The following is a 72,089-nucleotide window of genomic DNA, read 5'->3' on the forward strand; positions in this document are numbered from 1 at the left end:
AAATATCTAAAAAGGACAACACCTGCCAGGGGTGAAGCTCAAATGGAGAATGTTCTGAGAGAGGAAGCCCCTCCCGCACACTAGGACGAGGTGGAAAAGAATGTGGAGGTTGAGGTTGAGGAGGATGCAGAGGATGAGGCCGCGGGACTTCCCCCTTTGAACCCAGTTGTAACTCAGCAAATTATGACTTTTTTGAGTGAATTGATCGGCTCTGGGCCATTAGGAATTGATGTTTTCTTTCATCCACTTTTGGGCCCTGTAATGACTAGCACTAAGCACGAGATGTTGATCAAGTTTTTGAAGTTAAACCATCAATATGTTCCAGGGTTTTGAGAGGAAGGATGCCTACGAGTTCAACCTGGGCTATTATGAGAGACTTCACAAGCTGGGCATAGTAAACTAGCATGGAGTTGAGTTCATGACTTTTCAGCTTCAAGGTGAGTCTAAGCAATGGCGGAGAGACTTTATGGAATGTCAATCACTAGTTTTGCCTCCACTCACTTATGTTCAGTTCCATGCCTTATTTTTGAAGAAGTGTGTGCCTAGGACTTTGAGAGATCGCAAGAAGTATGACATGATTGTAGCCATTTTTTAGGCTAAGTTCCATGTCTTATCTAGTTAAGCTACATATTTGGTGACTATTGAAGCGGATAGAATCCGTTTGTTAGTAAAGTGATTGAATCCCGAGTTACAAGTATTGTCTGTTCATATGACCTCTACAGATAGAAGCTTTAAAGAAGTGACTGACTTTCTGAAGGAAGTGGAAAGAGTTCGACGGGATGGGCAGGTCAAGTCTTTGGCTAAGAAGCCTAAGAATACAAGTAGCTTCAATGGTTCTTACTCTAGAGGTTCAGGTAGGCCGGCATTTACAGCCCGGCCAATTAAGTCAGCCTTGTCCATTTCTACGTGTGGTTACTCAGGGACTCTATATTAGAATCCTACTCGGGATTATCAGGGAGCTTTGTTCACACTAGGCAGCAAGCCGTTCCTTGAACGCAATTTTTATAATTGTGGGGAATCAGGGCACATGAAGAGAAGTTTCCCCCACCCTCTCATGACTGATCCCACACAGCATCAAACTAGGGCAGTTGGTACTTACAAGCGGAGATAATAATGGCAGAGAAAGACCACAAGGTGGTCGAGGAGGAAATTAGAGAGGTCGTAGAGGCTAGAGAAATGGAAATACAGGTAAAGAAACAATGCAGCCAGGCGGAAAGGTTGCCCATTAGGACGACAAGGCACAATTTTATGCTTTTTTGGGAAGGATAGAGGCTGAGGAGTCTGATGCAGTGTTCACAAGTACTATTCTTGTTTGTGACCAGATGACTATTAGCTTGTTTGATACGGGCTCTACTTACTCTTATGTGTCAGTATAGTTGTCCTTGGGTTTTGATATGGTTTGTGATATGCTTGATGCCCCCATCCATGTTTCTATCCCAGTTAGAGAGTCTGTTGTAATCGCCCATGGCTATGCTTGTTCTGATATGTTATTGGTTTTCAGACTTGGGCTGATTAGGTCATTTTAGATATGATTGATTTTGATGTGATCTTAGGCATGAATTGGTTGTCCCCCTATTATGTTATGCTTAACTGTAATGCTAAGACTGTGACTCTAGAGATCTCAAGTAGGGAAAAATTAGAGTGGAAAGGGGTGTATAAGCCTAAGCCAACTAAGATCATCTCTTATATTCGAGCTAGAAAAATGGCGGGCCAGGATTGTTTGGCATACTTGGCTCATATTCAGGATATTGAAATAGATTCTCCCTCTATTAAGTCTAATCCTTTATATATGAGTTTAAGGAGGTGTTTCCTACTGATTTTTCCGGTATGCCTCCGGATAGAGATATATATTTTTGCATTGACTTGGAGCCGAGCACTCGCCTATCCCTCTTTATAGCATGGCTCAGACAGAATTAAGGGAGCTTAAGTCTTAAATTTAAGAGCTCCTTAGTAAAGGTTTCACCCATCCTAGTGTTTCCTCGTGGGGTGCTCCAATCTTATTTGTTAAGAAGAAGGATTGTAGTATGAGGATGTGCATAGACTATCGACAGTTGAATAGGGTCTCCCTCAAAAATAACGATATGTTGCCTTGTATAAATGTTCTTTTTAACTAGTTGCAGGCTGCATCAGTATTTTCTAAAATTGATCGAAGGTCTGGTTACCATAAGCTGAAGATTACGCTGGAAGATGTACGTAAAACGACATTCAGAACTTAGTATGGGCATTATGAATTATTAGTAATGTCATTTGGGTTGAATAATGTACCTGTAGCTTATGAAGCTTATGAATTAGGAGTTCAAATAGTTCCTAGTCTCCTTTGTAATTATGTTTATTGATGACATTGTAGTTTATTCGAAGAGTAAGGTAGAACATGCAGACCATCTTTGCAATATTCTGGGTGTCCTGGGAAACATAAATTGTATGCAAAAAATTTGAAGTGTGAATTTTGGTTGTCTTCTATTGCCTATTTGGTGCATGTGGTTTCAAAAGATATATGACTTAGGCTTGTACACTCCTTCCTACTCTAATGTTTTTCTACCCGTGATCTCTAGAGTCACCGTCTTAGCATTACAGTTAAGCACAACATAACAAGAGAAACACTATATTATGCCTAATATCACATCAAAATCAGTCATAATCAAAATCACTAAATCAGCCAATTCTGAAAACTCATATACAAAACAGAACAAGCACGATAGACATGGATAACTAAAAGATACTCTCCAATTGGGGTAGAAATATGAATGGAGGCATCAAACATATCACAAATCACATCAAAGCCTAAGTAAAATTATACTGCACATAAGAGTTAGTAGAGCCCGAATAAAATAAAACAGTAGTCATCTAGTCACAGAAAATAATAGTATATGCGATCACTGCATCAGCTGCCTTAGCCTCTGTCCTACCCAGAAAAGCTTAACATCCTAACAGGCAACCTTTATGCCTAGTTGAACTTCTCATTTACCCGCATTCACGTTTCTCCAGCCTCTACGGCCTCTCTGATTTCTTCCTCGCCTACTGTAATGACCCAAACCATCGTTGATAAAGAGTGGGAGAAATCGTAAGGAAAAATAAGTCAACTAGGCCCCATAATCCCTGCTAGAGCGGGATAGTCCCACCACAGCGGTGCCGCTCCAACGGGATTTTTGTTGTCAGAGCAGGAGGTCATAGGACAGAACTTAATTCACGATTTTCCTATTTTCCCATTTCTCTGAAAGTGTAAGTTAGAGGCGGGGATTACTGCAAAAAAATCCTCAAAAGTCTACTCCTAACTTTGAAAGAGAAAGGGGGAGGAATCTCATTATTGGAAGGACTCCAACTGGTAGATTTTAGGCCTATCTCTCTCATCTAACATCTGGAATGAAGAATTGAAGTCGTTCTATCTCTCCACAGCTGCTTGGCACCCAGGTAGCCTAGGCTTCTCTTTTCTGTGTAGCTAAATCTATACCTGTTGCATAGTATAAAGGGATTTAATGAAATATTTCACAATTAATCTCTTGGTCACGGGGCTCGGGTAGAACTATAAGTGTTTACAATGGTCAAACTTGATATAACTTGGATAAGGAAGTTGTATAAGGAAATTTGGGTAAATTGGTAGTGATTTTCTCGTAATTAAAATTGTGTGTTCGTAACTGCCCTAATATGTTTACTAGTAGAAATAAAAATGAGAAGTATTGTGATAAACACGAAAGGTTAACTATTTATTTTAATTGAGGGAAAGAGCCTAAATAGTTGTATATGCATTGACTATGCAGCCTATTGTGACTGTGAATGTGGATTGTTGTGGCTGTGAGGATCGGGTGTCATGTTTTGACACATTCTTGGATTGGGTATCACGTTTCAACACGTTATTGAATCGGGTGTCATGTTCTAACACATTTTTGGATTGGGTGTCACGTTCTGACATATATATGGTTGAGTTTGGATCCCATGAGAGTGCTAAATGTGTGTGATAATATCTATTATTTTGTGGAATAGAGAGTGTAACTGCTAATTGGTTAAATGATAAGACTTAATGAAAGAGCCCTATTGATTTTGTGGTTGTTATTAGTGTAGGATTGCGGGTCAGTACAGACTCATTAGTGGGTAAGATTATGGACCTTTTTAGGCCACATTAAGATATGTGTGACATTCTATACCTTCAGGTTTAAGGGTGGAGGTTGTTTGCTAGCAGAGAATTGGTTCTTTTATGGTTAGATTAAGTGGTAGTGATTGTGGTACTAGATACGTGAGAGAGAGATCTAGTTCAGAGGTGTGTTTGTGAGCTAACCCACAGTTCATGTCGGTAAGGTAGACGGGTTAAGGCTAGTGGTGGTTGAGTTGCCTTGTGGGTGGGTAACGTAGATGGCTAGTTTGATGTTAGGCTGTTCTTAAGGACTTGTGGGGTATAACCCCGAGGCCTCAACCTCCGCAATCAGAGTTGGTGGTAAAACCATGGTTAGTAGATGGGTGAAGTACTATAGGGGTAAGGGTAAGGGATTATTTGTAGGGTGACGTGAACAAGGACATAGATTTTTATTGTTTATGATCTGCACTTATTTTTCTATTTATTATGCGGTGGGTATCAAATTGACCAATGATGCTTATCAGTACATGTTGTTTGTACTGATACTATTCTTGTTATGCCAATTGGCATAGTCTGATTGTAGGGTCAGTGAAGTTTCATAAGTGAAGGTGAAAACGATCCTCCGGCAGCTTCTACTTTTCCTTCCTTTGTAGTTTGCGTTGTGTCATTACATTTTATTTTATACCCTGTATCTTTAGAGCTCGTGTACCTATTTAGACTAGTATTTTTGGGGGAGGTTAGATAAAATTTTGCATAAAGCGTGAGTACTTCGATTTCCGCAGGTCAAATGAAATTTTTTGGCTTACTATTTAATTTTTTGTACTTCCGCAATATTTATTCCATCTAAGGGATTAAGGGTTCTCCTACTTAGACCTTAGAATAGGTGCCCACACGGTCTGGTGAGTTGGATCGTGACACCTTCCTTATGGACGTCCTCTGCCATTATTACCTCTGTTTGCCAGTACCACTGCTCTAGTCTTCTACTAAGTGGGATCGGTCTTGCAAGGATGGGGACAACCTCTCCTCAAACGTCCTGGTTCCCCACAATTATAAAAATTATGATCAAGGAATGGCCGGCTGCCTCGTGTCTGACCATCCTAAGTAGGATTTTGTTGTGGAAACCATCTATAGAAGCGGTCATAGTTGACGGAATTGGCTGGACTGTAATTGCCCCCAACCTGAACCTTTGAAGTAGGAGCTATTAAAATTACCTGCATTCTTGGGCTTCTTAGCCAAAGTCTTGGCCTGCCCATCCCATCGACCTTCTTTCACTTTCTTCACAAAGTATATCACATCATTAAAACTTTTACTTGTAGCGGTCATATGGACAGACAATACCTGTAACTCGCAATTTAATCCCTTGACAAATAAATGGATCCTCTCCTTCTCTATAGTCACTAACTGTGTACCATATCTGGATAAGGCATGGAACTTAGCCTCATAAGCGGCTACAATCATGCCACCCTACTTAAGATCAATAAACTCATTCTTATTGCGATCTCTCAAAGTCCAGGATATATACTTCTCCAAAAACAAGGCATGGTACTGAACCTAAGTGAGTAGAGGCAAAACTGGCGATCGACATTCCACAAAATCTCTCCACCACTGCTTAGCCTCACCTTGAAGCTGAAAAGTCACAAACTCAACTCTATGCTGATGTACGATGCCCAACTTATGAAGTCTCTAGTAGCAATCTAGGATAAATTCAGAGGTATCCTCATCTCAAAACCATAGAACATTGGAGCTTCAACTTGAAAAACTTAGTCAGAATCTCGTGCTTAGTGCCAGTCATCATTGAGCCCAAAAGTGGATGAAAGAAAGCATCAATACCCAGTGCTTTATCCATCTTAGGGACCATAGCTGCAACATGGTTAGTGGCTAGAGCTTGAGCAATGGTCACCATGGGAATGGCTCCAGAGCAGGCCAATCCACTCTGAAAAGTCAAAATCTGTTGAGCTATTGAAGGATCCAAAAGGAGAAGTCTTGTAATCTCAGCCTCTACATCCTCTTCTGGTTCAACATCCTCCTAAATCTTAATCTTCACATTCTCTTCCACCTCAACCTGGGGTATGGAAGGAGCCTCTTCTCTCGAAACATTCTTACCTTAAGCTTCACTCCTGGCGGTGCTACCCTTCCTCGACCTCTGCCCCGTCCTCTTTCTCTACCCTTAGCTCAGTCACGGCCTCTCATTACTGGCTCCTCTGTTGACTCATTGATTTGAGCTACGGACCTTATATTATTGTACCGCGTGTTAACCATCTGTATATCGGAGAGTGAAAGAGGTTATATACTAAATTGGATTACTAGATACCAATTGGAATAAAGTTATATAGCACGAAGGGAGAAGAAAATAAAGAGATTTTCTAAAGTCTTGTAGCCTCTCGAATAAAAATACAGACATCTCTGTACCATTCTGCAAGACTCTGCTAGACTTATTTTGGTACAAAGAGATCAATGAACCTAGGGCTACCAACTTTGTCATGATCCAAATCGGGTCATGAGTGGAACCCACACTAACCTTCCAGTAGGAGAACTATTACTACTACCTAAGTATGCAATACTAATAAAATATGGGCATTTAAAGATGTGGAAACTGGTTTAAATTATAGTTTTATACTGAGTTTCCATAAACTCAGAAAATTAACCAAACAACCATAACATGCGGAAGTTAACCCCTAAAACTTGAATGTCATTGTACCAAAACTCTACTAAAGGTCTAGCGTAGGGGGATGCAACCCCGAAAACAACATATAAAATGGTCTGAGAGAAACAATTTAAGTCCAAAAGATAAGGACTAAAACTCAGAAGAATCCATGGTAGCCGGAAAGATTTGGCGCACCCTTGAACCTGCAAATCAACGATCTCCTAACTGAAGTCTTTCAGTAGCCTCTTGAAGATGTTCTGTACTCAACAAAGAAAAAGCAAGTGCAGTATCAATACACACAATAATAGTGTACTGGTAGGATCACGCGGCCATTTCAGTATGTGAAATCTATACAAGTAACCAAAACATAATAAAAATAGGCATATGCAAAAACAAATTACCCAATTACCAATTCATGAGCAATATACAATTTCACAATGTCAATCTCAAATACAACAGTCAAAAATGGTCCTCTCATGGAACTCATACCCAAACTGTTGTATGCCGACGTGACACTCATTCCAATAGTTAGTGAGTTGGTGTGACACCCGTTCTAATATATACCGATGTGGTACTTGATTCAATTATACCGGCGTGGTTCCCGATCTAATATATATCAGAGTGGTACCTAATTTAATATGTACCGACATGGTACCCGATCCAACAACCACAATTACAATTACAATCACAATCAATAATTAATAGTTCACACACTTGCACAATCAAGTAACAGGTTCATTGTATGCAACTGATCACAAATAGTCATTTCATTAGGTTCATCCCATCTTTCCCTATTCACATACATTCATGCAATACTATTAATGCAGTTAACATGCATACATAACACATACGGGAAAATAAACCATCACCTACCTCAAAACCAAGCCTGAATACTCTTAAGGAACATGAGCTTTCCTTTTTTGGAGTCTCTTAACTTGTTCTTGGTTTAAAACAAATAAAGAACACAAGCAATCAATGAACAATGGCCTAAATTATCCAGATTATATCAAAAACTGTTTGCCAAGTTCATGATCCTACTACCCATCTAGGGCTTTTCCCACCATTAATTTCAGGCCAAAATCTCCCCTCAAGTTAATTTCTATAGATATTAATGATTAAGAATCGAATTACACGTTAGAGGAATGGATTACTTACCTTTACCAAAGAGATTGGAGGAAAACTGAAAAGAAATTGCCCTAAGTCACCCCTTAGCTCTTAAAAACGAAACTATAGAAATAATGTCATTTTTGAAACTTTTACCTGTTAAATTCGCGACTGGCCCGCCACGGTGGGCCCATCCCGACATGGCGAAAATAATCCCCACGGCAGGTTGCACAGAGACAGACTCTAAAATTGAATTCCAAAACTCCAATTCGCAACACACCCTCAATCCTTAACGTTTCAAAACAATTCTTTCACGCCAAGATCAATTACGGAGTTCTACTCGTCCAAATTCGATTCTGTAAAGCTGTACGGGCTCCTTAATGTATGGGCTATCAACTCAATCTATCAAAACTCAGAAATCAACCTGAAGCCATTATTGTATTACACCAGACCTGACTCGAATTTCGTCCAAGTCTGATCTAGGCTCAAAATTTCCAAATTACTTCTCAGAAGTTTTCTGATCCAAATTCTTTTCTCATTGGCTTATCCATAATGACAGAAACATGTCCTTATATTTCTACTCTTTTGTCTCCCTTCTCTAAATGATTTTCATGATTAGAGCTAAGAGCGGCTCCAGTCGCGCCATTTTCCTTTTAACTCTTTATTTTACACAAAACGCTTTCTTTTATGTGAGATATAATATAATAATTCTTTCTTAATTCTTCCTACAACGCAGACAATCATAAATTAAATGTCTCTCCTTGTACCCAATCTAATATTACCAAGTGAAGAGCAAAATCTTTATTTTTTCCTCCTCTGTAGTAGATTAAATTCACTTATAACTCATGTCAGTAAAATTGATCTCATCAATTCAGTCTGTATTCCTAAAGTCCTTATTTTGCAATTTTCTAATTGGGAGGTACTTTAGGGGATTCTATAAATCATCAATTTATAAATCTTTTCTCCTACCCCCACTAAACAATTGGAGATAAAAGATTCTAAAGAATAAAAAGAAAGTAAGCAGCAGCTAAAATGACCCATCTTTTTCCCTTTCCGAACTTAAATTATCCAAAACAAAAAATAAAAAAATCACTATATTAATTAGTTATAGAAGTTCAAATAAGTCATGATTTAAAGTTATATTCGAGAAAGCCCACAACTTTCACCTTTTTATTCCATTGACCTCACTATATTAAATCTTTGTTTTTGTGCTATATCTTCTTTTTGCTCTATGCACGCGTCACAATTTAAAATGACAACAAAGGTTTGAAGCTCAATCTTCTTGGCTTATATTGACGTCAATATGATGCCAAAAGGGTGTTAATAAAATTAACTACACAATAGACATAGTTGTTTATTTTGACGTGTTTAACTAGAACTATACGAAAAGATCAAATTTATCTCTAAATTATGAGAAAAGTTTAAATTTATCCTCTATTTAAAGATATAATATCCATAAAGACAGGTTCTCTTATATGAAAAATATTGGATTGGCGAGACAAGAAAGGAAGCCTAGAAAATAGTAAGGTATTCATGGGGCTTTCCTTATCGATAGTACACTATGTATATTGAACAGATCTTACTTTTAATGGAGTGATTTCAATATGAGTTTGGAACTTAGAGAATATCGAAATTGGATAATTAGTAGAAGAATAATTTGGCTAAATAATTTGCTTCAGTGCGGAAGAACCCCTTTTTACGCTATCTTCCAATAAAAAGTTTTCATTCATTTGTCGCTTGTTAACCACATCAGACTTTTATCATTTAAAAATAATGGCAAGTTTGTTCCTTTTCATTTAGTTAAGGGATATATTTGAATTTAACTAGTAATTACGAGGATAATATATTTGACCCAGTTATGAACAAAGGACAAATTTACTTTATTTGCATAGTTCAAGAGCAAATTTACTTATTTTCCCTACATCAAACATATAAAGATTTTAATTTATTGAGTCACTTTAAAACAAATTATATATGTAGCTTTTTATAGCATGGATCCGTGTTAACAAAATATGTAAATGATTAAAAAAAATACAAATAATATTAAAAGAAAATTACATGATCATCAACTTATTCCTATTGTTTGTTTAGCTTGGAGAACTTTGTGAATATTCAGGTTGCTTATGTGTCGTCATTAATTTATTTATAAGTAATTCTTGCTCATGAACTTCATATTTAAAAATCGTGAAAAATTTCCTTTACACATATTTCAGCATTTTGATAATCAGAGAATTTTGAATTTTGGTCCTTACCTTATTGAAAAATTCTACTTTAATCCTCGTAGTTTTGCGTAAACACCTTTAATCTTTCATAAACTAAGAAGTGTGTTTATGATCCCTTTATATAGGAAATATATGATGTTTAAATTATTTATAGAACTATATTATCCTCAAGTAACAATATAAATTTAACATAACACAACAATAATTAAATGATTTAGCAATTAAAAGTTCGTTAAACTTGTGAAGAATCACGGTCAGAAGAATCAAGGTGCACATATCAATTAATTGAAGATTCAATGAGCTTGATCAAACATCACAAGGATAAAAATCAAAATTTATCAATAGTTGAGGAACTAAACAATGGGGAGAAATGATTTTCTAGCTCTTTAGAATAGTTTCCACAACATAGATTAGGCACAAGAGCAAATATACCATCAGTGGCAGGGTCAAGATTTTTACTAAGGGAGTTCAAATATGAGCTAGTAAACATACGAAGAAGTCGAAGGGTGTCAATATCTATTATATATACATAAAAATAATTTTAATGTATAAATAGTGTAATTTTTCGGAAGAAAAAATTTGGATGATCCTCCTTAAGCCTCAATAGCGCATGGTAATATATTACTTAGGTTCATTTCAAATCTTGGATTCGTTGATTAGAGAAAAAATTATATTAGTTAAAAAAATTATTACGCCGTCGTTTTTTAGATTTTTTTTTACTGTTATGACAAGATATTATTATAGAGAAAATATAATATAACATAATGTGAAAGTCAATTTCAACGAAAACTTAGTTACGATAGTGAAATATTGTTATAGAAAATAACTTTTATATAGATGTCTTACCGCAGAAAGGTAAATTAATCCAATTTAACAAATTTTCACAATGAAATATATAGCAAGTTTGTTACTTTCAGATTTTGATGAATTAACAAACTATGAAACCTAATATACGGACCTGGTCCCATGAGTTCCAGAACTAATGGGGACCAACTGTAAAGCCTGCCACCACCTGTTGTGGTTGGTAGAGACAACAGAGGATAGCAAACTCATCAGCCAATCAGAAGACAATGAGGTTGTGCCTGTCCAACATTAATACACAACTTTGGACATCAAACAACTAAGTTTTGAAAATCAAGAATATACGTGAAATTGGTTGATTCTCTCACGAGAAATGGAGCAAATTTACTAAGACAACCAGTGACATGATAGAGTTACTTGCAAGAAAGCATCAAGTTGCCTTATATTTATGTTCTGTCTTTTAATCTAAACACTATGAGATTAATTCTTATGTTAGAAAGGAATATTGATCTATTTCATGTTGTAGTTCATGTTTTCGAGTCATGGCTAAAGTTAGCTTGATCGAAATGTTCAAAGTCTATGTCAACTAGAGTTAGTTTGGGTAGTCGGCAATAGTGATATTGCATAGTGTTTTCCTACTAACAGGGGTGTTACAAGAGAGAAGAGATTAAGACTTTAATTCTTAGATTGCATAAAGCTGTAATTTGAATTTTGGATTGTTTGATTAGTGAAGTTGTCTACTAAATCCTTTGGGACAGGTCGTGATTTTTTCTATTTTGAGCAAAGAGGTTTTGTGTGCATTGTCTTTAAAATTGTGTGCATTGTCTGTACTCTTAGTTTGTTACATCATTTACATTATTGTCAAAAGACCTGATCCATTGAAACTGTGGTGGACTCATATAAACTATCAATTGGTATCAGAGCACTATTCTCTGTATGGTTAACACCGAGGGAAGATCCTGCAAGCTGAAAGATGGATGCTCCACCCAACTTGAAAGAGGGACAATATTCTACTAGGCCACCTAGATTCAACAGTCAGCTCTAAGGATGGTGGAAGACTCGTATGCATAACTTCCTCATGACAGAGGATAATGAACTGTGGGACATTGTTCTATATGATCCCTATGTTCCTGTAGGAGAATTAGAAGAAGGAGAAATCACGTGAGTGGTCCCCAAAACTCAAAAGAAGTATGATGAAGCTGACAGAAAAAAGATTGAAAAGAATTACTAAGCAAAAATGTTATTAGTCTGTGGGATAGGACCTAACGAATACAACAGGATTCCTGTTTCTGAGTCAGCTAGCAAATTTGAGATTGTTTGAGAACTACCCATGAAGGTACCACTTAAGTGAATCAATCTAAGGTAGAAATGTTGACTACTCAGTATGAAAATTTCACAATGAAAAAAGGATAAATCATCTAGGAAATGCACATAAGGTTTACCTCCATCACCAATGAGCTTCGATGCATAATTGAATCCATTCAACCCAGCAAACAAGTCAGAAAGATTTTCAGAATTCTTTCTAAGTCCTAGAAAAGCAAAGTCGATGCGATCACTGAAGTAAAAAACCTGAAAATCCTCACCATGAATGAGAAAATTGGAAATCTTCAAACTCATGAGTTAAATAAGCAACAAGACTTTTCCAAGAAGAACATGAAGAATGATAAATCTTTGGCTCTTAATGCCACTCATAGTGATGATTGTGAAGAGGATGATGATATGACTTACCTGACTAGAAGATTTTACAAAATTGTGAGAAAATATGACAGATTCATGAAGAAATAAAACACGAGCAGAGTAGCTAATGGCATTGACTTGTGTCACAAATGTGAAAAGCCAGACATTTTATCAGAGATTGTCCTATACAGAAAGGTGAGTACAGAGATTATGGCAAGACTAGAGGAGACAAAGATAAATAAAGGGACTAGGTCTTTGATAAATCAAGAAGAAGAGTTGATGTTGATTATGTGGTAAAGAAGACTCTTGTTGTCTGGGGAAACTCCTCAAATGATTCTGTGAATTTTGATCATCCGGAGAATGCACCCGTGTTGGTCGTAAAAGATGATGATGAAGTGTTCAACACCATGTTTTCCTTTATTGCAAAAATCTGATGATGAGGTGGATGAAGAGGAAAAGTCTGAAGGAAGTAGTCAGTATTGATTTATGGATAGCAGCTATTCAAAGTACATGACTGGAAGAACTGAAAATTTTCTCTCACTAAAGGCATTTCAAGGCGATAGTCGCTCCTTAGGAAATGGAAAAAATAGGATATATTCTTGGCATTGGAAGAATTAAGAAATCACTAGAGCATTCAATTGAAGATGTGTACTATGTAAATGGGCTAAAATACAGTATGCTTAGTGTATCACAAATCTGTGATAAAGCAAATGAAGTTAGATTTTTATCTGAAAAATGCACTAATATAAATCTGTTATCTCAAGAAGTGATCTTCTGCAAAACGATGCAAGAATGTGTATGTGATTGATCTAAACACTGCTCAAGGAGACAATTAAACATGTCTCAGAGTTCAAGATGAAAGTACAGAGTTGTGGCACAGGAGACTGGCATGTTAGCTCATTGTTGCTCAATAAACTTGTGACGAGACCTGGTTCGTGACGTTAGATAAAATTTGTAGACAACAAAGTATGTGATGCTTGTGTCAAAGGGAATCAAACCAAAACTTCATTCAAGCAAAATAAGGAGGTCAGTACTACTAGACCTCTTGAACTTATTCATATGAATTTGTACGGTCCTGTCAAGATTCAAAGCCGAGGAGAAAAAAAGTACATTTTTGTTATTGTCGATGACTTTTCAAGGTACACCAGAATAATATTTCTAAGGACCAAGGATGAAACTATTGATGTTTTTATAACATTTACAAAGATAATCCAGACAAAGTTGAATTACAAGATAATAGGGATCAGGTCCGATCATGGAATAAAGTTTGAAAATGCTAGAGTTGAAGGTTTTTGTGTAGAACAAGGAATACATCATATTTCTCATCCCTCAAAACTTCACAAAAAATAGGGTTGTAGAAAGGAAGAACAAAACTCTAGTTGACATTGCAAGGACTATGCTAATAGACTTTGAATTTCCAAAGAACTTCTGGACAGAAATAGTTAAAATGACTTTTTATATGGTAATTAATTGTCTACTCAGAGAAATCCTCAATAAAACTCCATATGAGTTATTAAACAATCAAAAGCTGAAGTGGAGTTACCTTAGAGTTTTTGGGTGCAAATGTTTTGTGCTAAACAATGGGAAAAATGATCTGGACAAATTTGATCCCAAAAGAAATGAAGAGATATTTGTTGGTTACTCATCTACTAGCAAAGATTACAGAGTGTATAACAAAAGGACATTATGCATTGAAAAAAGTGTCCACGTTATATTTGATGACTCTGGAAAATTTGAGAATCAAAGAGATAAGGATGATTCTAAAATTGACGAGCTTCTTCAAATTCAGTGGGATAGTATTGTTGTTAATGATAGAGTCCAAACTTAGGAGGCTGATATGAATGATAAAGCTAATGAAGATAAGGAATCAGACAACGGACCTGGTTCATCTCAAGGTAAAGACAAGGATCCAAATAAAGAACCAGGTCAAACTCAAGATACAGGTGAGAATATTCGGTCTCAACCTGACGAGACTCTTCTGATGATGAAGAGACATGCAGTTCCAGATCAGCAACCCTCAAGAAATCTAGGATGGAAGTACCAATCATCTCATCCTTTGGATAATTTGATTTCTCCGTTAAACTCTAGGATGCCTACCAGATTTAAAAGTAGCAATCTAGTAGCCTTTTCAGTATTTCTATATACCATTGAGCCAAAGAATATAAAGGAGGCATTGAAGGATGCAGAATGGATAAACTCTATGCAAAAAGAGTTGCACCAGTTTAAAAAAAAGTAAGGTATGACACCTGGTCTCTTGACCATCTGACAAAACTGTTATAAGGACCAGATGGGTGTACAGAAACAAGATGGATGAAAATAAAATGATCACAAGAAATAAATTCAGATTAGGTGTCTAAGGGTAAAATCAAGAAGAGAGAATCAACTATGATGAGACCTTTGCTCCTTTGCAAGGAAGGAGGCTATTAGGATTTTAATTACATTTGCTGCATACATGGAATTTGAGTTGTTCCATATGGATGTAAAGAGTGCATTTATAAATTAATATTTAAAGGAGAAAGTATTTGTCAAACAACCCCCAGAATTTAAAGATGTAGATCAGCCAATCACATGCTCAAGCTGATAAAGCTTTGTATGGCTTGAAACAAGCTCTCATGGCTGGTATGAAATTATCAAAATTCCTTCTTAACAATGGTTTCAAAGGGAAGATTGATAATACACTGTCCTAGAGGCAAGAGGAAAGGATTTGTTGATTGTTCAGGTCTATGTTGATGATATCATATTAGGAGCAACATCAAATTTTCTATGCAAGAATTTTGTCGTTTTATGGCTAGTGAATTTGAGATGACCATGATGGATGAATTGAGCTTCTTTTTGGGATTGCAAATTAAGTAGGCACTAGTACCTCCATTTGTCAAAAAAGTACATTAAGTAGCTTCTAAAGAAGTTTCACGTGACAGAAATAAGGCTAATTGATACAACGATGAGAACAAAGTCCAAACTTGATGCTGATGAACCTGGTTCCACCGTAAATGAAATTATGTACATAGAAATCATTGGGTCTCTACTATATTCGACTGCTAATAGGCCTAACACCGTGTTTAGCATGAAAATGTGTGCAAGATTTATACCCTGTCCAAAGAATTCCTACTTGAAGGATGCGTAAAGGATTTTCAGGTACTTGAAGGTAGAGGTGTACAAGTCAAACCGTCAAGTCAAACCAAAATGATGAACCAAGTTAAATCGACAAAAAATTGATTTGTGGTTTGATTTGATTTTCTTGGCGTTGAAAAAAGTAAACCGATCATTATTGGTTTGATTTGGTATTAACAGAAAAAAAGTCAAACCAAACCGACATAATATATACATAATTTTAATTCTTTTATACACAAAAATATATTTATTATAGTATGATTTGTAAGTATTTTTTAAAATTAGTTTATAACTTTCAATATTTACGTATATTATTTCATATTTGGCTTATAATATGACTGAAACAATTAACATATGTTGTGTCTTTTTGTAAGCTTTTTTGTAAGATTTTCTAAAATAATGTCTTGGAAGATGCCATTGTATATCTTATTTTTTTCAATTTTATTTATTCAAGTATCTTTGAGATATTATTAAACAATATAATGCACGATCAAGAGAACAATCTTCAATTGAGAACTTCAACTTTGGCATTAAATCACACGTTCAAGGTAACAACCTATTTAATTTGATCTATTTTTTAATCACAGTGTAATTGTAAAATAAACTAAAAAAAAGAACTAAAAAACCAAAAACACCAAAAGAATCGACTTAAACTGAAATCGAAGAAACTGACGTTAGGTTGGTTTGATTTGATTTATAGGTTTAATAAGCCGACATAATAGATTTAGTTATTTTTTAATGAACAATTAAACCGAACCGACCTATCTACCCCCTACTTGAAGGAAACTGAGGACCTGGTCCTATATTATTCTTCTAGAGATTCTTTCCACTTGATCGGGTATGCAGATGCCAACTATGCAGGGTACCTGATTGATAGGAAAAGTACATCAGAAATGGCACATTTTTTGGGTTCTTCTCTGATCTCTTGAGAAACTAAGAAACAAAATTCAGTTTCTCTATCTACAACAGAAGCTGAATATGTTGCTACTACATCTTATTGTGCTTAATTATTATGGATTAAACAACAATGGGGGGATTTTGGAGTGCTCATTGATACTATTCCTTTTCTTTGTGATAATACGAGTGCTCTCAATATAGTCAAGAATCCAGTTCAACACAAGAGAATAAAGCTTATAGATGTGAGGCACCACTTTCTAAGGAACAATGTAGAAAAGATGAACATTTGTGTGAAAGTTTGCAAAACAGAGGATTAGATAGCAGATAGATTCACAAAAGCCTATGATCAGTTTGAAAAGAATCTCCTAAAGTTGGGAATGATCAATCCAAACCAATCAATCAAATTGATCCATTCGCTCTCTCATTAGCTAGATTCAGAAAACAGGTATTCTTACTTTTGTTATGCATATGTGGTTTAAATTCAGTCTTATACCCTTACAAGGTATACACATATGGTAGAGTTGATGAAGGAGGGGAGAGAGCAGAAAATATCTAAACAAATAACATTCAATCAATTGAGAGGGATCAGGTACCAGATCAGAGGTTAACATTCTCACTACTTTTTTTGAATTGCTTATTAGAACTACTAAGACTGCCACATGTCAGTCACCCATTCTCCGATCAGTTATCTTGTCAAAACTGGTAACCCAAGAGACGCTGCTCTTAGGGACTAGCCATATCCTTTCACCCTCATTATAATACCAAACCTTTCCAAAATCAATCACTCATTTCTCTCTCCATTTAAAATTCAAGCCTCATAACTTAATTCCAGTAATCTCTTTTTTATTCTTCTGTATAAAAATAAATCATGTCTTATACACCACCCTCTTTTGAGAAAATCCAATAATAGAGACTGGAACTCCAATTTTTCCTAAGATCTGCATTCTTCTGTCTACCCCTGTCCATCCTTCTCAAGTTTCGACGGAATAACCAACACCAAAAATTAAAAATTATTCATTTTTCAGGTCAGATTCTAATAAAATCATACATATAAACAACTCATTTATCCTCTCCTACAAAAGATAAAACCCTAATTATTTCTCCAACACTTATGATTTCTCAATCTCAAGGATCGTCTCCACAAGCCTTACTCATTCGAAGGCTGATTTCGTTCTCCAACCTCCTGAGAACAACCCTTCATTCGATCATACATCTTCATCTCAACCTAGTCTAGCCTTTTTCAACATGTCGAAAAAATACTTTGATGGAGATTTGCCTGATGAACGCACTGTTGGGTCTAATATACTTACATTGATAGATGAATAGGTTTTACAAAGTTTAACAAAGATGAGAGGAGATGGAATCGGGCCTCCCTTATTCGATGTGAAAGAAAAATCCCAAGAGGTACCCATTGCGAAGTCTAAGATAGTCTTCAATCAGACCCTTATGTGAAAATTGCTTCGGGTGCCAATGGACAATGAAGAAGAGGATGAAGATAAATTGTCGCTGGTGTCGAGATTCAAAAGGAAAATTTAGAAGACTTCTGAAAGAATCTGTAAGGGCACACAGGTAGCTAAAGAAAAGGGGAAGGAGAATAATGAAGAGGGTAAAGTGGTTGAGAAAAAGTAGAAAGAGAATAAAGAGAAGGATGAGGTTCCTGAGAAAGAAAATCAGAAACAAAACTCTGCAGTTGCTGTGAAGGGAAAGAAAGTGGTTACTAAGTCCTGAAATATCCATAAGAATTACACCACAAGAGGTACTCAAAAGAAATTACTGAGTGATGCAATGGCTGCCAATAATAAAAAAAAATAACACAGAACAGAAGGCTAAGGAAAAGGGCAATTGTTGATGAAAAAGAATTTTTCCCTTAGAATAAATTAATTGATGTATCCAAAAACAAAGAGGATAGTGAGACTATATCTGATGATGTGGTCTTTGCCTTTGAAAAAAAGAAGTGCCTTTGAAAGGATGTTATTAAGAGAAAGAAAGCAGAGTCAATCGTGGAACCTATCTCTGATAAGAGACCAGGTTAGACTAACAAGAAGACAAAGGTTGAGAACACTCTAATCAAAGAAGAAAGAATCAGAGTATTGCAAACTCAAAAAGTGTTGAGTGGTTGGATTTTTGATTCGGATGTTCCTAAGAAATCAGGGATGAGGGAGCTGGTTGATGTTATTGAGGTTCAAGTATGGACACATCTATTCGAGTGGCATATTCCAACCCTTCATGATCAAGAGGTACGTGAGTTTTACTACAACATAGAATTTGGTGCTGATGGAATTTGAAATACCACGGTCATTGATATCGTATTTCACTTATCTGAGGAGGTTTTGGCAGAGATCCTACAAGTGCCTGGGGAAGGCATTGCTTCGGTGGATAAGGTTTCTAGAATTTGGTGCTGATGGAATTTGAAATACCACAGTCATTGATATCGTATTTCACTTATCTGAGGAGGTTTTGGGAGAGATCCTACAAGTGCTTGGGGAAGGCATTGCTTCGGTGGATAAGGTTTCCCCCTCCCAAAGTTTTATTCTTAAGACTGAAAAATTATCTGAATTGAGTTGTTCTTGGGTAAAAATTCTTAAAGGGATAGTAGCAATTATATTTTGAATTTGTCAACAAAGTACTTTTGCCTTAATCGGAGAAGAGGATTATAGCTTCTTCTACTGACCTGCTTCTTATAGAAGCACTGAGTAAAATCGACGCCATCAACCTTCCATCCATTATGATGGAACACATGCTCAAGATAATGATGGTGAAGGATGGCAATCATGAAATAGGGTATGGGCATCTGCTCAACTTGGTCTTCGATAATTTTGATGTAGAAGTAGGCAAAGGCATTAAGGGTACCATCAAGCAAGCTTTTTCTGAGACCACTCTTCTTGAGTGTGAGTGTGCTGAAGGAAGAACTTACAATAAGTCCAAGTCTCGAGTTTCTAATCTCCTCCAGTAGCAGGAAAAATTCAAGGAATTGATAAAGACTTTGGCTAGCAGGATGCTGAAATTGCCCGTCTAAATGCCCAACTACTACAGGCACAGAAGGAGGGACTTGGTTTGGTTGCGATTGCTGAGTTAAAGGCCTAAAATTAAAGTATCAATGCTAAAGTTATGAGCCTTACTCAGTAGTTACTATAGGCTCATGCTGACAGAAAATGCAAGAATCCCTTATTCCCAAAGCCGATTCCTTAATCCTCCAACTCACAAAACTCTTTTCTTGTTTGTCTGTTTAGTTGGCATTTTTTGTTGTTCTTACTTGTTGTTCTTTCACAGTTTGATGTAATGTTATCTCTCTATTGGTAATGAATGTGTTTTTGTTTTTGCTTCTACTGTCTTTTTCTTACTTTACGATGTTTTAATCGTGTTAAGTGTTGCCCTTCGTGGCAATGAATTTTTTCATGTGTGCATGATTTTGGTTTGGTTTACTGCTTCCTTTTTTTAATGATGCCAAAGGGGGAAGAGATATGTTCATTCTTGAGTTGAAAAGTTTATGATTTGGTGATAAGACCTGGTTGGACCGCGGCTATGCAGATAGGGGGAAGCATTTTGACAGGGGGAACAATATTGATAGGGGAAGTTCTCTGGTAATGTAAAACAGGTCCGTTTAGTTTATCATCATCAAAAAGAGAGAAAATGTTATTTTTCAGATTTTAATGAATTAATAAATTATAGGACCTGATATACGGATCTGGTCCCATGAGCAGACTTTATTACAAAACTAATGGGACCAGATGTAAAGCCTGCTACCACCTGTTATGATTGGTAGAGACGGTAGAGGATAACAGACTTATCAGCCATCAGAAGACAATGAGGTTGCGTCTATCCAACGCTAATACACAACTTTGGACATCAAACAACTATATTTTGAAAATCAAGAATATACGTGCAATATGTTGATTCTCTCACAAGAAAAGGAGCTACTTCACTAAGACAACCAAGGACCTGATAAAGTTACTTGCAAGAAAGCTTCAAGTTGTCTTATATTGATGTTGTGTCTTTTGTTCTAAATACTGTAAGATCAATTTCTGTGTTATAAAGGAATATTGATCTGTTTCATGTTGTAGTTCATGTTTTCGAGTCATCACTAGAGTTAGCTTGATCGGAATGTTCTAAGTCTATATCAACTAGATTTAGTTGGGGTGGTGGCAATAGTAATATTGCTTAGTTTTTTTCTTGTAACAGGGGTGTTACAAGAGGGAAGGATTAAGGCTTTAATTCTTAGATTGCATAAAGTTGTAATCTGAATCTTGGCTCATTTTTTGATTAGTAAAATTGCTTGATAAACCCTGTGGGACAGGTCGTGATTTTTTCTCTCTTGAGTAAGGAAGTTTTCTATGTAAAATTGTGTGCATTGTCTTTACTCTTAGTTTATTACATTGTTTACATTATTATCAAGGGGTCTGGTCCATTGACACTGTAATGGACTCGTATGAGCTATCAAAGTTAAATTAAAGGAATCAACCCAGAAATCCAAAATTCCCCTTTAAGTATGAAAGGATTTATGCTCAAATTACTGAAAATGAAATAAGGATTGAAGCTAACAACTTGGTATGCACTAAATTTATAGCTCCATAGTGGGGACCTGTTTGAAGTTTTGGACATGATAGTTTGGTGCAAAGTAATATTCTGACTAAATTGAGGGGTCAATTTCAATGGGTCCAAAATTAAAACCAGCACTAAGTTCATCACTTCCTTTACTTGTCAAGTCACGTGTCACCAATAATGATCTCAAGATTTATATATTATTCCTTCTGAGATTAGACTTTTATACTATACTGTTTTATGTCTAATTTGTGGAAAACTTTTACTTACAAATCCTCTTCTTTTATAAATTACTGAAGTATGATTCTATATTTTTCACTATAAAAAAAATTGAAATTAGTTATGTACTTAATTGTTAATTCACCGTTAAATTACTCATAGCTAATAAAATTTACTAATACATCGTTAAATAGGATAGCGGCGAATTTAATTGGGTAGCTATAGAATATATCTGTCGCCCAATTCTATTTTCTTTAGTATTGTTTTCCTTTATAAATATAATTAATTTCAGTTTTCCCTCTTTTAAATATTGAATATTTTTAAAGAGTTATTGTAATCAACACTGTTTTAACAGTATTAATCTTATTGAAGCCAAATCTTACACTTTTGGGTTCACAAATTTTAGGTCCAATGTTTTGTGAAACAATAGAAAAAAGCTTCACACAATTAATATTGTTTGCGTGAGATACATATTAAAAGTTTTCTAATTTTATCAATTCGTGTGAGATACATATTTTTTCCGTCCAACAATATTTGTCTACTATTAACTTTGTGCATTTTTTAAGAAATTATAAATAGAAGGGTAATTTTACCATATCACCATTTGAATATAATAAATACAATATATTGAAAATGTAATAGGGAAATAACTATAATTAATGATAAGGATAAATTAGAAAGTAAGTGTAAAATTATCTCTTAATTTCAAAAATTGAACAAATATTATTAAACATTTATTTTTAATATAGTGAACAAGTAAAAATATACATATATTAAAAGTTTTCCAATTTTATAGATTCTAAAGTCTCAATAATAAAATATGGTTGTAACTTGTGTAATTGATAGACAAGACATATATTAAGAATGTTTGATAGTCCAAAAGGCACAGTAGAAAATATTTATCATTTATAATAATAATATTTTATTTTTTATTAAATACTTATAATATATTTATAATATAGTTTTAATATTATTTATCGAGAATAATTTATAAAATATATATAATACGGGTTTTATTTATGGATAATGCATTTATCACACACTTTAATACACTTATAATACATTGCATCAATTTTTTACCAAACAAGCATAATTTATTTTAAAACACTTATAATACATTTATATTATATGCATAATTCACTTTTAATACATAGCAGATTTATCATAATATTGTTACAATAATTATTTATTAAAAAGTCCACATCCAAGTAATTTTTCCTTAAACTATCCTGTTATAAAGTCTTTCAATTCCAAATGTATAATTTTTGAAGTTTAATCTATTAAATATGTTCCAACTTGCAATCCAACATAAATTTCTTGATGAAAATTTCATGCTTACAAATGTGGTCGTTGATTTTTAATTATTAGATAAAGAAAGGAAGAAAAACTATACCTTTCAAGAATAAGGCCTCGATAAGGATATGTTAATCGATAAAAAATGTACTAGCAAAGAAATCAACACCAATACTCTAAATTTGGTTTTATAATACTTTACAATTTTTATTTTTATTTTAGTTTTACGCCTTTTCAGAGGAGATTTTCATTTTTACACATTTCAAAAAGATTATTTTTTTCTATTTAAGTTATAATTAGTCATAAAAGATCATTTCTTTCTATTTATTATTCTCTACCAAAGTAACTTTGTGTTATGTAGTATTACACATTTAAATTGTTATGTGCACCCATTCTTCGAAAGCTTGTCATCTTATAAGTCTATTAGCCCTTCTCTTTGACATGTCCTCCATGATAAGTGTCACACTTCATAAAATGATTTATAATTACATAAATATCTATAATTTAAATCGTTAGTTTTAAAATATCTTTGTTTCATTCTTAATTTTGTAAAAACTAACACTATGACATAAGTTAGAACGTATGAATATTATTTAGAGTATACTCTTAATAGATAAAGCGGAAAGGCAAACAAATTAAAGTTGGCACCAATATTTGGAAGTGAAAAAAGGCAAATGCCAATTACCTAGAGAAGTATATAAAGAAAAGGACTTGAGTATATATTTACTATCAAAGACCAACTTAAAAGCTAAATATAAGTGCACTAACCAAACACTCCAAAAGGCATTTTCCGTCATTGGAGTGACACTTTAGCCCCTAATAACCCTTCTACTCTACCCTACACACCTATGACTTTTTTAAAAATAAAAATAAATACTTCAATGTATATCTAAAGATTCGTTATTTTATTCTTTTCATTATTTTAGTTGTGCACGTTGATGCTAAAAGCATCCCATAATCAAGACCCTTGTAAACCTTTCTTCTCAACAAAAAACTATTGAATCCAACATTTATTTGAAAAGCAAAAAAAAAATTTAAAAAAAGAATCTTTGTGTATAACAGCCATAAAGTATCTCCAACTATGGAATTCTTTTTCTCCCCATATGACTAACAAGTAAAGGGAAAAAAATACTTTCACCTAATACGATGTAGTGCTCATATAAATCAATAATTCAAGCTTACAATTACCATAACCTTTTTATACATAGCACAATCTCCTATATATGATCATTTATAAATTTGAACAAAAAAAATCTTTGTAGATTTCTTGTTTGTTATATTCAAATCTCTTAAGTATAAAAATAAAAATCTCTTATAAAAAGAATATAAAATTAAAAACGAATTTGTAACAACAATAATATATTTAGTATAATCTTACAAATAAAGTCTAGAAAAAATAGTGTATACACAAACCCTTACTCCTTTTTTGTGAAGATGAAGAGACTGTTTTTGATAAATCCTCACCTAAAAACAAACTTCCAAAGGACCACAAAATCAATTGACCCAATTTTTCCATCCCTGGGTTTTAATTTCTTTTAATAGAAATAAAAAAATTAATTGAAATATATAAAAGGTTTGAAATCATTGCAAGGGTTTTGTCATATTCTTAGGATGCTTCAACAATCAAAGAGTGAGCAAGTGTGAGGGATAGGGAATTATTGAAGATAATCAGACATAACCTAACCCATGCAATGTGGTCATAATTATATATAAGAAGTTGGTAAATAAAGACTTAAAGTGAAATCTTCTCTTTGACTAAATTTCTTACCAACAATATGTTGCCCCATTGTGATTGGTGATGGGGGTGTTATCTCGTATATATTGGAAAAAATAATTGCATACAGAATTTTGGAAGAAAAAAGTTCACATGTTAATGTGCCAGTGTCAAATCCAAGATTAGTGGCAGATTGAGTGTGTTAGCTATTAGTTTACGTCAATCATTTTAATTAATACTATATTAATTTTAATTAATAATATCTTAATATATATTTAATATTTAATATTTAACTATAAATTTAGTTGTTATTATTATATATTAATTCAAATTATTATTAAAATTCATAAACTCCAAGATAGAGTAAAAAGTTATGCATGTTCAACTTATACAACAGTAGCTAGCTCCAATCAACGCTCAAAGTGTGTTCGGTATGGAGGAAAATATTTTTAAAAAATATAAGTGATTTTCTTTTTTATTTCAATATTTGATTTGTAAAAATTTAAAAAATATATTATCTTAAAGTATTTAGGCATAATTTAAGAAAAATATTATTACATCGGATCCAAAAATAATAATATGACAAAATACTATGTGTGGGAGTCAGATCCCGAATTGGAATCATGGTCGGGGTCGAAAGTTGGGTCAGAGTCAATTTTTAGATTGGGATCGAGTTTGGGGGTCGAGTGTCGAATTGAATCTTAAGCAGAAAGTAAGATTCTGGATAAGCATCTGATATAGACCTTGATACGAAAATAGACTCTTGACCCTGACTCGGGGCTTAGGATTTGATTTAGACTAGAGACCCGACTCTTGATCGTAAACCCAATTTGAGACTAGAATCTCAACCTCGATTCAAGAATCGAGATTCAAATTTGATTCATAAATCGACTTCCAACCCAATTCAGAATTCGAGACTCAACACTAACTCTTGACCCTGATTCAAAAGTGGGGTCTCAGACCGAGTTGAATCCTAGATCAAAATCGAAATTCATTTCTTGAGTCAAAAACGTATCCCAAAACTCTAGTAATATGATTCTCAGAGAGTTTTGAGGGAAAAAATCCATTTGGAAAGGAGGAGAATGAAATGTAATACTCCTAGGTCAGATCCACGTGTCGGTTTAAGGAATAGTAAAAACCCATTTGATAATTAGTGGGACCCACGTGGATACCAACGATGGAAACATTTTCCTGAATTTTAATCCTTGGTGGTTTATAAATCCATGCCTTAATCATTGCTTCTCCCACTTACATTACCCTCTTAAAAGTAATACTCAAAAATGAATATATAATAATTGTCATCATTGGAAAAAATTGAACCATATAATAATTAAGAATGCAAAATAAGAAAAAATAGTAATAGTTAATTATAAATAGTAATTTTAATAATATTATTCGACCTTTTAATACGAATAACTTATCTAAATATTAATTAATAATTCTGATATAACTTATTTTACGACTATGTCCGTTATATCAAACGACCCCATTAATATACTTTTGGTCTTAGCTTATACTTAAAACTTCTAGGACACTTCCATTTTCAAAAAAAAATTGTCCAAAGAAAATTAAAGATTGAAATTGGATGATAAATGATGATATAAAGGTTTTATAAGATAAGTCCAATGCCTCCTTTGACGGACCTAATAAAAAACTAAAATTGGAAAATAAAAATAAATAAAAAATATACATGATAAGAGTGCATGCCACTAAAAGATCTAATTGTGATGTAAAAAAATGTTTCCTTTTTCTTTTTTCTTTTTTTTTAAAAAAAAAACTTAGTGGGTGAAAAATAAAAATGAAAGTCGACAAAATCCCGTTTGAAGGGGGCAAACGTGGGGTTTTTGTATGGAATTTATGTAACAAATATTTCCATTAAAACAATGAAATGTGACAAAAAGGAAGTCCACCAACGCCACCATGCTACGGCTGCCGGCCACTCCCCACCACCACCACCATTCTATGCCTATATTGACACCATCATTTCATCATATAAAAAGGAGACACACATAAATACATAAACAATAATTATCAACTTGCACACCTAAATAAAAGTGTCAAATTAAACCCCCCACTAGATCCTTTTATTCTTTTTGGCTTCGAGGAAATTCCCCCCCAAAAAATTATATATATGTCAAGAATGCTACGTGCCACTTTTTCGATTTATAAAAACTATGATTTTATAAATTCTATGTATTGATCATGTAGGGAAGATGTGAGACTGGCCAAAGCTGGTTCTATATAGCTTTTATGATTTTATAATTTGTATTTTATATTATTTTAAAGTGAAATCGTTATTTACTTGCTATCAATATTTCGTTCTAATTCTCTTAGCTATCATTATATTTTTTGACTAGTGAAACGTGGAAAGGCAAAAACATTGATTTATCCGTAATATTAATCTGCAATAACTAATAAAATTGTACTGATTATATACTATTCTTTGCTTGTCAATATATATATATATATATATATATATATATATATATATATATATATATATATATATATATATATAGAAAATTAAAAATTTTAAAGATAAGTTGAAACCCCACATAAGAAGTTTTATCGTTTAGACATCATTGTTATTCCCAAAATTTCAAATAGCAAAAATTCCATTAAAAGGGATATATCTTGTACCTTAGCTATTTCCATTTCTTTGTGCTTATGTATATGGTCCGTGGGCATTGCTTTATTAATTTGCAATGTAAGGAAAGCTAAGGTTGTTTAATTTGGGAAAAGGGAAAAGAAAGGGAAAAAAGAAGGTTGTGGAATAACTTTTGTAAGATTTTTTTAATTTTTTTTTAAAAAAAAGACATGTTTTCTCCATGCAAAATTAGGAAACTGCATACTAATTAGCTAGAATTAAAGACGTGTGAATTTAAAGTTTGAAAGTTTAAATAATTTTTGCTTGATCCAAGCATTCATATTGATTAAACTTTGCACCTTCTAGAAAATTTCTGTATATTGTTTTAAAATTCCATTTTGTATTTTACTTACAAAAGAGTGTACTCTTATATATGATCTTATTCTAGCCCTAGTCTTGCCCTTTATTATTTGTTTTTTTCGTGTTTGAATCTGAAAATAAATAAGGGAAATACCTTATACAAAATAGAATCTGAAAAAATTTAGGATCGATAGAATCAAAAATTTTACTAAAAAATATTAAAATATAAAGGAATAAATTTATGAAAAAGTCAAAAAAAATCAACATATAATATACACATAAAATACTTTGTTACTTATTCACACAGTATAATTTCCAACTTCCTTTCTTCTTTCATTTTTTTTATTTGGTTGAGGAAGAGGCGGGAAGTAATGTAATAAATACTAGGAGCTAAATCTCTTTGTGGGGAAAATAATATAATAAATTCTAGAAGTAATTAAAGGTAAACATGACGCAAATTAATTAAGAGTAATGATACTTTCTTTTTCTTTTTTAACCTTATCTACTAATCTTGTTCCATTACTTTAATTAGCATATATTTTTTTTGGCCCTTTAAATTAAAAAAAGATGAAAATTCTAAGGTGGCTGGCGGGTAGGGTCTCTAAAACGCCGATTGAATGGGCCAATTAACAGCAAAATAAGCCGGCGATGAAGTGGGGCTGAGAAGCTTTGATGGTTCGCGTGTTCGCCTTTTACGGCGTGCAGCCGGCTACTCCGGTAATTTACGCATAGTGAATATACCCTTTATCATTGAATTATGAGTGTATACTAACGTAACATAAACTCCCAATTACATTCTGGCTTTTCAAACATGTTATTTTTGAGGGATTTTTCATTGTTCAAAGTTCAAGATAGATGTTTAAAACTCTTTTCATATTTGTCCTTTCATTTATTGAAATTTTATATTTTCTAGGAGATAAATCACACTATTTGCAAAGTTATATTTATGATTTTACAAAGAAAAATACTGAAAATTATGGTTCAAATTATGTCTCTAAATGTTTTTCTTAATATGTATGTATTGTCTCACAAATTCACTTAATATGGAATAGAGGGCATATTTTTTAGTAAGTAGTGATGGTTTAATTTGTTGACACAATTGTTTTTGTAGGTGAATCTCAGCTTAACATAATGGATTAGCTCGATCTGATCTGTCAAATTTCAAAGTTTGAGTGAACTAACTTGAATGAACTGGATCGATTCGTATTAACAGTTATAATCCTTATAACTTCATAAGGTTTCCTGCTTCACCGATTAAGCAGATGGATTTGTTGCAAACTTGTAACGACCCTTTCTTGTCCTTGTATAAAAAAAAGGTAATATTTGTCTAAATTGGGGAGATGCCTTTGAAGATCATTTACTCAGCTTTAGAAGGACATAAGTAAAAAATTATCACCAAATTTGATCCAAAAAACATAGGGCGAATTTGTCCCAGCAATTGTCTCTACTGCTCTGCCACCTGTGGCAAAAGTAAAGGGAATTTTTCATAAGGGAAATTAGTGTAAATTTTTTTTTGGGGGGGGGGGGGGGAGGGTGGGTTTAAGAAATACCAAAATCTTTCTTTAAGAAAAAAATGTACCAATACTTTTCTTTCAAAACTTAGTTTCAATGCATATGCACTGTTCATTGTATATATATAATCACGATACATAAATATGACATTTAACTTAGCTTCATCCTACATATATGTATGTGAGCTTTGGGTGTGCCAATTAGTTACTTAAACTAACTTGTATAAAATTGAAAAAGTAGACAAATGCATCATACGTGGCAATTTACTTCCTAAGTGGTATCCCACGTGTATTATGTCACGTAGGATGCGTGTATCTACTTGTTCAACTTTATACAAGTTTAAAGGTTTGCTTGTTAACACTGGAGGTTCGAGGGTATGAATGTTAGCTAAAGTCAAATTAAAGAACAATTTTATATATGATGCCTTTTATATATTTTTTTTATTATTTTTTTTTTTGGAACAGACCCTACACGGGGCTCCCACCTCTCGTGCACAGTCAGGGGTTGAGCAACACCCCCAAGCCTTAACATAAATAACAAAAGTAAAAATACAAGGCTAACCTATTAAGGTCGGCTAACTCATCCCCGAAACAATGCCTTTTATATATACTAACTAATAATAACATCTATAACATGCACATGTAACAAAGTACATACACCACTTCATAATACAATTTTAATATTATATTATAAATATTCAGTGAAAAAAATATTATTGCTATAAATGGTAAGTATTTTTTAATATAGTATATTTATGTAAGTTTCCATTATAATACTACTACATGTTCTCCTTAGAGTACAAACTAACAAAACGCGCCTTTGTTCTTCTATTTTGAAGTAAAATATTGTTTTTTATCTGTTTATCATATACTTCTTTCGTTCTATTTGTTATTTTACTTTACTTTTTAGTTTATTTTAAATAATTTCTCTTTTTACTTTCTTATATTTCGTGTCAAGTTAAAATCAGACAAAACACTTATCAACTAGTAGTACACAAATATTGCTAGAAGTTTGCAAATTGACAAATTTAAGAAATATTTTCTCCCACTACTTTTTGCTATAAGAAGGAAAAAAGTTGAAATCATGGTATTTAGTGACCTTAGAACGTTTCTTAGTGTTTCACACAAAAATTGTGACCCTTAAGTATAACGTATGTAGAATGAAGGTATAAACATGTGACACCAAAAAGTTATTATTGAATTGAAAAATAAAGAAGGATGAATTTCTTCTTAAATGTATTTGAATGACTAAATCTCTAAAGTATAATTTGATTTAAAGTACTAAAATTTTGAAGTCATACTAATTTTGATTTTTGAACCAAGATTGAAATATCAAATATTTGCACATATATCATGATTATCATTATAAGTTAAATGTGATAAATTATTAAACATCAAACAAAGATATCTGATCTTAACAAAAAAAAAAAAGATATTTGATATGACATTTTTTACAACATGATGAATCTTCCACCTTTGAACTATATTTTGGTGTTGAATTACAATCAAATTTCATTTAATATGGTATCATATTCTGATGAACTGATGTTCCTTTGGATAGATTGGTCAATGTTCATTTATCATGGTATCAAATTCTGGTCAACCGATGCTCCTTTGGATAGTCAGGTTGGGGGGTGGGACTGAGTTTTCTTATGTGAACTTGGATCATCCTTCACCATGAATTCATGATTTTTTCAACGCATACTTTTAATTCTAATAAATCATTTCCTCATCTACATTTAAATTTTTCTTCCTGTTCACTATAATATCCATGTTTATTTGTCAATTTTTAATCAAAGTGTTAAGAGTGTTTGAACATGGATTTAAGTACCGTTAAAATAGAGAAGAAAAGAATGCAGATCTTGTAGGTGACGTTTATATCTAGAAAGAAATTAAAACAATAAAAATTCTTTAATTTTGGAATCTTCTTTATATTTAAAAAATACCATATCACTTGTACAGGGGAAAATGACAGTCAAACATAGAATGACAATTGCTTCTAAGAAAAACTTTGTTTTTACCAAACACCCACAAAAGAAGCAATTCAGACCTAAGACTAATTATTATCGTTCAAAGTAAATAGTACTTAAATCAATTAAATAAAATATCCTCTGATATTTTGTTTTTTATTATTTAAAATGAAAAGAATTCTCACTGAGTACCTTCAATACGCTTTGATAGTGGAAAAAATAATCATAAAATTTTACGATAGAGATCACTTAAAAAGATAACTATAATAATCCTCCGCAATAAGTTGAATTAGTAACATAAAAGATAAAAGGAGATTCTATTATCTATTATAATAGATTAAATTTTAAAATATTTGTATATAAGTTAAATTTTTATTTTTGATTCACCACCTAGTATTCACTATTAATTTTGGGGCCCGACTAATTTCTGTTCTTTTGAATTAATAATGAAACTTTTTTAGCTCTTATTTGATCATAAATTTTAAAGTTGAAATTTAAATATTTTAATTTTTGAAATTTGAAATTATGTTTGAATATATATTTTATATTAAAAAAGAATAATAATTGAAGTTTTGTGCATGAAAGTGAAATTTCTCCTAAAAATTAATTTAGATCAATTTTTGGACAAATTTTCAATATCTTTCCAAAATTATAACTATAAAAAATATTTAAAAATACACTCCCTTCATTCCTTCATGCATGTAATAATTTTCATTTTGAGATTCAAATGATATAAACTTTAACTAACATTTTAAGATATATTTTTTATCATATTAATTTGATTTAGTGTTACAATTTATAGTATTTTTTTGCATAGTTTTTAAATATGTAAATTTTTATTTTAAAATACGGATACGGATACTGACTTTTAAAAACATGACTATTAAAAGAAATATTTTAAAAATCGAATCCAAAATCTTTTGAATATATAATTTTTTAATTTAAAATATCAAATCAATGTAATCTAATTTAATTTTGAAAGTTAATCAAATTAACTTTTAAATAAATAACAAATAAAAAAATATTTTAAAAATCAAATCCAAAATTTATGATGAAAACCATAAACACTCATGTCTCTGTTCCTTTCTACCAAACACAAGGACCCTTAATAAGAGTAAGAACCATAAGTGGATTACAGTGATGAAAAAGATTAAAAAGGAAAAAAAAAATCCAAAAGAAAAAAAGAAAAATTAAAAAAAAAAAATGAGACATGCAATTAATATATATACATACTACCTCTGCAAACCAGTAAGCTTAGCTTAGATTTAGCTGCTACTAGTATTACTTCAATTCTGCCCAATAAACTTCCCTTCTTTCTTTCTTTTTTTTTTGCCTTTCTGCAAGAAAAAAGCTCTGTTTTTTTGCTACTTTTTTAAGGCTTTCTTCGCCGCCTTTGTAGTAATCAGAGAAACTTATAAATATATAAATTTCACACAAGAGCATTTAAGTGAATTGATTGGGGTTTCCAGTAGGTTTTTTTAAAGTGAATTGATCTTTACAATTATTTTCTGTGCTTGCATTTATTCACTTGAAATTTTTGAAGAAAAAAAAATTGTTTCTTGTTTCCTTTTCACTCTGCTTTTTCACTATAAATGAACTGGGGCGGTTGCTGCAAAGAGAATTAAAGGAATATAATTTCAATTACAAGATAAGTGTATTCTTCTTCTTCTTACAGAGATCTGGTTTCAAGAAAAAGACATCTTAGTACTACAAGGTAAGAAAATGGGAGAATTTTTAAAAAAAACTTTTTGGTTTTTTTTTTTTTTGGATCTGGGGAATTTTTGGTTTTAGTTTAGTTTTGGGAAACTAGGGAAGAAGGGGAGTTTTCAGTATTCAATTTAGTTTTTGTCTCATTTTGTGTCTTTTTCTTTTTTATGAGATCTGGCAGAAATTGATAATGTTGGCTCAGAAGCAAGCAGAGGAAGCAATTGTCCCAAATTTCAATGAAACTGATGGAAGCTGCAGCAAAGAAGAAGTTGAAAAATTAGAAGAAGATCAATCACTTTTTAATGTGAAGAGTTTCCTCTGGCATGGTGGCTCTGCTTGGGATGCTTGGTTTAGTTGTGCTTCTAATCAAGTAAGTAATCATGGATGGAGGATCCATCGAAAATAATCTCACTATTACTCTGAATAATTTGTTGTAAATTTTTACAGGTTGCACAAGTGCTATTGACATTACCATACTCTTTTTCTCAACTTGGTATGGTATCAGGCATAGTACTACAAGTCTTCTATGGTCTTCTTGGTAGCTGGACTGCCTACCTCATCAGTGTTCTCTATATTGAATATAGAAGCAGAAAAGAAAAAGAAGGTGTTAGTTTCAAGAATCATGTCATTCAGGTATTGTAAATCATATACTTTCTTATGGTCCGATCCTTTGAATCCCGCACATTGAATAAAATAGTACTTCAATTTATCTATCAAATGGCAGTGGTTTGAAGTGCTTGATGGACTATTGGGACCATACTGGAAAGCAGCAGGCCTTGCATTCAACTGTACTTTCCTTTTGTTTGGATCTGTCATACAACTAATTGCTTGTGCAAGGTATAGAAATAATAATATAATCACACAAATGAATTACTAAAGTGGGATTTGTAATTTTTTTTTTTTCTCTTTTTGGATGTTGTAACAGTAACATATATTACATCAATGATCATTTGGACAAGAGGACATGGACTTACATATTTGGAGCTTGTTGTGCAACAACTGTTTTCATTCCTTCTTTCCACAACTATAGAATTTGGTCATTTTTAGGCCTTGGAATGACTACTTACACAGCATGGTACTTAACCGTTGCGGCTCTTGTTCACGGTCAGGTAAATAAAAGAAACTACGTGTATCTTTTTATAAAATCAAAAAAAAGATTATAATATAATTAAACTGTTGGTTTATATAAGTTAAATCCTTACTTTTTCCATTTTTATTTAGTGAAAAGTTATTTGTGTTAATTGTATAGGTTGAAAATGTTCAACACACTGGTCCATCAAAGCTAGTGTTGTATTTCACTGGTGCTACTAATATTCTTTACACATTTGGTGGACATGCTGTTACTGTGTAAGTTATTTGCTTTTTTGTAATTTATTTTATATTTATAGTTAGAATAATATTTATGTAATCATTTTTATCCAAATATATTTACTTCTTTTTTATCTGCTACTCTAGTATTTGTTTTTACACGGTTTCTCTTTGCAGCTTTTGCCTCCTACCTCGATTTTCGTAAAAACAGACAAAATAATGAAAAAAATAACTTTTAATTTTAATTTTGTAGCCTAGGAAAACAACATTTTCCTTCACATGAAAAACCAACAATAGTGAAAATGGACCTCCAATTTTCTCACGTTTATTTCCACTTCTAAACTACTTTAAATTACTTTTTCTTAAATTGCAAGTTTATCAATAACTGTCTTTTTACCTCTCTAAGGTAAAATAAGGTGTGCATATATACTTTTCTAGTCGTGAAATTACTCGAGTATGTTGGTGTTGTTTCCGCTTTTTTCTTCTTTTTTTTTAAAAAGAAAAGTTTTCCAACATTTTAAAATATAATTTCTCACTTTTGTTTACACTTAAATATACTAACTTTAATTTTCCCAAATTATTGCCTATGATCTTATCCTCGTATCTTGACACGTTCTTGGTACATGGGAACTAGCTAAGCCAAATAATTGTTTAGTTATTAAATGCGTCCCATTAAGAATTTTTCATTTCATTATAACATATACAGCTAAGAATTGTGTATATTTAAAGAATCCAATGCCCCATATTGTCAAAGTACTACTTTACTATGTCTTGAGTAATTATAGCATATGATTAGATTCCATATTCTTATTTTATTTTAACTTTTAACTATATATATATATGTATAACAAAAATAAAATCGTGCACATCATTTAATTAAGTACATGGAACTGTTCATGTGTGATGATATTTTTATGTTAAATTCCTCTTATTTTTATGAGATATTTACCTTTTAATGCTCAACTAATTAACCCAATTTTAATTTATTTATTTTTGCTTAAATTAATTTCAGGGAAATTATGCATGCAATGTGGAAACCACAAAAGTTCAAGTACATTTACTTAATAGCCACATTGTATGTTTTCACCCTAACACTACCATCAGCTTCAGCAGTTTACTGGGCATTTGGTGATCAACTTTTAAACCATAGTAACGCGTTCTCACTTCTACCTAAAAACGCATGGCGCGATGCTGCTGTGATCTTGATGTTGATTCATCAGTTCATCACGTTTGGATTCGCGTGTACTCCGTTGTACTTTGTGTGGGAGAAAGTTATAGGGATGCATGATACAAGAAGTATATGCCTTAGGGCATTGGCTAGATTGCCTGTTGTTATACCAATATGGTTCTTAGCTATTATTTTCCCATTTTTTGGACCTATTAACTCTGCAGTTGGGGCTCTTTTGGTTAGTTTCACAGTCTACATCATACCAGCTCTTGCCCATATGCTCACTTATCGAAAATCATCCGCTCGTCAGGTACGCATTAATTTCTCTACCTCCCAATCGTACTACGTGTGTAATTCATAAATACAGATTTATGAGGATTCATCATAAATTATTATTAGATGATGTTTCTAAGTAAAAATTGGGTGAAAAGTACTTTGTGATAAGATGTTAATTAATTTGAAACAATATGCAAACCTATTAATATCAACCCTTTAATGTGCAATGGACTTTAGAGTGCTTGTGAGACATATTCCCTACGAGGACTCTTTTTACCTTATGGTCTAATTATAATTCGGTAAATTTATGTATTTATATAGACTTTTCATACTATAATGTTAAATTATGTACACTCACAGTAAATTGATTATTCACATTATTATGTTATTTATTACTATTTTTATCATGTTACGAATGTTGATCATGAAAATCCATTTATTATCACCGTATAAGTCATTTAATGTTAATAATTTTTACGCCATAAGAGTGCATTTTATTTAAAAGGACTTGGTGGGGGAGAGAGAAGGGAGGACAGAAAGGTACAACAAAGGCATTAATGGCTTGGATTTGGAAATATATGATGTAGGTGAAAAGTCTATTTCATTTAGTTATAAGCTACAGTCTCCCTGTTAGTATTATGTCTGAAATGAGCTGGCTAACTAGTTGACTGACAATCTTATGCCCCCTTGAGTTTGACATATTTACTATACACCCCTATTAATTTAACATGTTCTTTCAGTAATGGTCCCTACTTAATTCATAACTATGCTATATTTGTTGTGTTTGGAATATTATTTGTTTCATTTAATTTAAGGTTGCATTTTGATTTTGAACTTGCAGAATGCAGCTGAGAAACCACCATTTTTCATGCCAAGTTGGACTGCTATGTATGTTATTAACATCTTCATAGTGATCTGGGTTTTCATCGTTGGATTTGGGTTCGGAGGTTGGGCTAGCATGACCAATTTCGTTAGACAAGTCGATACATTTGGCCTTTTCGCGAAATGTTATCAATGCAAACCTTCACTTCCACCGGCAAGTTTACCACCACATCCGGTGCCTGTCCACCACTAAGAAGTTGACCTAGATCCCACCTCTACGCCAAAGGGATGTCGGAAAATTTCAACAGTCAAAAATGTCCTTAGACTATATCTTGTGTATTATATACATGGGGTTGTAGCAATACTTCCCTTACATGTGGTGTGTCAAATTTTCATTTTTCTTATTTTTGCCTTAAGTTTAAATTTTTTTCTTACAGCAATATTAGATATAATAGTGTGTTAAATTGTGATGAATCCTTTGCTATCAAAAGCATAGGATAATTAAATCAATATGTGTTAGCTTTTGAAGTTCTTTTCTTCCCCACTTTTGGTGGAGTAGTAAATGATTGTTGTTATAAAATAGGATTTTATATAGTTGTTGCCTTCTTGGTATTGTAGAAACTTTTTGCCTTTGCTATGTCATTATTACTAGTCATGTTTCAGGATTATATAGTTAAATCTCCACATGTATGATGATCCAATACAAGTAATTTTTTACCAAAAATAAAAAATAAAAATACAAGTAATTTAATCGCCCAAAAAAACACTTCAATGATCAAGAGTTCATAGTTTAATTTCACATAAAATGTTATTGAGTGACTGCCTTCGTTACGTTGCTAATAAATACTACTATTTTTTGGTTTTGAATCTTCCAAGTTATTCCAGCAGGGATTCAGACTCAATTTTATCTATCCTTCAAGAAAAGAACACTTCAAACGGATGGTTTTTCAACGTTTTCCTCGCCCTCTATCTCACCATTTAAGAAGTATTTGTAAAATGTTCATATTTTTTTTGGCTTCCTATAAACCCTTCTTAGGTTATATGACAATTTTCTACTTAAGGTATATTACCGGATCTGAAATGACTTGGAGCATCCATCTTCACCACTACTCAGATAAATGTTACTGTATATCATTATGTGACTATCCAAGTTTTTATTATAACAATAGCTATAATATATTTTTTTATAATTATCTTATAAATGATTTGACTATATAAATATTTTTGATATAGTATGTGAATAATAATAATTGGATTTAGGATGTGATCCTTTTGACTTGAGATTCCTCTTTATTAGACGAGTGGGTCTTGGACCCAAAGTTTTCCTCTCACATGGAATGCACGTTTGGTTGCTAAAACCTTGTCATGTGCCACTCTTTCCTCCTACATATTCTCTCACATGCCTTATCAAAATCTTGAACATGCAATGAACCTCTCCCTATAAAGTCTATACTTCAATTTTTCTATTATTTTATTTTTACTTTTTGTTTGTTTACATATAAGTGTTGAATGAATATGAATAAGATTTGAAGACCCTTTGACTCTATATAGTGTTAAAACTTTTCATTAATTAATATTGCGTAATATCCGGATTAAGGTGTCGTTATGCTGTTTCTTTTAGAATAATTAAATCTAACTTTTCTTTTTTGTGATGTTAATGGATATGTATGAACAAAGATGGGATTGTATGTTATTTTATAGGTCAATTTTTTTGAAAGTTTGGAGCATATAGGTAAGTGAGAAAACAGAAAAAAGTGGTTTAATGTAAGTTGGGCAGCCGAATTTGGTATTCCACTTTTGGAAATGGATGAATAAAGTGCATATGTCATTTCAAAAGATAATATAGATTGAATCCTTATTAGAGATAACCAAATCAAATTAGTTTAATCAATTTTAGCTCAATTTATTTCAATTCACTCAAAGCTAAGTTGATATGTACTTAAATTAACTCGAGAGAAATTTTATTAAAATAATATTTTTTTTAAAAAAAATTTTTATTTGATTTTTATATATTCATAATAATAATAATAAAAATTTATTAGGTATTAAAAATTTATAAAACTTAGTTAGGATTGGGCGGGCTAAATTATGACTCAGATTTTAGTTCACTTCAGCCTAAGTAACTTTTGGTGGGTTAATATCCCGCTCAGTTACTAACTCAACCCATTTGATCCGCCCAAATTCAGTTCAACCCGTCCATTTAACACCTCTAATCCTTATATACAAAGTGAAAATGGCATCCACGTCATTTTTGTTATTAAGGGTATGTTTGGTACGAAAGAAAATATTTCTAGTGTTTTTTTTTTACCTATTTTCTAGTGTTTGGTAAGCATACAAATAAATATTATCCTTAGAGCTTTTATATCTAATGTAACAAAACATTATGTGGATGAGATAGGGTGGGGAGTAGGGTTTGGGGGTGACGGAAGGTGGGTGTTGGAGCCTAGAGTGGGTGAGGAGGAGACACTGAACTTGAAATATCACTTATGAAACTTATTTTCCTACTTTCATTCATTATGAAAGTCATTTGTCTGTTTTGTAAGAAAATTATTTTTATGGAGAAAATGTTTTTCAACATATTTTTGACCAATCAAATATAAAAAAACTGAAAAACATTTTCTGGCTCGATTGCTATTTATAACCCTATTCCAACTAATTCTATATGGAATGAACTTGCAATCATGGTTATACTAAACACACCCTAAATGATACATCTATGGTTTTTTTTCCTTTTCTGAATTTGATAAATAATAGCATACTTTTCCTTCTTTTGTTTTTAATTAATTTTTGTATTCTAATTTTGCAACATAAAAAGTTTTTTTTTTCTATGATATTTATATTGACCCAAGTCATGAAAGAAGAAAAATTGTTTTCCATTGCAGGTTTGGATCCCTATATGATATTCTTACATTTTCTTTAATTCCCTTATGAAAATTATTGACCTGTCACTGTATCTAAATGTACTTGTAGTTGCAATAGTGCGGTCATATTCACTATATGTTCAGCTCACATATCTCTCTATAATTCTATATATAGAGTTGACAATATTTTTTGTTAAAAAGGTAATTATATTTTTGCTCATCTACACTCGCTTATACTTGTGGATTTGGTCATAATACTTCAAAATTAATGTGTGCATTAATTTCATAACACCCAAGTATCTTGAGTTTTTGTCCCATTCATATTACTGTTGACTTATATGCTATGTCTAGCCGCTAATGATATTATCCTATTCAGTATCGAAATGGAATTAATTAATTTTTTGATTTTTAAGAAGGATTTTATGACGATCAAGCTCCCCTTCTCGGAAGGTCTAATGATACTTTAGGGGACATCAATTCCTTGAATTTTTTGGCTTCCCTTTCCCTTCAACCAGACACTCTTTTCATTCCCAAAAAATATATGATCTTGATTCTTTGAAGTTAATTTTTACTTGTTTTTTAGAGGATTGGAGATATATATTATAATAACAATAACAACATACACATTCATATAATTCCAAAAGTACAAATTTGAAAATGATGGTATGCATGCAATTTTATCCTTATCTTGTAAAGATAGAAAAACTGTTTATGATGGACCCTCGATCAAGGTGGTTTGGAGCATTGACTTGGTAATTTTCATAATGTGAATTCTTATGAAACAAAAAAAAACAAGTAAATCTTGGGTCATGGGATTAGAGAGATCAATATAATATAATGTAAAAAAAAAAGAAATGTTGGGTCAAAATGTTAAATTGAAGAATACGAATGAGCATGTGGAAACATTGGTAAGATCTAAATCTTGTCTCCACAAGTGTGGACTTTTGATTAATTCAAAACGTAGCAAAAGTAGTTGTGTTTGTGAAAATTATCATGCTAATGATGACTTAAGATTTGTTTATTAACGGCTTTAAGTACAGGGTAATCTTCCTCGGTTCACATTAACTTTTAAGTTTGTTTAAGATATAACATTATATTCCCACTATTTCATATTAATTGAATTTCTAAGGTAATGCATACATATTAAGAAAATCATTCAAGAACAAAATTTAAACTATATTTTTCTCTATTACCCTTTTGTTTAAACAGTCTCATAAAGATGATTAAATGTGAAATCATAAATACAAATAGTCTCTTATTGGAGTATAATTTTGTAAATAGTGTAGTTTAACTCCTAGAAAATTACATAACTTCATTAATGCAAAGGGTAAACATGGAAAAAGATTCAAATATTTTTCTTAAATTTTGAAAAATTCAATTATTTTGAATAATAAAAAAAGCTCTAGAAATTCAGTTAATATGAAATAGAGGGAGTATTAATTTACCCAAGATTTTTAAGTGCGAACAAATCTAAGATGTAAAACTTAAATTGTGTTCCTAGCTAGTGGCCTTTCTTTTTATAAATTTCTTTCTTTTTGTTATGCTCTATATAGAGTAAGTCACACGTAGGTTGGGTTTTAGTAAAAGATTATAAACAAATCTTTAATTTTATAGGAATACTTAATATATCTTTAAATAATCAAATGAAAACTGGCCACCCCATTAAAAAATTTACGATTTGTAGCGTAATAATTCTCGCCAAAGTGACAAAGTAAAGATGTCAAGTCGTTTTAAAAACTGTAATTTTATCTGCATTTACTGTTTTTCATAAGTGGGAAACTAGGAATTATTAGTAACTTAACTAATTATTAAATAATTTTGTGAGTTATATCCAAAAAAGTAAGTAAATTGATGAGGGAAACTTACAGAAATTCTACTAGTTTAGAAACTAATTGCTTAGATACACTCTAGTTTGCAATATTACGAATCTTATCAAATTTTGGTATGTCCAAATACGTCTAAATACATGTATCTCAAAATACATGGGTCAAAATTAGGTGTGCTTTGTTCTGTATACACTCTATTCAAGTAGATTTGCATGTATTTGGGATATATAGAGAAATCTCGATCGCCTCCCTCCATCTCACTCTCCACTTTCCTATGTATCTGATATCCTAGATACATGCGATCACACTAGATATATGATTCACACGTATCTTGAAAACATGACTATCTCGCTTGCCTCCCACCCCATCTCGCTCGCCGCTCTCCCTATTTTTAGTGTATATGGTAGCAAAAATACATGTACTAAGGTGTATCTTCTTCAATATATGGTAGGAAACTTTTAGCGGTAAGATATATAATTATTTGAAAGTATAGGTAGAATTAGTATATGTGGTATGGATGTATGTCTAATAAGGTATTTTTAACATTGATTAATCCCATCTCTCCATTCAAAAGTTGAAAAGTTGACTTATAGTACCCCTCCGTGTCAACTTTATGTTATGTTGTTTGATTTGATACGAATTTTAAGAAAAATAAGAAACCTTTTTAAAATTTGTGATCTAAAGATGTTTGTGTGACTATAAATTATCTCATTAAGGATGAAATAAATATTTTAAAATTAAATCATTATTAAATATAAAAATATATCATTTCTTTTAAATCGACTAAAAAAAGATATGTCAGGAGAATTCATTTCATCACAGTAGAGTGACCAAATGGTGTCAAACTTGACATCCATCAATAGGCCATGGAGAAAAGTTCATGGGCCAGTAAAGTTATGAAGGGGTTCTTATGGGTTTAGTAAAGCCCAAAAAAGACAGCGTTGGGCTAGAAGAGAAATTATATTGGGCTTCTATTTGTTGGATCATGTGGGCTGGTTTCTTTTAGGAGAATTTTCGTATATAGACACTCAAAAATATTTTAATTATGTTTCATACCTATAGTTTGCCAATTACAATTCATAGCTATAATTATAGCAGCGTTTGTATAATTTGCATAATATTTGTATATGTTTGTATAATTCGCTATACAATTTGCAGTTTTGTATAACTTTTGTATATTTCACTATATAATTCATGCACAATGTTTGTATAATTCGCTATATAATTTGTAGTATTTATATATTTCGCTATACAATTCGATTAGCACACAATATTTGTACAAATCGCGTGAATTATACAAAACTCAACTCTATAATCGCGCGAATTATACAAAACTCAAACTGTAATTACAGCTAGATTTTTGTTGCGAGCCATAATTAATTCAAACTATAGCTATGATAGATAATTAACTAGTATATGTTTGATTATCCGCGTGATTTTCCCTTTCTTTTGTTGAAGGCCTAATCTATTTTTTCCCTTTCTTTTATTGAAGGCCTATCAATTTATTAAAAAAATAGAAACAACCTGTAATGACCCGTTTGATAATTTTGAGAACGAGTCCTCCTCCTTTCATAGAAGACCCTTTTTATAAATTTAGGTTGAATATTTTGGACCTTTCGGTAACTTCGATTAATTAGTTGAGGGATAATTTTAGAGAATTAATTTAATTGGTGGGCTAAAGTGTTAATTTATAAATATATTTTTTTTTTATTTTTTTATCAAAAAATAAATAATTTTTTTATATATTGAGATAGATAATTAAATATTAGGTGTGTTGTATTATATGAACATCATTAGATTTATGTTATTTGGAGGAATTGAGACTTAACCCTAGACTTGATATTTAGGATTTGATTATAGATTTGGGTAAGTTTTTGGGTCCAGGATAGACATATAGTGATATGAATGTTGTTAATTTCGAAATCTTATGGTGATTATTCATTTGATTAAATTACATTGATTTGGAAACCAAGCGAAAGGGGAAGGCTCAGGTCTCGGAGTAATTGCTTGATTATTTTAGGCAAGTAAGTTTTTAAACCTCAGTTTAAGCTTGTAGATGCTTGTATTTCCGTGTTATGTGTACTGGGGAGTAATGAGAATTGGACTAGATTATTAACTGTATAATTGGACTTAAAAATGGAGATGAGGGGTACAAAATGGTGATCTAATGACATATATTGGTATAATTGATATGTTGTGATTATTAGTTTATTTTGGACATGTGAAATGACTTGATGTGAGATAGGAAAAATTATTATTGTTGTCATGTTATTATCGTGAATCATATGAACATGAATTGATTGCATTGGTTCTGACATACTGTGCTAAGACTGACAATGATATGAACCAAAGGTATTATGAAATAAAGGGGTCGGGCCACACACTCAGTGACAGGATATGTATATTGAAGGGACGGGCCACACGCTCCGTGGCAAGTGACATGGACAAAAATGTCCCCCATGAGTTTCGGACTGTAATTCAGCAGATGTGTACCGATAGGATAGACATGCATCATTTCATTGCATTGCATCGTATTTTGTTGATATTTGTGAATTCGTGTCTACCACTTATTGCTCTGTATATGTTGAATTTGACTTGATATGATTCACTTGATAAGACTACCGATGAATATTCGTGGACTGTATTGTTATTATTGTGTAGAGTGTAGAGTTGGGCTGGTTTTATGCAAGTTGTAGTTGAGGAGGTTCGGTTGGGATGACAAGAGAACTTGTATCTATCGAGTTTTGCTTAGTTTTAGTTATCCACTTGCTGAGTACCGTGTTGTTTGGTACTCACCCCTTGCTTCTACACTTGTGTAGGTTGTGAGCCAGGACCTGCTTGATCTCCTCGTCTTTTATACCATATCCGAGGCTATCATCTCGAGTGTTGAGGTAGTTGTTACATCCATCTAGCGGATACCTTTTATTCCTTTAATATGTTTTAGTCCTATTCTAGAGACAAAGATATTGTGGCTGTATTTTTTTCGTATTTCGATAATGTATTAGTGTCTTGTACACATGACAACTAGTCTTGGGGGATTTTGAGATTATTTATTTGTTTTTGACTAAGTTAAACCTTGCTTTATCTTAATTACTTCCGCATTTACTTTCCGTTGAGTTTTAGGCTGACTTGTCTCGGTGGATTGAGATGAGTGTCATCACACCCGGATTCGGGTCGCGACACAACCTAATGGTACAAATATTTCTATCAAATTTATCTTCTTATTAGTTTAAAATAACTATATATTGTCTTACTAATTAATAATTTCATATCAAATTTCAAGTCAGATATACCAAGATATACATATTTTTGCTACCAGATACACTCTGAAATGTAGATACATAAGGAGAGAGGCGAGCAAGAGATAGGAGAGAGATGAATGAGAGAGGAGAGTGACGAGTGAGATAGGAGGGAGGCAAGCGAGATAGGAGGGAACGAGCGAGAGAGTCAGATTATCCCAAATATATGTGAATCACACTAGATACATGTATCTGGGATACCAAATACATTTGGAAATACGCAAGTGAGATAGGAGAGAGGCAAGAAAGAGAGTTCGTGTAACCTAGATACCTGCGAATCTACTTGGATATATTATAAATGGAATAAATTATACCTAATTTTGACCACATGTATCTAGACGCGGCAGATACATGTATCTAGGGATCAAAACCTAACACGAATGGTAACTTCTAAAACTCACGAAAAGACACGTAATTAGACCTTAAGCTACTGAAATTTGTTGTTTGCCTTAAAAAAAATATGGCCCAATAGTCTTCAATCATCTAGCTTACTACTAAAAGCAACTTATATAAATAACTATAGTTATAGAGTGATTGAATTTGAATAGCTATAAGTATGTTATTTATCAAAATTGGCTATAGTTTATTTCTATAACTAATTGTATAGTTGTATAAATATGTTTTTTATTTATTTATATAGTAATACAATCATAAATATAATGCATTAAATCAGGTAAAATCTGTTACTATAACTGACACCCCTTTATTTACGTCCCTAAAACTCTCAACTTTCCATTATTAAATTAACAACTACTATTTACAAGACGCAGATAAATATTTTGGAGTGAGAGGAGTAATGAGACATTAGAAATATTGTCTTTAACAGAAAGATTGACTTATGCTCCTTTATTTATCTACATTTCCTCTATTCCATTGAGGTTGTGTTCATCATAAGAGACACTTAAGATGTCCAGTATGACGAATGTCATTAGTTGGTCGCCTTTTTTCTTTTTTACTCAAAAGATCTATGTCATCTCCTTGTCATTGTTGCAGTATTAAGTAGTAATACAGTACTGCAGTTAAAGTGTAGTTTAATTGAACATGGCTAATACAAGATTGATGTACATGATATTTCATTTCATTCTCTTTCAATAAATCATGGTTCAATTGTGTATTTCAAAAAAAATATTAAAAAGTTAAAAATTAAAAAAGAAGAAAATTGGAATCTAAACAGATTAACGAAAATTTGGGATACATCTCTTCTTCTATTGTCTTTATTGTTCTTATCAAAATGTGGCATATCCGATTAAAATCTCAAGGATGCAACCCATTATAGAAACTTAATGTATTAATATATCAAATAGGGTAGTATATCATGTTAGCATACAATGCGAAAATTTTAATACCCTTTAGAATACAACAATACAATGTACATATGAATACCTTTGATATTAAACAAAAATTTGATTCATTGGACAATTCAGAAAAAGAAAAAATAGAACATAACACAAAATAGTATCCAATTGTATTCAAATATGAATACAAGTATTTATATAGCTTAATGTATTAATGTATCGAGGGTACATATAGAACTTAATATATTAATATATCAATTAAGCTAAAGTGTGTCAGTTTAGCATATGAACACAACAATTTAAATACATTAACCTTATGAATACAACTATATCATATACAAGTCAATACCCCTGTTGTTAAACAAAAAATTGATACATTGAACAATCCAACAAATTTAAATGCATTAACTGATTAAGCTGCATTAATTATTTTGCTATTAAATATTTGCTTAATTAGGTATACAATTAAAAAGAAATGATTATTTTTGTATAATTAATTTTACTATTTACTATTTAATTATATTTATATAATATAAAAAAGGTAAACTATAACTATTCATATTAAATATATATTGATGTTTGCCATATCCTGGAGTTTTTCCTACTAATATTAGCCCAATTCTCTATTATATGCTCTCTTTTTTCACCCTCTAATATATACTTGGAATTGGGCCAACCTGATTCCTCCTCCAACCTTTTTCAAAAAGTTTACTCATTCTTCTTTCATCGACATTGTTCTTTGCAGATGTCAAAAGCTTTCGCCTCTCATTGTTGTTTCATTATATAAGTATACATTATACATTACAGATTAAGTTATTTCCTTGCATTCTTCGATTCGAATAAACATGATTTTTTGATAATCTAAATTTAAGTCTTGTAATTGTAACTTGATCTTTCCATTGCATTGCTTCTGCTTAGGTTGTATTTTTTTGAAAATCATTTTTTGCAAAAATATCAAATAAGACTTCATCCTTTCATGAGTTTTTTTTTTTGAGTGGGTGGGTAGTGATACTGTAACCACCTAGTCCGTTGTTACTAAAAATATTTGCGGTAAGGAATAAGAATCTCATTCGTCATAATACTAGGACCAATTCCTTGGTATGCGAGTGTATTAGTTATGAATTAAGGTCGTACAATGCCCCTAGCACAAAGTTAAGTTGAAAATATTTTTCCGATTTAATTTTGGACTTGAGTTTAAAATAGTGTCAACTTCAAACGACCGTAGCTCTCAGCATATAATGAATTAGGTGGCCCATGACCTATCAAATTAAAGTTCTAAGAGTCTTCTTTTCAATGCCATTGAGTTTGCCTCATTTGGAGTTTGGAGTAAAAGATTGAATAGTTATAAATTCGTTCTCATCACTTAATATAATGTAGATTGACGGAAGATTTCATGCCTAGCCCTTGGGGCACGGAGTCTAGATGGTTAAATTATTTTCGATTGTTGTTTAGAGTGGGATTGTATGCTATGGGTCATGATTACTATGTGATTAGTGATAAAGGTCCAATCTTTGAACATTAGCCTTGGTAAAACTGTTTAGAAGACCAATGACTCTTGTGAGATTAAGTGTAGACAATAGCTAGCTCATAACAAAATTCTGAGACTTGGGGATTATGGGCTATTGATGTATATAGAGGGATGTGTTTATACAAATAATTATGTGTGTTATACTGATTATTCCATGTGAATTAATTGAGTAATGCGAATCATGAAATAAAGGGTGAATATGAATGACTTAATGTTGATAGATCTCAAGCCATAAACCTAGTTGATTACCAATAGATGCAGGGTATGGTTTAGTCTATATCATAGTGATACTCTTAATAGTGACTGAGTAATGTTGTGATGTTTATGCATTTAATTATTGTGGTTGGGTGATTGATATGTGGTTGTGATTGGTCTACAATCTCAAGACCGTGAAATTCACAATCTTGAACTTGCTCTACCAAAAGTGATACCTTGAATAAAGAAAGCTAGATGAAATATTATTAATGAAGGAAAAGATAGAATGAAACTAATGAAATGACTATTTGTGAACAATTGCATGTAATGAACCTGTTACTTGATTGCGCAAGTATGTGAACTATTCGTTGTGGACTATGATTGTGATATTGGATTGGGTGCCACTTTCCAACGTATATATTGGATCAAGTGTCATGTTCTGATATATATATATATATATATATATATATATATATATATATATATATATTATTTGGGTATGGGTTTCATGAGAAAAACATTGTGTGACTATCATCTGTGAATTGATTTTGACTATATATATGATGATAGAGAAATTGACCTGATTATAATTGAGCATGTCCATCCTGTGTTATAATTGATATAAAAGGATTGAAGGTTCAAGTGTTACCACTCTTGACTATTGTATTTGAGATTTACACTGTGAAACTGTATATTGCCCTTGAAATGATAAATTGATAATGTGCTTCTATATATGCCTGTTTGGTTTATGTTTGGTGGCTAGATGCATCTGTACCGTAGGTATGAGGCCGTGGATAAACAAATGGAGAGAAGTTGATGTGTGGTCTAGTAAGATTGGTGACTTAGAATCAGCTATTGATGATATCTTGTTGGTACATGTGAAGAAGGGGGATTGAGAGAGAGTTTGGAGATTTTGTCTCCGAACAGGCCACCCTAAAGAGAGGAATCCCACTGTGGCAAGGCCACCAGAGTGGGTTAGGTCCCGCTATGGCAGGCCTGTGGGGATAGAATGTGAGCGTTAGTCCACCTAAATATTTCTCTCTTTCAAGTGAGATGTTAATTATTCTAGGTCCTGATGTTGGTATGAAAGTTAAAGGTAGTAGACTCGTTAGATAAAGTTAGTGGTGACCCGTAGTTCAGAAACTTCTCTATGTTATAGAAGAGCTAGGAATTGATCTGTATTAGAGTTGGCAGTGGACCAACTAGAAAGGATGAGAGTTAGGCTTAAACGACTTTAATGAGGTTAATGAGAATAATAAGAGTTTGTGCATAAAGGTTTGACGGTGTATTTCCTCAAGAGCATATTAGAGTCTAAAGGGTTTAAGCTGAGTAGGACCAAGACATAGTACTTAGAGTGCAAGTTCAGTGAGACAACTCATGAGGTTGGCGCAGAAATTAGGCTTGGTGACCAGACCATCCAAAAGAAAAGTAGTGTCAGTACCTTGGGTCTATCATGTAAGGCAGTAGTGAGATTGACGATGATGTCACACATCGTATTGGGGCAGGGTGGATGAAATGGAGGCTCGTTCCGATGTGCTATATGACAAGAAGGTGCCACCATAACTTAAGGACAAGTTCTACAAAGTGGTAATTAGACCGGCTATGTTATATGGAGCAGAGTGTTGGCCACTTAAGGTCTCTCACGTTCAAAAGATGAAAGTAGCCGAGATGAGAATATTGAGATGGATGTATGGGCATACCAGGAGCGACAGGATTAGAAATGAGGCTATTCGAGACAAGGTAAGAATGGCCTCAGTGGAAGACAAGATGCGGAAAATGCGACTGAGATGGTTTGGACATATGAAGAGGAGAGACACAGATGCCCCAGTGCAGAGGTGTGAGAGGTTGGCCATGGATGGTTTCAGAAGAGGTAGGGGTAGGTCGAAGAAATATTAGGGAGAGGTGATTAGACAGGACATGGCGCAGTTACAGCTTAACGAGGACATGATCTTAGATAGGGGGGTATGTAGGACTCATATTAGGATAGAAGGCTAGTACATAGTCTCGTTATTCTTCCGTATTAGTAGGCGCATTAGCGCACTATAATTTCTTGTGCTCTGACTTCTGTTATTATCTCTCTATTACTTTTTGTACTTTGATTACTCTATTTTATCTGTGTTGCTTTCGTTATTTGCATTATTCGTTATTTGCTTTTCGATATCGCTTTGAACTTCTTAGCTTTATCTAACCTCTTTTTATGCTTCTTTTGAGCCGAGGTTCTCTCGGAAATAGCCGTCATATCTTGATAGGAGTAAGGTCTGCATACACTTTATCCTCCTCAGACCCCACGTTGTGGAATTTCACCGAGTTGATTTTTTTATATTATGTTGTTTGTAGTGATACTACTCTTGCTACGCCACTTGACATAGTCTAGTTGTAGGATCAGTGGTGTTTCTTAGGTGAATTAAGATGAAGATAATTCTCCAACAACTTCAACTATTCCTTCCTTATGGTTGGAGCTGTGTCATTGCTCTATTTATATTATCTATCTGTAGAAACTCTTATACTTGTTTAAACTAGTATCCTTGGGGGTATTAGAATGTTTCTTGTAATTATAAACCTTAGAATTTTGATAATTCAATTATGGTGTATTCCTGACTTTTAGGATTATTATTGGTATTTTGATAAACTTCCGCATGATTGTTTCATTTAGGGATTGAGGATTCTCCTACTTAGGTATTAGAATTGGTGCCTGCATGACCCAACGAATTGGATTGTGACAGATACTTATATACATTTCTTTAGTATTTATTGACATATTTTTAGCCAGTTTTGCAAAGAGAAGTCTAATATTGAAATTCTATAACAAATTATTTGTTTTACCATATATTTTAATAGGACGGTAAAATTCTCTTCATTATTTCATGCTCCATAGTATATATCCACTAATGACACTAATAAGTTTTACCATATATTTTAATAGGACGGTAAAATTCTCTTCATTATTTCATGCTCCATAGTATATATCCACTAATGACACTAATAATATAAGTACAATACATTTCTTTCATGTTCCCAACTAAAAGCCCAACGATTCCCTTGTAAGTTGCCCTTTGTGTTGCAATTTTCCTCCATCATCAAGCCTTTGTTTGTGTGGAAAAAATTGATTTGAGCTATTTAGTCCTAGGAAGATTTTAGTTGATGTTCATTAAATTCACCAGTGAAGAGCTTCGAAACTTAATTTTTTTAATTCAGCATGTCGCAAACATGAATAACATAGAAAATAGCTCATATCTAAAATTTGGGATTGTGCATAGGAGATTTGAATTGGATGTCCATTGAAATCCGCCTTTGAAGAGGTTCAAATGTCAAATTTTAAAAAGTTGACCTGCCACAAACGTGAATCATTTTGAATTAATAATACATCAAATGAATCAAAACATCGAAAGAAGCTCATATCTAAAATTTGGGATTGTTTAGAGGAAATTTGAACTGGTTGAGATTTGAAAATTCAGCTCATTGAGGAAGATGAACTGTTGTATCTATACATTGTTATACATTGTATAACAAATTAATTATTGTATAACAATAATTAAAATTATATATACATCTCTTATACACAAGTATACATCATATATACATTATTTACAATATAAATACATTATATATCCATGCGGCCATTTAGCTGATTCTGTTTAGGAGAAACTAAGTTTCATGCCCCATAAAAGCAAACCAATTACAAACATATATCCCCTTAAATTATGTCCCCCAAGTAATTATAGAAAATGCTCCTTTTCCTTGTTACTTCAGCTATTTGGCTCCTTTTAATTTTTTGCTTTTTATTTCTCTATTTTTTTTTATATTTCTTTGTTCATTTAGTTTTATTCAAATTATTTTATTCTTTTTTATTTTTACACCTACTATGATTTATACTCACTATTTATTTTCTATATTTTCTTTTTTTCTCGTTTAATTCTTTATTTCTTTATTTTTCTCTACTAGTTTTTTCTTGTTTCTTTTTTTATTTTTTATGCTTTTGTGTTCATTTATTTTCAAATTATTTTATTCTTTAATTTTTACACCATAATCTAATTCATACTCAATTTTTATTTTATATACTTCGTTTCTCCTTTTTATTTTTTCTTTTTCTTCTCATCTATTTTCTTTATTTTTTCCGCTTTTATTTTTCTCATTTCCCCCCATTTTCCCCTTTATTATTTCCTTTTATTATTTATTTTATTATTATTTTTAATGTCCGTTTCTTGTTTTCCTCCTTTCTTCTGATTAGTTTTTTATTCTTTATTATTTTTCTTTCTTTTTCATTCATTTTTTTCTCAAATCATAATATTATTTATTTTTCAACACAATTTAATTTCTTTTTTTATCATTCTATGTTTTATTTTTATTTTTATTTTTTATTTTAGTTAATTTTCTTTTCGTTTTTTTATTTTTTATTTTTTCATTTACTTCAGTCTATAATGATATTATCATAATATATCTATACACTTTCATGGTATCACTTGATGTATGTTTCAGTACTTTAGAGAGATCTCTATGATACCATCGCAATATATCTATATACTAACATGATATCATTGACATTTGTTTTAATCCGTAATGATACAACCACAGTATATCTATACATGGTCATGATATCATTGATGTGTACTTCAATTTTTCAGCGAACACCTCCATGACACCATCATATATTGACATGGTATCATTAAGTATTATTTCATGTAATCAATAACACTCCTCAGATCATGTATAATACCATCTCAATATGTGAATTGTAACACCCCAGAAATGTTTTCGCAAAAACTCAAATATTTATTTACGTGTGTGTAGACTCGAATCGAAGGACTTGTAGTTTTATATATAAGTTAGGATTAATTCCTAAGTATTTTAAGTGTGTTATATGTGCTTAGAGGGCATAAGGGATATCTAGCACCAAGTTGAGTCCAAAGAATTCCAATCGATTAAGTTTTCGGAGGAGTTAGTATAAGGGTCAACTTCAAATGACTATATCTCCTAGACTATAATGAATCGGGTGGCCCACGACCTACCAAATTAAAGATCTTTGAGTCTTGTTTCCAACGCCACCAAGATTGCAGTTTTTGAAGTTCAGAGTCAAAAGTTATGACCATTTTACTACAGATTAGTACTGCAGGAATTTCAGGTCTGGGCAACCACTGCAGGAAAATTAGGCTTGGCGCCCCAGTGGCGCGACGCGCCACTATAGCGCCAGAAAACAGCCTCAGTAGTTTGGTCCTTGGCACGACGCGCCACTATTAGATGTGCAGGGTTTTAAGCCAATTTTGGCTTGGTGCTACAGTGGCGCGACGCGCCACTATAGCGCCAGCAAGATTTTTGCCCAGTTTTTCAAATTTTTGAAGAGGGGCAACTTGGACTTTTTCCCTAATTATATATACCTTCACTTGGAACATTTTGGACCATATTTTTTTCAGATTTTTGCCTCTCCAAAGAAACCCTAACCTTCATCCCTCTTCTCTTCCAAACATCCCCAACAAGAAATTGCCTTCAAGAATTTTTAAGGTTCAAGCTTTCCATTGAAGACCCAACATCAAGGTTCCTTCAAAGTCTTCACCAATATATGTAAGGCTAACCTAAAATATGGATTGAGTTCTTCCATATGCCCATAGATGTGTTGGATAGGAGTTGTGAAAGAGTTGAACCTTCTAGGAAGGTTTTCTTGAAAGTTTTCCTAAACTATAGAATGTTTTTTTGATACTATTGGTTGATTGATGATTTTAATGACTTGAGTTACTAAATAGTTATCTTTCATATTATTGACTAAAAATGTATCTTTGTATATAGATTTATGGGTATTGACGATATTCTTGAGTTGAGTTTCGTTGAGAGTATGGATTTATGTTTTATTCACATGAACCCAAGATGAGATTTTTGTCATAAATGTCTTGAGGTTGAGATGAATGGTTTTGTGTATATGTGTATTGGTTGGAATTAAAAGAATGAATTGGATAGTTAAGAATGTCCTTTCGCTTCTATGAATTGAACATAGGACTAAAATGAAAATTGTGGAGTAGACGTTTGATATTGATTTGGATGATGATGTTGATAATGATGCGAATGATGATGTTTTGATGATGGTGTGAACGGTGATTATTTAATATATGTAGAATGATTGATGAAGAGATTATGTTGATGAGGAGGTTGTGTGATGAAATGGATTGGAGTCTAATGTGATCATGTGATGTGTGATTTACCTAATTTGATGTGGTTGGAGTCTTACGAATATTTTGAAAATAATATAATCTTTTGAGAAAGAGTTTTAAATAAATGTTTTGTGAATATTTTTGCATAAACTATTTACGCACTATTTTGAGTTTTAAAGGATGATTATTTTTATCTACGATTTAAAAAGAGTTTAAGCACGAGTTGAGTTTGAGAAGTCTTTTAATCATTTTTGAACATGAGTATTTGGAGTATAAATGAGTTGAGCATTATTTTTCTTTAAAAATGTAAATTTTGAGATTCGTATAGATTTTTAAAGAGAATAGTTTGATGATTGGAGATGAGTCGATTTGAAAAAGGGTCCAATAAGGCCAGATTTGATTGAGTTTTGAAAAGAGTCCAATGAGACTAAATGAGTTGATTTGAAAGAGTCCAACGAGGCTAAATGAGTATTTTAAATATTTTACTCACTTAATAGCTATGCGCGTATTGAGTCTTGGGAGGAGTATTGAGCACCGAATTGGGTAAGAGTATAGTCCATACTCGAATCTCATAAACTACGCCGCCAACGTAGGAAGGGATTGTACCGTGTCGGATGTTTCCCTTTTCATTGTCCTGAAATGATAGGACTTGATTGATTGACGGATCCATGATTGGTTTGAGTCGTTCATACCTTGGCAAGTATGAACAGACAGAGCAATGACGTGACTCGTTGTGCATCACCTCTATATAGGTGGTGGGATTGTTGTCGGTTAGAGAAACTCTCAAATTAAGTGTTTTGTGCATGATATGATTGGTTCGATTGAGATTGGTTGATGATTGAGTTGGGTTGTATAACATTACTAAGTTCTAAGTTGCATAATTGTTGATTTGAGTCCTTTGACTTGATTGTTGAGTTATTTGTTGAGTTGATTGTATAGTATTGAATTGGAATGGATTAAATGATATGTGACTAGATAGTGTATGATCGGATTGTACATGATGAGGAAGGGATCGAATTGTAAATGATTTGATTGAATTGTATTGTGCATGATTGGATTGGATTGTATGGTTTATGATTGGTCTTTGTCTAAAAATTGTATTCTTACTTTAAACTTATGACACCTTGATTGAGTCTCTCTTTTATTTTTATGATTTGAGGTATTTAAACCGACGTTATTCTTCCTTGAGGTATATTTCATTCTGCCATATTACATACTCGTACATTCCATGTACTGACGTCCATTTGGACCTGCATTGTTTCATGATGCAGAGACATGTTTAGGAGATCGTTAATAGGAGCATCATCGAGGATCTATACACACTCAACTTATTGGTGAGTCCTCCTCTATATTTGGAGGACACTGCTTATATTATTCTTGCGTCGAGTTAGCCCTTTGCATTTTGATTTGAGGTAGCCATGAACATGTCATTGGCACCAATCAGATATTAGTGATAGAGGCTTCATAGACTAGATAGTGATGGGTCGATTGAATATTTTATTTCCTTGAATTATTCTTATCAGACTATTTTAATGACAAAGATTGAAGTTTGATTTGTTGGCCCACGACCTTTCTTTCTTGAGCTAGATTGTCAATTTGGGGTTTGTACACCAAATATTATCTTTATTTTAAGTCTTCCGCTGATTGAATGAATGAACAGATGTGTGATCAGGCTATGTGGTTCGCTTGGGAGCCATAAAGGGTTCCTAAGTGCCGGTCACGTCTAGGGTACTCTCTCGGGGCGTGACATGAATATAGTGGTGTGGTTGCACTAATATTTCCTATCGTCATTCATTCACAATATACATTCATTAAAGATAGCAAAGCATATACTGCTATGGTATCACTAACACTACTAAAAAACTGTCAAAAAACGCCGCAAAAAAGCGACGGACTGCGTCGCTTTTTTTGTCAAACTCGACGGAAAAGCGACCCAGTCAGTTCCATCGCTTTTTTGCTCGATGCTTTTGAAGGAGCGACGGATAGGATCGTAAAAAGCGACGGACTGTGTCGCTCCTAATTTGTTTAATTAAAAAATATATATAAAAAAATAATGGACTCCATCTTTTTATTTTTTTAAAAAAGAAATTATTTAATAAAAAGCGATGGACATTTAGTCTCCGTCCGTCGCTTTATTTATCTGAAATTTTTTCAGAAAAGCAATGGATAGTGTCCTTTATTCCGTCGCTTTTCTGAAAAAATATAAAAACAAAAAACCAGAAAAACGACGGAATAAAGGACCCTGTCCATCGCTTTCTGGAAATATATAAAAAAAACCAGAAAAACGACGGACTAAAGAACCCTGTTCGTCACTTTTTCTGCAACAATTTTGACAGCAGAAACCTGCAGTTTCTACTTCCCACCTGCAATCAAAATTCAATTCAATTGTATTCAATTCAGTCCATTCAAACACAAATAACAACAAACAAAATTCGCAAAATACATAATAACAAACATAATTAAATATTTAAAATGAATAAAATCATAATTTAGAAAGATTTAAAGTATTTCAAAGTTAACAAAAAAAATTCAAAATATTCATAAACAATCATAGGGAACCCTAAGGACTATTTGTTATATATTCATCACTATCTTTGAAATCATTCGGAGTGGACGCTCTTGAATAACGGGATGGAGGCTGACGGACGAGGTTGAACACTTGTTCTTTAATTTGCTCAACTTGTTCATTCATACTTTTTTGATCGTCGATCCTTCTTTTCTCTGATTCTCCCAATGTGCGTGTAAGTTCTGCAATTTGTTGAGACATTGCAGCTATCTGAACCCCGTCAATGGCCTCGGCTTGACGCGATGATTCAATACCTTCTAAATCTAATTGGAGTCGTCGTACATTATTCTTAGAGCCCATTCCATATATTCAGCCCTTGTGGCTGCCTCCAACCACTTTTTCTGTTCAAATTTGAGTGGACTGTTCAGGCGTTAGCTGAACCAAATCTTCCATCTCACGTACGTGCCGCTCATAATCTTGTTGCATATTAGAAAATAAAAGTTATAATCAAACACTCTCTCTCTCTCTCTCTATATATATATATATATATATATATATATATATTAAAAATAAAACTTAGAATCAAAATATATTATAATATATCTTAAATAACTTACATAAGCTCGTTCGGCCCTTTCCTCCACCCACTCATCCGGATCCGACTCATTAGTCTTTTTCTTCACATGAGTCTTTTTAAAGACTTCATGACGATAGGGAGTGCGTCCCAATTTTTTTTTCTATAAATAAAAATACAATTAATGAAATAATATTTTGTGAAATAATTTATTTTAAAAAATGAATTTAAACTTAAAATTTAGAAACCTTACCATCTCCCTCTGAATCGTACCAACACTCTTTGCACCTCCGGTGTGCAACGAGCCACCCTTTAGTTCAAGTTCATGACAACATAAAGTTCTAATTAATTAATTTTAAAGTCTAAGTTCTAGTTACTTTTAAAGCTTAAAGAATTCAAACATATAGAAACCTAAAAATTTCAAAGTTCCACTTCCAAAATTCCTAAAGTTTAAGTTCATGACTATGAATATGGTCTAACTCTAATTAGCTTAATTTGTTCATAAGTACTACAATTCAACAAGATTTCTAAAGTCAACAAAATTCAAGTTCAAAATTCTAAGTTCAAGTTTCAAAATTCAAGTTCTAAGGTCAAGTTATATATTATATTCAAGTATCGTAAAATTCAAGTATCTAAGTCCTAATTAGTTCCAAAGTCTAAAGTTCACAATTTATACAAACCAAAAAAATATTCTAAGTTCAAAAATCCTAAAGTCCAAGTTCATAACTTGAATATCTTCCAAACATCAAAAATCATTCAACCCAAAGTTTTTCTAACTTGAATATCTTCCAAACATAAAAAATCCTAAATTTTAATTTCTAATTAGTTCATGTTCTAACCGTAATTTTATCTTCAATAACACTTCAAGTCCAACTAACACAATACCCAATCCACAATCTAATTAAAAAAAAACCACAATTCAAACTAAGGCCCTAAAAATTTTATTCACATTCTCACTTCAAGAACTAACCAACTTAACATAACATTTGAATATCAACAACACTTAAATTCCAACTCCAAAAAATATGTAATTCACAATTTAATTCAAAAAAAAAATTCAACTCAAAGAAAAGACCTAAAATCTAATTTCTAACATTCACCAATTCAAAATCACATATACAAATTAACTATGTTAATAACATACATTAAACAAATTAAAGAAAATAAATTAACTAATAAATCAACAAATTAATATATATTTTTTTTCAAAATTAAAACCCTAAAACTAACTAACCTTATTAACAATACGGAGAGAGAGAGGTTGACGGTGGGGAGGGGCGGCGGCAAAAAAGGCGACGGGGGAGGGCGTGGCGGCAACAGCGGCGACCGATGGCGAGGGGGTGGGGGTGGAATTTTTAGAAAGAAGGGGGAGGGATTAGAGAGAGAGAGAGGGGGGGAGCAGAATGAGAAAAAAGTCGGGCTAGCTGTTTTGAAATATTGCAGATGGAGCGACGGACAGTGTCGCCCTGTCCGTCGCTTTTTTTTAAATAGTTGACCGCCTTTTGACCAAATAAGAGACAGACTGAGAGAGTCTGTTCGTCGCTTATTTTAAAAAAATAATAAATAAAATATAATAAAATACGACGGATGGAGACACAATATTTAAATTATATTTAATTATTTTCAATTAAAAGCGATGGACTCCGTCATTATTTTTATTTTATAATTAATTTTTAAATATATTTAAAAAATCCATCAAAAATAGCGACAGACATATAGTCCCTGTCCGTCGCTATTTATAAAAAAAATTAAATTATTTTTTATATAAAAAAAGCGACGGACTGCATCTCAAATTCCGTTGCTTTTTTGAGCGACGCAGTCCGTCGCTATTATTTTCGTCGTTTTTTATCAGTTTTTTAGTAGTGTAAGGTTTTCTATATTCATTCATGTACAACTAAGTCGTTCTTCAATGATATCAACACATTATATATATATATTGTTATATCCCGCATTTTGGTATTTTTGGATAATTTGAGACAAGGCCATATTTTTTTAAAACAAGGCCATATTTTTTTTGTTTAACACACAAGTTGCTTATGAAAATTATGAATTGGAAATATCAAGAATGGCTAGGGGGAAAAAATATGGACTTGATCACTACTTGGGCCTAGGTGGCCATCCATAGTGATGGCCTAAGCCCATATGGATTTTAAAAAAAAAGAAGAGAAAAAGGCCCAAAAGATGACGTATTAGTCATCTTATTTTTTTTTATTTTCTAGAAGCTTCAAAAAAAAAAAGAGAAAAAGAAGTGGATAAGTCCAAAGATGACTTAGTAGTCATCTTATTTTCCATTCCTAGAACTTTCAAGAAAGTTGGAGAAAGAAAGAAGGGAAAAAAAATTAAGAGAGGAAAAATTGGCATAGCTAGGAATTTCATCCCTTGAAATCTTGTTTCAAAAAGTATTTCTTCTAGTATTCCAAGCAAGTTGAAGGCCCTAATCAACATAGAGTGATTGTTGGAACAAGAAGACTATTCATTCTTGCAAGGCACAATTCTAGCCAAGTTGAAAAACTAAGTGGAAAAGGTAAGGTTTCAATCTTCTTTATATGTTATGGATGGTTGGTATATGTTGTAGAGTGAAGAAATGGATGAAAAATTCATGAAAATATGCATGTAGTTGTGTGGACAAATATGAGGGTGGTTTGACAAGTTATGGTGAATTAATTCTATTTAGTGTTTTAGTTGTTGTTATGGATTCTATGTTGCTAATAAAAGCTTAAGGATCCTTATAAAGTTGTAGTAGTTGGAGACTTGTTTTAGAAGTTTGTAAATTTAATATAATATTCTTGCATACATGGAAGCTAATATTGTTAGTATGATGTGGTTAATGTGTAAATTATTGGGTTGTGGTAATTGAAATTGAAAGAAGGGATTAGATTGTTATTGTTCTTATTGGAATTGGAAGGTCTTGGAGAAAGTAGTATATTAATTTGGTATGATTGTGGTAAATTGACCGAGTTGAAATCTCGGATTGTTGTTGATAAAATTGGCCGAGTTAGATTCTCAGGGATGGTGTATTTACAGGGGAAGTGCTGTCGAAATTTCGGTAGACAAAATGTTAGTTTAGAATGAGGTTCTTGGATACCTATGGCTAATGTTGGCATTCATTAATCTTGTTATAGATTTTGGAAAGGCCAAGAGTTAAGTGGGGTGACTAAGGAAGCGGACAAGGTATGTAAAGCTAACCGTTCCTTCTTTTGGCATGTCTTTGGCATAAGTAGGTAAGGCTTACCCTTTTCTTTCAAGGCATGATTCCGATGTTATGGTTTCATAAGTGCTTCCATATATCCTTTGTTTTTAAAAGCTAGGTGTCAATGGTCCCAAGGAAATGACTACTTTTTCCTATAACCCGTCAATGTTTTCCAAAATGTCTATAGTTTCCCAAAACAAAGGTTTACAGTATTACAAGCTTTTATGACAATGACGATGGATATGTTTTACAACGACATTGATGATGTCGAGGATGAGAATATGTCTATGATAAGAACGGCTTCATGTATGCAATGTTTACTCTTCTTTCTCTTGGCATGTTTTGACATAAGTATATAGAGCTACTCTTTCTTTTGGCATGAGTTTTATGAAACAAGTATATGTCATTTTGTACAATTTCAAGAAAGTCCTATTCGTAGAGCCACTAGGATGACCAATTTTCTTGAGTTTACAAAGGATATTTTCACATATATGATTTCAAAATTTTTATTTTGATATAATTCATGAAAATTTTTAAAAGGTACTTGACATGACTCTTATCTCGATTTTGAATCATAACTCATTCCGATTATTCTACGAGTCTTGAAAATTGGTCCTATGCGCATATGTATACGATTTGGCGTCTTACGAGACTGTGACCTTATTCTACGTTCTCTTAAAATTATCCTTCGCTGATAATCTCATCTTATAATGATTGTTCCTTCAAGGTGAGACAAAGCGATCATGGTTAGTCTATAATACAATCGGAGGTTACCGACCTTCCGTCACTCCGATAGATACATGACTTTCGTTGAGCTCTCCTGCATGCTGTCTATATGTATATGTATATGTATATGTATATGGGGGATATGTGGAGGTGTATATGTGGCGCTATAGACGCATTCCCACCTGATCAGTTGGAGTAATTTCCATCCCGAACACGGGATGCCCGGATGCGGGACATATGTGGGCGAGCCGACGTTGTTCGGTGATATGACTTTTATTTTCTATGTATATGAAAAAAAAAATGTTTTAAAGGAAAGACAAGCATGCATAGCATCTGGCCTAAAAGGGCACTCATATGTACATGTTACTCTCTTATCTCACTATATGTTCTATGATTCTATGATATGGTTGTTCATACCTTATGTTCTTTGTTATGCTGATTTTCATGCCTTACATACTCAGTACATTACTCGTACTGACCCCCTTTTTCTCTGGTGGCTGCGTTTCATGCCGCGCAGGTACACCCAGATGAGAAAAAGCTATTGTAGAAGATGTTCCAGCAGGGTTAGCAACTCCACTTGTTCCTGGAGTGCGGCCGAGTCAGAGTATATGCGATATGATGTTTCGTTCAAAGTTAGAGACTTTGCAGACAGAGTCGTGCGTATAGAGTGTCAGCTTTGTAAGCGGCGTCACCAGCCGATATGTTATCATGTCGTATGTCACGAGTTTTATGGGATGATAGATTTCGAAAAAATAATAATTTGGGAAGCTTAGTTATGTTTTTTTTTATTTCTTATTGATGTAAAAGTCTAAGGAGATTAAGTATGTACTATGAAACAGCGGGTTCGCTCGGCTTCAAGCATGGGGTCGGTTGCCCATCACACCCTATTAATATCGGGGTGTGACATATATATATATATATATATATATATATATATATATATATATATATATATATATATATATATATATATATATATATATAATAGCATGGTATCATTGTCTAATGAGTAGTCTTTCAAAGAAGGAACTCATAATTTCTCAATTATACCATCACAACATATCATATACTGATATGATATCATCAAGGACCATTTCATATAATTTATAACACTCTTCAGATCATGTATGACATTGTCACAATATATGAATATACTATTATAATAGCACATTACTATAAAACCCTAAATATAACGATGTTAGATAATTTTTTAAAAGTATCAATAAATTATGTATATATAATAGCTATGTTTACTTAAGTCACATAGTTTTTCCTTACATTTATACTTTTACGTTCTCACTTGGCAGTCAAATTTATAAAATTAAACTTTCGCCATTCTCACTTAGCAGTCAAATTTATTAGAAATAGTTATTCCTAAACAGTTGTTATTTTAGTGAATTAAGAAAGAGTTAGTTCTTTTCAACTTCACCTTTAGTATTAATTGTTTTAGAATTAAGAGGCATGTAAATGAAGTTTACTTATTTATCAAAAATAGATTAATGTGTTTAAAGGTAAATTAAAAATTAAGTGGTATATTATTTTTTGATTTTCTAAATTAGATATGTAAAGTGAACATCTATTTTTAATAGGGAAAAGGGTCATATATGCCCCTAAACTTTGTGAAAATGTCTAGATATTATACCCTCCGTTTGAAGTTTGGCTCATCCATGCCCTCGCCGTCCAACTTTTTGCATATATATACCCCTGTAACCGTTAGATGCTTTGTTGGAAATAACCAGCTCCTTTTCTTCTTCTTTTTTTAAAGGAAAAATGTCATATATACCCCTAAACTTTACGAAAATGTCTAGATATATCCTCCGTTTGAAATTTGGCCTAATCATGTCCTTGCCGTCCAATTTTTAAAATATGTATACTCCTTGAAACATTATTTGCTTTGCTGGAAATAACCAACCTATTTCCTTTTTGTTAAAATGATATTTGGAATTTCCACATAACCCATTAATTGTCACATGACATTTTTATTAAATTCACCCTTTTAATATCTCTCAATTATCTGACCCAAAAATCCGTCCCTTTTAATCCAAAATTAAATCCCTAACTGTTGATGCTTCTTTCCTCCCAACAGTTAGGACTATAATTTTGGGTTAAAAGGGATCGATTTTTTGGGTCGGATAATTGAGAGACATTAAAAGGGTGAATTTAATAAAAATGTCATGTGACAATTAATGGGTTATGTGGCAATTCCAAATGTCATTTTAATAAAAAGAAAATAGGTTGGTTATTTTCAGCAAAATAAATAATGTTTAGAGGAGTATACATATTCAAAAAGTTGGACAGTAAGGGCATGAGTAGGCCAAACTTCAAATGAAGAGTATATCTAGACATTTTTGTAAAGTTTAGGGGCATATATGACGCTTTTCCCTTTCAAAAAAGAAAAAAAAAATGAGTTGGTTATTTCCAGCAAAGCAACTAACGATTACAGGGGTATATATATGTATGCGAAAAGCTGGGCGGCGAGGGCATGGATGGGTCAAACTTCAAACAGAGAATATGTCTAAATATTTTCACAAAGTTTAGGGGTATATATGAACCTGTTTCCTTTTTAATATAGCGAATGATAAAAATGAACGGAGGGAGTAATAAGAATAATTTAGTTAAATTTCTCTTTTTATTAATATTCTTTTAAAAGACAGAAATAGAGGAACAATTGAATGTAACTCCTTACCTATCAGCTCTGTCGTCACTCTTCATCATGATGATTAAACAAGTATGTGGACATGTACACCCTTATAAAAAAATCATTATAAAGGACAAAGCATCATCAATTAATTAACAAATATTGAATTAGTCAATGAATCTTGTCATTAACTACTTTCTAAATTAATTAAAATTCCTCAATAAAACAACTTGATCTACAAATTTGCCCCAACTGCCGGCTTCGAAATTTTATAACTTTGAAAAATTCCAACTTTTTTTTGGCTCCTCCCTTTTCCCTTATTATTCTACTTCCTCAACAAAAAAAAAAACACTTTTTTTCTATAGATATATTCAAGTCTAATTTATATGTTTTAGTCATCAAAATTCCCATCTTTTAATTTACTACAAAGAAATGTCATCTGAAATTACTGAAGAAGAAGATGATTCTTTTTGGAAAATGGAAAAAGAAGCTCAAAGATATAACATAAGGAGAATCATTGAGTACCAAAAATCTCTATTGTCTTCTTCTTGTACTACTACTTCTTTATCATCATCTTCTTCTTCTTCCTCTACTCCAACTTCAAGTACATCATCTTCATCCTCCAAGAAAAGTAATTTATTAAATTTGATGAAAGAAGGGAGCACATCATTAAGGAGATTATTTGACATGGAGCATACTAGTTTATCATCATATTTTCAAGATTATAGTGGATCACCTATTATTAAGCCACATCATTTGTGGGGTAGTGATTCTGATCATGATGGAATTCATGATGATCCTTGGAATTTCATACAAAATCATCATCAACAACAACAACAAAAAGATGAATCTACAAGAGGGGTTGCTTCAAAAGTCAATTTATTCACAAAACAAGATTTGGTTGACATCAAGTTGCAAAGATTTGGTAAGCACAAATTGAAAAGAACAAAGTCATTTAGAAAGTTGCCTAGGTTTAGATTTAATTTATGGAGATGGGGTGGATTTAGATTAAGAAGATTGAGGTTTCTTTTTTGTGGTCGTGTTAAATGTTGACAATTTTTGTATAGAAATATAGATGATAAACAATTTTTACTAGACACAAAATTAGGAACTCAATTTGATTGTTCATCCATCCTTTTTGTTTATAACCAATAACTCATTGTACTTTCGAAATTATGTATTCAAATTGTAATAGTAATTGAAATCTTAGTAAATTTTTTATTTATATATTCATGTTTTTGGTAGAAATTATTGAATTCAGTTAAACCCGTTTAATCAATACATATGACATCCGGCTTTGATGTTTACTAAAGAAAGCGGAATATCCAAAAGCCATCTCTAAATTTGACAAGAAAGAATAAAACAAGAAAGTGAATGAGAAAAACATCAAGAGGCAATTCCTCGTCTTCTTGTATTTTGACCTTGTTATTCAACCAAAATCAAGAACTTGTTTTGAGTATTAAAAAGTTAAATTAGGTACATTATTCATTCCTTCAATATTAACTTATCTTGGAAATCAAAATTCACAAGTGCTTAACAACTTAAATGTCATTACAAACCAAGCAGTGAGTAGAAATAATTCTATCTATGATGCTTCCATGTTCAATTTTCATATTGCTACTTTGGCTGTTCCACAAGTGAATTCCATAAGTCTTCTCATTGAGCTCAAACACTTTAGCCTCTACCCATCTTGAATCATTTTTAGCATTAAAAAGTCCTTTAATTTTTATCCAATCCATTGGATAAAAAGCTCTTGGTGGCAAGACACTAAAGTTGTAATCTTTTACCTTCTCTACAACTCTTGAAACCAAATATGGTCCATTTTGTCCCCACCTATTTCCATCAAAACTCAAAGCAAATTCCTCCATGAATTTGTAAACAAGTGGATGACTTCTATCAAAAATCAATAGTGCATTATTCAATCTTGTCCAATTCCCATTTTTATTCATACTTTGTGCACCAATTGAATTCCTCAATCTTGAAAAATCCTTCAAGATTATGAAATCCGTATCCAGATAAACACCGCCATACTTGTACAAGACGGCTAGTCTAATCAAATTAGACAAATTTTGTGCCAAAGGAACTTTACCAGGGTCTTTTTTCCCATTTTTGAGGTCAATAAACCAAGATTCAGCTGGAGTATTTTCAAATAATGAACATAAATCAGGAGTGACAACAAGAATTCTATAGCCCAACTCAACTAAAGGTCTAAAAATTATACTGCCACTTGGTGAGTCTAAAGTCTTTGACAAAATTATCAAACACCCTTTAGGATGTGCTTTAAATAGACTCTCTAAGGTAAAAAATTCTCTTTTACCAAAATATTTTATAGGGGAAATCCATGTCATGAAGAATTGGACACTACAATAATCTCTTGTAAAGAATTCATTCACTCTACCATGGAATTTTCTTGAAATATTTGTTGACTTCAATATCTCAAAAAGTGGCAACTTTTTCTTGAACCAAGAAATGCTTTCTTCTTTTGAGATATTATAAGGAGGCATCAGATGAACATAATCTTCTTCTTCCTTTAAATAAACTTCATCATTATTCTCTTCCTTCATCGAAAGCAACGGTCGATTAGGTAAAGGTGGTTTCAATGGCATGAGGGAATTAATATTGATTTGAAAGACAATTGATTTGGATGAAATATTAGCTATGAGAGAATCATGGAGGATTATGATGGAAATGATCAAAGCAAAATAGAAAAAAGAGAAAAGATGAAATTTTGTATAGTAACCAAACATCTTCAACATTAAAATAACACTTCTGTGTATCATAGAAGGTTATAGATAAAACTTTCATTGTGAAAGAACTAAAACAATTAGGCCTAAATATATGAAGATTGATGGTCTTTTGCATGAAAATATAATTGGTGAAGAAGCATTTTGTAAGTTTTAACGTGTTGAAATTTGAATAATTCCTAGTTAAGTATATTTTACAAAAGTTCTACAAAGCTAACTAATTGTTTGGCTGCCTAAAAGTAAATATGTTGTTTATTATGTCATAAAAGGACTAAGAAAATTGACAAAGTAATCTAACAGAAAATGATCTCTTGGCCATTTATATAATGAATAGAAGGAAATGGTTTGTTTTCCAAATCTCTTGCGTGTAAAAATAAAAAATCTCTTATAAAAAGACTTTAAAACTAAAAATAAAATAAAAATGAAAGTGTGGCCTACAAAACCAATTCTCCAGTAATCTAATGCAATTTTCTGCCTTGCGGGCCAGGCTGATAGTATAATTATAAGCTCTTTTCTTTTTTAGAAGAATCACACAAATCTCATAGTTGCGTTTTATCTCTATTATTTTTTAAATTATAAAAAAAAATTAAATTTGGTGAAATCTGAATATATTCCAAAATGTCCTGATACATCACGTAAGTAATGTATTCGATTGATATATCGCGTAAAGTGATGTATTCGGTGTCCCGATACATCATGTAAAGTGATGTATCCGATTGATACATCACGTAAAGTACATCACGTAAAATGATGTATCCGACGTCTCGATACATCACGTAAAGTGATATATCCGATCGATACATTGTGTAAAGTGATGTATCTGAGAATAGAAGAGGATATGAATTTTTGTAATTTTTTCAAATGGTAGAAAAATTTTAAAAACTATAATAAAATAAATTGTGTATTTAGATAATTTTTCTTCTTTTTTTCTTCCTTGGTTGGTAACATACTTGTTTGATCATAACAATAATAATAATTTTACATTTTTAGGAACACTTAAATACTCGAAATAGAGTCTACATTTTTAACGCTACCTTGCCTGAATATTTAACTCTTTAATAGGTCATAGTAAGTTAGACGTACTAGGAATTATATGTGGATAACTTGGCTTGCTTTTTTTTATATTCTTTTCTTTATAAATATAGCTAACATGGAAACTTGGTTATAATATTATAAAAGCTTAATGGAATTAAAACTAGCAAAAATTATTATATGAACTGATAGGAAGTACCTTGGTGATAACCACAAATAAGATAAAATTGGGTGGAGTGAGAATACAGTAGAATTCGAAACTCCATCACTAGAGTGAAGATATGAACAACTCTCCAACCGAGCTACACCTCATATATATAGCTTGGTGATTGACAAGCCCAATGCATAGACTATATGTTCTTTTTCAGTTCAGTTACACACATCATTGTATTAATTTCAGTCTTCTTATATAATTTATTTGAAAAATTGATTAAACTAACTTGTATTCAAGTGATTGAGGAAAAAAATAAAATATTGTAGTTAATCCATAATTGAATGAAACTTACTTGTATTTAACTTTCTGTTTTTAAGGATTTCAAAAATAATTGAGTTATTTTAGGGTCTTTTGGAATTTTCAAAGGGCTGGGAAATGGCGTAAGAAAAATGAGACGGATGAAGATTCTTTTGTTTTTTGGGATTCTTTATTCCTTTTTGAGAAAAAGAATATTTTTGATTTCTTTTGTACTTTTCATAAATGTGCACAGTATTCATTTTATACTTGTTTTAATACGTTTAAGATAGCTAGTTTCTCTTTCTTTTCTAAACTTTCAAGCTTTCTGTTTATGATACGTGTAAACAATATAAATTTCACTGATTTAGAAATTAATTATCTGCCTTCTTGTGAGTTTTCGAAATTACAAATCGTGCCAAATTTTGGTCCTAGTAAATGTATATAATGCGTTCAAATACATATATCTCGGATATATATGGTTAAAATTAAGTATAATTTATTTCAAATACACTGTATGTAATCGGATTCGTATGCATTTGAGATACATTGACTCTTTCTTTCACCTCTCTCCTCTCTTGCTCACTTCTCTCACTCGCCTCTGTATTTCAAAATGTATCTGGTATCCCAATACATGTATCGAATGTAATTTGCATGTATCTGAAATATACTAACTCTCTCGCTCGCTTCCCTCCTACCTCGATCGTCTCTCTCCCACTCACTCGCCTCTTTCCCTACGTATTTGTATTTTAAAATGTATCTTATAGAAAATATACATGTATCTAGGTGTATTTGACTTGAAATCTAGTATGAAATTATTAATTAGTGAGGCAATATGTATTTTTTCAAACTATAGGGAGAATTAATAAAAATGATAGAAATGTTTGTATAATTAGGTAGTTTGATAAATATATTTAAGGGAAAGTTACAGATATATATTGTTTGGCTAATAGGATATACACTAACAGTGTATATTAGTATTGTATGTGTTGTGTATAGGTATGTATATTTAGTATAAAGTATACATAACCTATACATTTTTATATATCTTGTAAACTAGCTGATGGCCAAATTGTTCATGCCCGTAATTATACCTAAATTTAACTTGCATAATCAACATATATGTTGTATATAGGTATTTATATTTATATAAAGTATAATAACATCACCACTGAAATCCCCACAAAGTGGAGCTCGGGAGGGTAGAGTATATGTGACTTAGTTAACCTCTATCTTGTTCAGGTAGAAATATTACTTTTGAAAGACCCTCGACTCAAGTGAAGCAAATCATAGTAATATTGAAAAGAAAAAATGGGCAGTGAAGAAAAACATGTCAACTAATAGGAAAACAATGCGGAGCATATATGCAAGGAACCGTAACAACCACAACGAGAATTATCTAAACCAAATAAACAACATTTACTAAAAGTCAAAGACATGCATGAATAGGCTGTGCTCTAAACTACCATCAAGCGAAAGACTATATGAATAGGCTAATACTAAAACAACGTTCAACTACCTACTAACCTTCTACCTTTATCCGCGACCTTCATAAACCCTTATTTAAGATCATGATGTGACATATCATGACTAATATACTATCAGTGTGTGCAACTTAAACTCGTGCCTCTTTGGTGTCAATGTCGAGTCTGTTATAACTGGTGTCAAAGGTCCTACTTATTGTCTTATTGATCCATTTCTATTTCTTATACGTACCGATTGTTCTCATGTTTTTCTCTGTGTATCTCTGAAGTTGTCATAAATTTGGAGTTTAATGTTAATGGTGTCATATTTATATAACATTTATTTATTCGTTATCTCCAAAAGAAACAAAAAACTGCCAAAGTAGATTCTTTAGCACCATGTGTAAATGCATGTTATGAAGATGTAGACTAATTGCCTCAGCACTTGATTATCTCCATAATCACTATCAAAAAGAAATATAGTATATTTTTAATATATATTTGACATCTCCTTGTAGAATTTCTGCCTCCGACACTTGAGCTAGCTGTTTTTTAAGACTGATCACTCCTGTTTAAATTTAGCTATGCTTATGAAAAGAAAAGTTACTCTCATGGATATGCCCTTGTTTGACTTTGAATTGGCGGCACTAAATAGTTCTATAGGTTTATACCCATGATCACAAGCTGATCTTTGTGCATATAAAAGTATATCTAGTTAGCTTATTCAATAACCTAAATTAAAGAAAGTTCAGTTGTGCAAAACATGTAGTAATAAACAAATGTTCGAAATGTTTAGTGATTTATTTACTTTGTGAAAAAGGTTTGAGATTACGACAATAATAATCACCCAGTGAAATCCCACAACATGTGGTCTCGGGAGGGTAAAGTGTACGCAGACCTTACTCCTATCAAGGTAGGACGGTTGTTTCCAAGAGACCCTCGGCTCAATAGAAGCATAAAAAGAGGTCAGATAAGGCTAAGAAGTTCAAAGCGATATGGAAAATCAAATAACGAAAGCGACACAGATAAAATAGAGTAATCAAAATACAGAAAGTAATAGATAATAATAGATATCAGAGCATAAGAAATTATAGTGCGCTAATACGCCTACTAATACGGAAGAATAACGAGACTATGTACTAGCTTCTACCCTAATATGGGTCCTCCACACCCTTCTATCTAAGGTCATACCCTCGGTGAGCTGTAACTACGCCATGTCCTGTCTAATCACCTCTCCCCAATATTTCTTCGGCCTACCCCTACCTCTTCTGAAATCATTCATGGCCAACCTCTCACACCTCCGCACTGGGGCATTGTGTCTCTCCTCTTCACATGCCAAACCATCTCAGTCGCATTTCCCGCATCTTGTCCTCCATCGAGACCACTCCTACCTTACCCCGAATAGCCTCATTTCTAATCCTGTCGCTCCTGGTATGCCCACACATCCATCTCAACATTCTCATCTCGACAACTTTCGTCTTTTGAACGTGAGAGACCTTAACTGGCCAATACTCCGCCCCATATAACATAACTGGTCTAACCACCACTTTGTAGAACTTGCCCTTAAGTTATGGTGGCACATTCTTTTCACATAACACACCAGAAGCGAGCCTCCATTTCATCCACCCTGCCCCAATATGATGTGTGACATCATCGTCAATCTCCCTGCTGCCTTGCATGATAGACCTAAGGTACTTGAAACTACTTTTCTTTTGGATGGCCTGGTCACCAAGCCTAACTTCCGCGCCAACCTCCTGAGATGTCTCACTGAACTTGCACTCTAAGTATTCTGTCTTGGTCTTACTTAGCTTAAACCCTTTAGACTCCAAAGTAAGTCTTCAATCCTCAAGCTTAGCATTAACTCCGCTACGAATGGTTTGATATTAATACAAGGGAATTTAAAAATAAAAATCTACAATGTCATAGTTGAAATTTTAACCTGCATTAAAAAAAAACTAACCTTGAGATTGATGTTCTAGAATCAAACTCATGAATTTAGATATATATATATATATATATATATATATATATATATATATATATATACATACTTGAGATTGATATTCTAGAATCACACTCATGAATTTAAAATTCTAAATTCATTGTCTAATTGTTCATTATATCAATTTTTAAAATATATTTCATGATTCATGAATCCAACTCAACAAAATTTAATTCAAATATCAAATATGTGGAGGACAAAAGTTGGTGCCCTTTTTGTTTAGAAAATAAATTGGAAAAATTACTTGAGTGTTTTTTAAAATTTAATTACTGATTTTAGCGATATTTTTTTATTTATTATCATTTATAGCAATATATAGCAATATTATGATAAATCTACACTTGTATTAAAAGTGAATTATGCATACAATATAAATGTATTATAAGTATTTTAAAATATATATTATGTTTGTGTAGTAAGAAACTAACATAATGTATTATAAGTCTATTAAAATATGTGATAAATGTATTATCCATCTATAAAACTTGTATTATATATGTTTTATAAATAGTTCTCTACAATATGTATTAAAACTGTATTATAAATGTATTATAAGTGTTCAGTGAAATTATTTTTTTATTGTTATAAATGGTAAATATTTTCTTAATATTGTATATTTATGTAAGTTTTCCAAATAAATTAGTGGCAAGAACGTAACCCGTGCGTTACCTTAATTATTTAATTTGCACTCTAAAGATAATCAAAAAGAAAATAGTTTATTACTACTTACTAGTTATTTCATATCATGGAGAACATCAATACGGTTCAATTGAATTCATAGCTTTAGCATGGAATATAAATTTATATATAATTAAAATTATCGAGAAAAACTTTAAATGTGAAATTAAATGAAAATACTCTCAATAAATAGTTTGATCTAAAAATATTTTTATCGTCAATAATTTAATTTAAAAATACACTTTCTTGTTGTTATTTAATGGGTAAAAAATTTCTTTTACCCAAATAAATATATTATTTCATTTCTTTTTAAACACATTTTTTTCTTAATCATAATTTTTTTTTCTTACAAATGATTCTCCTCTGGCTACTTCTATTCAAAAAATAATAATTAAGAAATACACATATTTTGATTTTATTTGATTTTTTTATCATTATCAAAATAAAATTAATCATGGGGTTATTATGATCTTATATATATATGAGTCAGTTAAAAAGGTGCATGTACTTATTTTATTTTAATTGATTAAATGAAATTAAGAAGAAAATATGATTATTTCCTAAAATAAGATTATTTTCTACTTATTTATTTGTTCTAGTGATTTCAAAAGAAAAGAAACACGAATATTGTTCTTTAAAAGTAATATTTTTATTAGGAATAAAATATGTTTAAAAATAAAATAATAATAAATTTATTATGAAAAGGATATTTTAATCCATTAAAAAATAATATGGGCATTTTTTAATCAAATTATTAGTGGTAAGGGCATTTTAAAATTAAATTATTGACAATAGGGACATTTTAAAACTAAATTATTAACTGAGAGAATTTTTGTTTAATTTTCATATAGCTCAAAGATATTCTTGAAGGTTTTTCGTTAAAATTATAACAAATATATAAATCAAAAAATGATCAAAAATATTTTTGAACTATTTAAAAAGATTTAAATA

General features: G+C 32.2%; 2 protein-coding genes and 1 long non-coding RNA gene across 3 annotated transcripts; 2 read left to right on the forward strand and 1 right to left on the reverse strand.

Annotated features, from left to right (window-relative positions):
- Nucleotides 1-31,888: 31,888 nt before the first annotated feature.
- On the forward strand, nt 31,889-36,590 carry LOC129882372 (auxin transporter-like protein 2). Its single transcript, XM_055956632.1, has 8 exons — nt 31,889-32,429; nt 32,604-32,792; nt 32,870-33,055; nt 33,147-33,259; nt 33,348-33,531; nt 33,672-33,769; nt 34,743-35,208; nt 36,016-36,590. The coding sequence occupies exons 2-8, from the start codon at nt 32,613-32,615 to the stop codon at nt 36,247-36,249; spliced, it is 1,461 nt and encodes a 486-aa protein (XP_055812607.1). The 5' UTR covers nt 31,889-32,429; nt 32,604-32,612; the 3' UTR covers nt 36,250-36,590.
- Nucleotides 36,591-58,538: 21,948 nt separating this feature from the next.
- On the forward strand, nt 58,539-61,004 carry LOC129881530 (uncharacterized). Its single transcript, XR_008765606.1, has 3 exons — nt 58,539-58,741; nt 59,340-59,388; nt 60,651-61,004. It is a non-coding gene; the product is annotated as an uncharacterized LOC129881530 (long non-coding RNA).
- A 3,308-nt stretch (nt 61,005-64,312) lies between these two features.
- Nucleotides 64,313-65,518, reverse strand: LOC129881531 (uncharacterized). Its single transcript, XM_055955713.1, has one exon. It carries the CDS (start codon nt 65,516-65,518, stop codon nt 64,313-64,315), a length of 1,206 nt encoding a protein of 401 aa, XP_055811688.1.
- Nucleotides 65,519-72,089: the final 6,571 nt, after the last annotated feature.

The sequence above is a fragment of the Solanum dulcamara genome, chromosome 3 (assembly GCF_947179165.1).
Source record: "Solanum dulcamara chromosome 3, daSolDulc1.2, whole genome shotgun sequence".
In the NCBI taxonomy this organism is placed as follows: Eukaryota; Viridiplantae; Streptophyta; class Magnoliopsida; order Solanales; family Solanaceae; genus Solanum; species Solanum dulcamara.

Coding starts and splice junctions, on each gene's coding strand:
- LOC129882372 (XM_055956632.1), top strand. CDS start 32,613: ATGTTGGCTCAGAAGCAAGCAGAGGAAGCAATTGTCCCAAATTTCAAT. Junction 33,260..33,347: donor CAACTAATTGCTTGTGCAAG/GTATAGAAATAA, acceptor ATGTTGTAACAG/TAACATATATTACATCAATG. Junction 33,532..33,671: donor CGGCTCTTGTTCACGGTCAG/GTAAATAAAAGA, acceptor TTAATTGTATAG/GTTGAAAATGTTCAACACAC.
- LOC129881531 (XM_055955713.1), bottom strand. CDS start 65,518: ATGTTTGGTTACTATACAAAATTTCATCTTTTCTCTTTTTTCTATTTT.